Below are 71516 nucleotides of genomic sequence, written 5' to 3' on the forward strand. Positions count from 1 at the left end.
TGGTGCTCAGTCTACCCTCCATGTTTCTCAGCTCAGTCACCGTGGTGCTCAGTCTACCCTCCATGTTTCTCAGCTCAGTCACTGTGGTGCTCAGTCTACCCTCCATGTTTCTCAGCTCAGTCACCGTGGTGCTCAGTCTACCCTCCATGTTTCTCAACTCAGTCACAGTGGTGCTCAGTCTACCCTCCATGTTTCTCAGCTCAGTCACCGTGGTGCTCAGTCTACCCTCCATGTTTCTCAGCTCAGTCACCGTGGTGCTCAGTCTACCCTCCACGTTTCTCAGCTCAGACACTGTGGTGCTCAGTCTACCCTCCATGTTTCTCAGCTCAGTCACAGTGGTGCTCAGTCTACCCTCCACATTTCTCAGCTCAGTCACAGTGGTGCTCAGTCTACCCTCCACGTTTCTCAGCTCAGTCACCGTGGTGCTCAGTCTACCCTCCATGTTTCTCAGCTCAGTCACTGTGGTGCTCAGTCTAACCTCCACATTTCTCAGCTCAGTCACCGTGGTGCTCAGTCTACCCTCCATGTTTCTCAGCTCAGTCACTGTGGTGCTCAGTCTACACTCCACGTTTCTCAGCTCAGTTACCGTGGTGCTCAGTCTACCCTCCACATTTCTCAGCTCAGTCACTGTGGTGCTCAGTCTACCCTCCATGTTTCTCAGCTCAGTCACAGTGGTGCTCAGTCTACCCTCCACATTTCTCAGCTCAGTCACAGTGGTGCTCAGTCTACCCTCCACGTTTCTCAGCTCAGTCACAGTGGTGCTCAGTCTACCCTCCATGTTTCTCAGCTCAGTCACAGTGGTGCTCAGTCTACCCTCCACGTTTCTCAGGTCAGACACTGTGGTGCTCAGTCTACCCTCCACATTTCTCAGCTCAGTCACAGTGGTGCTCAGTCTACCTTCCATGTTTCTCAGCTCAGTCACTGTGGTGCTCAGTCTACCCTCCACATTTCTCAGCTCAGTCACTGTGGTGCTCAGTCTACCCTCCATGTTTCTCAGCTCAGTCACTGTGGTGCTCAGTCTACCCTCCATGTTTCTCAGCTCAGTCACCGTGGTGCTCAGTCTACCCTCCACATTTCTCAGCTCAGTCACAGTGGTGCTCAGTCTACCCTCCACGTTTCTCAGCTCAGTCACCGTGGTGCTCAGTCTACCCTCCACACCCTCCACGTTTCTCAGCTCAGTCACCGTGGTGCTCAGTCTACCCTCCACATTTCTCAGCTCAGTCACAGTGGTGCTCAGTCTACCCTCCACGTTTCTCAGCTCAGTCACAGTGGTGCTCAGTCTACCCTCCACGTTTCTCAGCTCAGTCACCGTGGTGCTCAGTCATACCCTCCACATTTCTCTAGCTCAGTCACAGTGGTGCTCAGTCTACCCTCCACGTTTCTCAGCTCAGTTGCCGTGGTGCTCAGTCTACCCTCCATGTTTCTCAGCTCAGTCACCGTGGTGCTCAGTCACCGTGGTGCTCAGTCTACCCTCCATGTTTCTCAGCTCAGTCACCGTGGTGCTCAGTCTACCCTCCATGTTTCTCAGCTCAGTCACCGTGGTGCTCAGTCTACCCTCCATGTTTCTCAGCTCAGTCACTGTGGTGCTCAGTCTACCCTCCATGTTTCTCAGCTCAGTCACCGTGGTGCTCAGTCTACCCTCCATGTTTCTCAACTCAGTCACAGTGGTGCTCAGTCTACCCTCCATGTTTCTCAGCTCAGTCACCGTGGTGCTCAGTCTACCCTCCATGTTTCTCAGCTCAGTCACCGTGGTGCTCAGTCTACCCTCCACGTTTCTCAGCTCAGACACTGTGGTGCTCAGTCTACCCTCCATGTTTCTCAGCTCAGTCACAGTGGTGCTCAGTCTACCCTCCATGTTTCTCAGCTCAGTCACAGTGGTGCTCAGTCTACCCTCCACGTTTCTCAGCTCAGTCACCGTGGTGCTCAGTCTACCCTCCATGTTTCTCAGCTCAGTCACTGTGGTGCTCAGTCTAACCTCCACATTTCGCAGCTCAGTCACCGTGGTGCTCAGTCTACCCTCCATGTTTCTCAGCTCAGTCACTGTGGTGCTCAGTCTACACTCCACGTTTCTCAGCTCAGTCACCGTGGTGCTCAGTCTACCCTCCACATTTCTCAGCTCAGTCACTGTGGTGCTCAGTCTACCCTCCATGTTTCTCAGCTCAGTCACCGTGGTGCTCAGTCTACCCTCCATGTTTCTCAACTCAGTCACCGTGGTGCTCAGTCTACCCTCCATGTTTCTCAGCTCAGTCACCGTGGTGCTCAGTCTACCCTCCATGTTTCTCAGCTCAGTCACCGTGGTGCTCAGTCTAACCTCCACGTTTCTCAGCTCAGACACTGTGGTGCTCAGTCTACCCTCCATGTTTCTCAGCTCAGTCACAGTGGTGCTCAGTCTACCCTCCACATTTCTCAGCTCAGTCACCGTGGTGCTCAGTCACCGTGGTGCTCAGTCTACCCTCCATGTTTCTCAGCTCAGTCACCGTGGTGCTCAGTCTACCCTCCATGTTTCTCAGCTCAGTCACCGTGGTGCTCAGTCTACCCTCCATGTTTCTCAGCTCAGTCACCGTGGTGCTCAGTCTACCCTCCATGTTTCTCAGCTCAGTCACTGTGGTGCTCAGTCTACCCTCCATGTTTCTCAGCTCAGTCACCGTGGTGCTCAGTCTACCCTCCATGTTTCTCAACTCAGTCACAGTGGTGCTCAGTCTACCCTCCATGTTTCTCAGCTCAGTCACCGTGGTGCTCAGTCTACCCTCCATGTTTCTCAGCTCAGTCACCGTGGTGCTCAGTCTACCCTCCACGTTTCTCAGCTCAGACACTGTGGTGCTCAGTCTACCCTCCATGTTTCTCAGCTCAGTCACAGTGGTGCTCAGTCTACCCTCCACATTTCTCAGCTCAGTCACAGTGGTGCTCAGTCTACCCTCCACGTTTCTCAGCTCAGTCACCGTGGTGCTCAGTCTACCCTCCATGTTTCTCAGCTCAGTCACTGTGGTGCTCAGTCTAACCTCCACATTTCTCAGCTCAGTCACCGTGGTGCTCAGTCTACCCTCCATGTTTCTCAGCTCAGTCACTGTGGTGCTCAGTCTACACTCCACGTTTCTCAGCTCAGTCACCGTGGTGCTCAGTCTACCCTCCACATTTCTCAGCTCAGTCACTGTGGTGCTCAGTCTACCCTCCATGTTTCTCAGCTCAGTCACCGTGGTGCTCAGTCTACCCTCCATGTTTCTCAACTCAGTCACCGTGGTGCTCAGTCTACCCTCCATTTTTCTCAGCTCAGTCACCGTGGTGCTCAGTCACCGTGGTGCTCAGTCTACCCTCCATGTTTCTCAGCTCAGTCACCGTGGTGCTCAGTCTACCCTCCATGTTTCTCAGCTCAGTCACCGTGGTGCTCAGTCTACCCTCCATGTTTCTCAGCTCAGTCACTGTGGTGCTCAGTCTACCCTCCATGTTTCTCAGCTCAGTCACCGTGGTGCTCAGTCTACCCTCCATGTTTCTCAACTCAGTCACAGTGGTGCTCAGTCTACCCTCCATGTTTCTCAGCTCAGTCACCGTGGTGCTCAGTCTACCCTCCATGTTTCTCAGCTCAGTCACCGTGGTGCTCAGTCTACCCTCCACGTTTCTCAGCTCAGACACTGTGGTGCTCAGTCTACCCTCCATGTTTCTCAGCTCAGTCACAGTGGTGCTCAGTCTACCCTCCACATTTCTCAGCTCAGTCACAGTGGTGCTCAGTCTACCCTCCACGTTTCTCAGCTCAGTCACCGTGGTGCTCAGTCTACCCTCCATGTTTCTCAGCTCAGTCACTGTGGTGCTCAGTCTAACCTCCACATTTCTCAGCTCAGTCACCGTGGTGCTCAGTCTACCCTCCATGTTTCTCAGCTCAGTCACTGTGGTGCTCAGTCTACACTCCACGTTTCTCAGCTCAGTCACCGTGGTGCTCAGTCTACCCTCCACATTTCTCAGCTCAGTCACTGTGGTGCTCAGTCTACCCTCCATGTTTCTCAGCTCAGTCACCGTGGTGCTCAGTCTACCCTCCATGTTTCTCAACTCAGTCACCGTGGTGCTCAGTCTACCCTCCATGTTTCTCAGCTCAGTCACCGTGGTGCTCAGTCTACCCTCCATGTTTCTCAGCTCAGTCACCGTGGTGCTCAGTCTAACCTCCACGTTTCTCAGCTCAGACACTGTGGTGCTCAGTCTACCCTCCATGTTTCTCAGCTCAGTCACAGTGGTGCTCAGTCTACCCTCCACATTTCTCAGCTCAGTCACCGTGGTGCTCAGTCACCGTGGTGCTCAGTCTACCCTCCATGTTTCTCAGCTCAGTCACCGTGGTGCTCAGTCTACCCTCCATGTTTCTCAGCTCAGTCACCGTGGTGCTCAGTCTACCCTCCATGTTTCTCAGCTCAGTCACCGTGGTGCTCAGTCTACCCTCCATGTTTCTCAGCTCAGTCACTGTGGTGCTCAGTCTACCCTCCATGTTTCTCAGCTCAGTCACCGTGGTGCTCAGTCTACCCTCCATGTTTCTCAACTCAGTCACAGTGGTGCTCAGTCTACCCTCCATGTTTCTCAGCTCAGTCACCGTGGTGCTCAGTCTACCCTCCATGTTTCTCAGCTCAGTCACCGTGGTGCTCAGTCTACCCTCCACGTTTCTCAGCTCAGACACTGTGGTGCTCAGTCTACCCTCCATGTTTCTCAGCTCAGTCACAGTGGTGCTCAGTCTACCCTCCACATTTCTCAGCTCAGTCACAGTGGTGCTCAGTCTACCCTCCACGTTTCTCAGCTCAGTCACCGTGGTGCTCAGTCTACCCTCCATGTTTCTCAGCTCAGTCACTGTGGTGCTCAGTCTAACCTCCACATTTCTCAGCTCAGTCACCGTGGTGCTCAGTCTACCCTCCATGTTTCTCAGCTCAGTCACTGTGGTGCTCAGTCTACACTCCACGTTTCTCAGCTCAGTCACCGTGGTGCTCAGTCTACCCTCCACATTTCTCAGCTCAGTCACTGTGGTGCCCAGTCTACCCTCCATGTTTCTCAGCTCAGTCACCGTGGTGCTCAGTCTACCCTCCATGTTTCTCAACTCAGTCACCGTGGTGCTCAGTCTACCCTCCATGTTTCTCAGCTCAGTCACCGTGGTGCTCAGTCTACCCTCCATGTTTCTCAGCTCAGTCACCGTGGTGCTCAGTCTAACCTCCACGTTTCTCAGCTCAGACACTGTGGTGCTCAGTCTACCCTCCATGTTTCTCAGCTCAGTCACAGTGGTGCTCAGTCTACCCTCCACATTTCTCAGCTCAGTCACAGTGGTGCTCAGTCTACCCTCCACGTTTCTCAGCTCAGTCACCGTGGTGCTCAGTCTACCCTCCATGTTTCTCAGCTCAGTCACTGTGGTGCTCAGTCTAACCTCCACATTTCTCAGCTCAGTCACTGTGGTGCTCAGTCTACCCTCCACATTTCTCAGCTCAGTCACTGTGGTGCTCAGTCTACACTCCACGTTTCTCAGCTCAGTCACCGTGGTGCTCAGTCTACCCTCCACATTTCTCAGCTCAGTCACAGTGGTGCTCAGTCTACCCTCCACGTTTCTCAGCTCAGTCACCGTGGTGCTCAGTCTACCCTCCATGTTTCTCAGCTCAGTCACTGTGGTGCTCAGTCTACCCTCCACGTTTCTCAGCTCAGTCACTGTGGTGCTCAGTCTACCCTCCACGTTTCTCAGCTCAGTCACCGTGGTGCTCAGTCTACCCTCCATGTTTCTCAGCTCAGTCACTGTGGTGCTCAGTCTACCCTCCATGTTTCTCAGCTCAGTCACAGTGGTGCTCAGTCTACCCTCCATGTTTCTCAGCTCAGTCACAGTGGTGCTCAGTCTACCCTCCACGTTTCTCAGCTCAGTCACTGTGGTGCTCAGTCTACCCTCCACGTTTCTCAGCTCAGTCACCGTGGTGCTCAGTCTACCCTCCATGTTTCTCAGCTCAGTCACCGTGGTGCTCAGTCTACCCTCCATGTTTCTCAGCTCAGTCACCGTGGTGCTCAGTCTACCCTCCATGTTTCTCAGCTCAGTCACCGTGGTGCTCAGTCTACCCTCCATGTTTCTCAGCTCAGTCACCGTGGTGCTCAGTCTACCCTCCATGTTTCTCAGCTCAGTCACCGTGGTGCTCAGTCTACCCTCCATGTTTCTCAGCTCAGTCACCGTGGTGCTCAGTCTACCCTCCGTGTTTCTCAGCTCAGTCACCGTGGTGCTCAGTCTACCCTCCGTGTTTCTCAGCTCAGTCACCGTGGCGCTCAGTCTACCCTCCACGTTTATCAGCTCAGTCACCGTGGTGCTCAGTCTACCCTCCATGTTTCTCAGCTCAGTCACTGTGGTGCTCAGTCTACCCTCCACGTTTCTCAGCTCAGTCACCGTGGTGCTCAGTCTACCCTCCACGTTTCTCAGCTCAGTCACCGTGGTGCTCAGTCTACCCTCCATGTTTCTCAGCTCAGTCACTGTGGTGCTCAGTCTACCCTCCACGTTTCTCAGCTCAGTCACCGTGGTGCTCAGCTGGGATCTTTGAACTGGAGAGATAGGAACAGCAAGATTTTAAATCTTTAGTTTTAGAACAAATGCAAACCACATTCTTTATGGGACAAATATACTGTAAGTCGGGTTGCAAAATCCTGGTAACATCCCCAAATTCACACGTTTTACAGAAATCCTGGTTTGAGGATTCCAGAATGTTCTGCTTATTTACTTAATATTCCAGGAATCTTCCAACCAGGATTTCCCCCCAAAAATAGGAATTTTGGGACAGTCAGCAGAATTTTTCAACACTAATTGTAAGTCTTCCAATTTCACATTACCTTCTTTCTCTCTCTGTAGGTTAGCCACTGTAGACTTTAGAGCTCCCATCTCCATCAGCAAGGAACACATGTCAGGCTGGCAGCTTCTCCCCGAGTCTCCTAGGTCCTCACTCTTAACCCTCTGTACCTCAACATGTTGTATCTCTGAACTGATCTCATTCTCTGTGACTATGTTCTGTGTCTCTGAACTGATTATATTCTCTGTGACTATGTTCTGTGTCTCTGAACTGATTATATTCTCTGTGACTATGTTCTGTATCTCTGAACTGATTATATTCTCTGTGACTACGTTCTGTGTCTCTGAACTGATTATATTCTCTGTGACTATGTTCTGTGTCTCTGAACTGATTATATTCTCTGTGACTACGTTCTGTATCTCTGAACTGATCTCATTCTCTGTGACTACGTTCTGTATCTCTGAACTGATCTCATTCTCTGTGACTACGTTCTGTATCTCTGAACTGATCTCATTCTCTGTGACTACGTTCTGTATCTCTGCCCCAGTCAGACCCAAGCAAAGCAACACCAGCAGACCTAGAATACCCCTCATTCTTTACCTGTCCTGGACTAGATCTGTGTGAAATAGCTCTGTTGTGTTTCTCTATGATGTGTCTGTTGTGTCTCTATGGAAACGGGCACCTGTTCAAAGGCACTTATGTACCTAGCAGGGAGTATAATTTGATCAGATTATATAGTAAAATATTCACCAGTGAACTGATTTCATCTACGTGTTTACGGAAAGTCATCACCATGTTATCTTATCTATGGATTTTGATGTCATTTGTTTCCTGGAAAAATGTTCACATACACACAAACAGAGAAACATTTATTCTATAGTTCAAAATGAAACCATAGCTAAATATATATATTTAAAATAAAATAGGGATTGATACAATTAAATTATTGAAATAGTGAACTTTCAACAGTCGTATGCATTGCATCATTACACCTTATAGCTTACGCTAATTTACAGTGCTTGTCCCTTATCCTGGTCCCTCTGTCAAATGTCAGTATATCTGGTTTAGGGACAAGGAGCCACCATAGCTGTTGGAATTAGGGATGCCGGGGGTGCTGCTGAGGGTGCTGCAGCACCCCCCTGTAAAATCAGAATTTGAAAATATAATTAACAAAAAATGATTATATGAAATAATTATAATAATTATTCTTCACAAAAGTAGTGCACTGGGCCTTTACGAGTTCTTTATTAGTAGACCTATATAGCTGTCTTTAATATGATCGGATTTGATCGGATTTGTCTTTTGCGAAAACGGGAGCTGTTCAAGGACACTACAGTGCCTACAGAAAGTATTCACACCCCCCTTGACTTCTCCCACATTTTGTTGTGTTACAGCCTGAATTTAAAATGAATAAAATGTAGCTTTTTGTCACTGGCCTACACACAATACCCCATAATGTCAAAGTGGAATTATGTTTTTAGAAATGTTTTCTAATTAATAAAAAATTAAAAGCTGAAATGTCTTGACCAATAAGTGTTCTACCCCTTTGTTATGGCAAGCCTATATACGTTTAGGAGTAAAAATGTGTTTAACAAGTCACGTAATAAGTTTAATGGACGCTGTGTGCAATAATAGTGTTTAAAATTATTTTTGAATGACTACATCATCTTTGATACAGAACGTAGTCACAGATATGAGGCCATAGTCTAGACTTGACAGTTCATGCAGCTTTAGTAATATGATCATAGAGTTCCGATCTGTGAATTATGAAAGCGCCATGTATCTACACCTACATGTAAATGTGTCTACTGTGTCCACAGTGTGTTCAAATTCCCTTTTCCCGCTCTCTATTCAAATGACTGTATGCATTCTACAGACGGTGGAATAGGCAAAATATGATAATAGCACAACAACAACTGATGGCAGCAGCTAACTATTGTAACTCACTAGCCAGCTAACCTCTGTAGCTAGTTAGCATGCAACGCCAAAGGGATTGCAAACGGGTTAGCTTAACTCTAGCCATACAAAATGTATTTTTTCTTCTAAATATTAGCTAGCTGGCTAGCATTTGAGGCCAGCAAAAACGTTTCTCACATGCTAGGCATGTATTTCCTCCAAAGTTATTATGAAAAGGTGCCTTTCGGTCCCAAAACATACATTTTCTGGAGACTTGTGGGAGGGGTGCTGATGACATCGCCCACTGTATTTCGGTAGCCTGATTACTTCCAGACTGAGGAGAAATCCACACACTATGCATCCCTGACCACCTCATGAAGTGGTCTGACAGATTTGAACACAATCAGACCACAAAGAGACTTTTGTGAGTCGAGAACCGTCTTCTCAATGCAGTCTTTGTATTCTGATAGCAGAAGTCACATGTAACTGTCAAATGTTGACACGACCAGATTATCTGTAAGGTCCCTCAGTCGAGCAGTGATTTTCAAACACAGATTCAACCACAAAGACCATGTAGGACTTCCAATGCCTCGCAAAGAAGGGCACCTATTGGTAGATTGGTAAAAATAAGAAAAGCAGAGATTGAATATCCCTTTGAGCATGGTGAAGTTATTAATTACACTTTGGATGGTGTAATAATATACCCAGTCACTACAACGATAAAGGTGTCCTTCCTAGCCGGAGAGGAAGAAAACCGCTCAGGGATTTACCATCAGGCAAATGGTGTCTTGAAAACAGTTACAGAGTGTTTGGCTGCCATAGGAGAAAACTGAGGATGGATCGTTGTAGTTACTCCACAACACTAACCTAATTGACAGAGTGAAAATAAGGAAGCCTGTACAGAATAAAAATATTCCAAAACAATCATCCTGTTCGCAATTAGGCACTAAAGTAATAGTGGAAAAAATGTGGCACAGCAATTTACTTTTTGTCCTGAATACAAAGTGTTTTGGCAAACCAAATACATCAGATTTCTGAGAGCCACTCTCCATATTTTCAAGCATAGTGGTGGCTGCATCATGTTATGGGTATGCTTGTAATCATTAAGGACTGGGGAGTTTTTTAGGATAAAAAATAAATGGAAAGAAGCTAAAAGGTAAAAGAAGCACAGGTAAAATCCTAGAGGAAAACCTGGTTCAGTCTTCTTTCCACCAGACACTGGGAGATTAATTCACCTTTCAGCAGGACAATAACCTAAAACACAAGGCCAAATGTACACTGGAGTTGTTTACCAAGAAGTCTGTCAATGTTCCTGAGTGCCCGAGTTACATTGTTGACTTAAATCTGCTTGAAAATCTATGGCAAGACCAGAAAATGGTTGTCTAGCAATGATCAACAATCAATTTGACTGAGCTTGAAGAATTTTGAAAAGAATATTGGACAAATATTGTACAATCCAGGTGTGGAAAGCTCTTAGAGACGTACACAGAAATAATCTAAACTGTAATCGCTGCCAAAGGTGATTCTAACAGGTACAGTATAGTGAAAACTTATGTAAATTAGATATTCCTGTATTTCATTTTCAATAAATGTGCAAAAAATGTGTGTAACAACTAAATCTGGAATAGGTCAATGGGTATGAATACTTTCTGATGGCACTTATATGCCTAGCACGGAGTATTATTTGATTAGATCATTTAGTAAAATATTCACCAATCAACTAATTTTATCTACAGTGTTTACGGAAGTCATCGCCACATCATCTTACATATGGGTTTTGATATAATTTGTTTCCTGGAACCATGTTCACAGCCACACAAACAGAGAAAAATTTATTAAATAGTTTCAAATGAACCCATAGCTAAATCTTTATTTTATTTTATTTATTTTAAATAGTTTTTTACTTAGGGATACATACAATAAAAACATTGAAATATTGAACGGTCAACAGTCATATTGTAAATATGTAGTTTAGGGACAGGCAGGAACACCATCAAATCCTATTGATTTTTGTCACGCCCTGACCATAGTTCATTTGTTATGTCTCTATTTTGGTTTGGTCAGGGCGTGAGTTGGGGTGGGCATTCTATGTTTTTGTTCTAAGTTTTCTATTTCTATGTGTTTGGCCGGGTGTGGTTCTCAATCAGAGGCAGCTGTCTATCGTTGTCTCTGATTGAGAACCATACATAAGTAGCCTTTTCCCACCTGTGTTTGTGGGTAGTTGTTTTCTGTTTTGTGTCTGCACCAGACAGGACTGCTTTGTTTCGTTCACTCTCTTTGTTGTTTTTTGTTGTTTCAGTGTTCAGTTTATTTTATTAAATTACAATGAATACTTACCACGCTGCGTTTTGGTCTCCTCCCTTAGACGATCGTAACAGATTTTGATCAACTATAACATTTTAATGTTAGTATATCTAGTTTACAGTGGCTTGCGAAAGCATTCACCCCCTTTGGCATTTCTCCTATTTGTTGCCTTACAACCTGGAATTAAAATAGATATTTGGGGGGTTTGTATCATTTGATTTACACAACATGCCTTAAGTCTCTTTGTTGCTTCTCTGATTAATGCCCTCCTTGCCTGGTCTGTGAGTTTTGGTGGGCGACCCTCTCTTGGCAGGTTTGTTGTGGTGCCATATTCTTTGCGTTTTTTAATAATGGATTTAATGGTGCTCCGTGGGATGGTCAAAGTTTCTGATATTCTTTTATAACCCAACCCTGATCTGTACTTCTCCACAACTGTGTCCCTGACCTATTTGGAGAGCTCCTTGGTCTTCATAGTACTGCTTGCTTGGTGGTGCCCCTTGCTTAGTGGTGTTGCAGACTCTGGGGCCTTTCAGAGCAGGTGTATAAATACTGAGATCATGTCACAGATCATGTGACACTTAGATTGCACACAGGTGGACTTTATTTAACTAATTATGTGACTAATTGGTTGCACCAGATCTTATTTAGGGGCTTCATAGCATGCATGCAGCACTTTTCAGTGTTTTATTTTTTTGAATGTTTTGAAACAAGTTCTTTTTTTGTTTCACTTCACTGAATTTTGAGTATTTTGTGTATGTCCATTGCATGAAATCCAAATATAAATCCATTTAAACTTACAAGATGTAATGTAGCAAAATAGGAAAAATGCCAATGGGGTGAATACTTTTGCAAGGCACTGTAGTTGACTTGCATCTGCACCGTTAGAATAAATCATACAGTATGCAGGGTATATAGAATAACATTATGTACAGTTAGTCCACTAATGACAGCACTTTTAATAACCCTCCTTATGTTCTCTTGCCCTTATTGAGTGAATAGCAGAACGCCATCGAAGTGCCAGAAATTGCTGAAATTGTCATAGAGCAATGAACCTGGCCACATATGGACATAGACCTCGTCTCCTCTCTCCAACTGTGATGCCATTAGATCCATTAGCTGACCAGCATCAAGACCACCAGCAGTAGTTACTAGGCTTTGCTCATTCTTAAACAGAGATGCATGAATTTAATAGTGATGATAGTAAGTAAAGGGGTCGACTCCACGCACTGGTGCTGTAAAGATACCTGCAGAAGATGAAGAACAGTGAGAGTACAGAGTTACAGACACACGAGTACAGACATACGAGTACAGAGTTACAGACATACGAGTACACAGAGTTACAGACACACGAGTACAGAGTTACAGAGTTACAGACATACGAGACACAGAGTTACAGACATACGAGACAGAGTTACAGACATACGAGTACAGAGTTACAGACACACGAGTACAGAGTTACAGACATACGAGTACAGAGTTACAGACATACGAGTACACAGAGTTACAGACACACGAGTACAGAGTTACAGACATACGAGTACAGAGTTACAGACATACGAGTATAGAGTTACAGACACACGAGTACAGAGTTACAGACATACGAGTACAGAGTTACAGACATACGAGTACACAGAGTTACAGACGCACGAGTACAGAGTTACAGACATACGAGTACAGAGTTACAGACATATGAGACACAGAGTTACAGACATACGAGTACAGAGTTACAAACATATGAGTACAGAGTTACAGACATACGACTACAGAGTTACAGACATACGACTACAGAGTTACAAACATATGAGTACAGAGTTACAGACATACGACTACAGAGTTACAGACATACGACTACAGAGTTACAGACATATAACTACACAGTTACAGACATACGACTACAGAGTTACAGACATACGACTACAGAGTTACAGACATACGACTACAGAGTTACAGACATACGACTACAGAGTTACAGACATACGAGTACCCAATGTGCAATAATAGATTATATGAGCACACAGAGGCTGGGTTTGCACAGGCAGCCAAACTCTGATCGTTTCCAATTTTAGGAATTGCAGGATTGTGTCGCCATGTTGGAAATAATTTTTCTGAACCTGATGAACATTCATTTGGAACGTCAACGTGCATGAGGTCAGATGTAGTCAAGGTGAAAGTTGAAAGAGCTCTAACTAATTTGTTCTTTCAATTACACTCAATCTGATTGAGTGCAATCTACAATAATTAATAACTGAAAGTGAGTAAATGTTACTTTTAGTAACCTTTGAGTAAGTTGTACTTAATTCGTTTAGCAAGATATACCGAGTAGGGGTTCTGTAGTTTCTATGCAAGCATTAGAATTTCAGCAAGCTTTTTGTATCGACAACAGAAGTGAGAATTCATGGGGGTTTTTCTGTCTCTTACTGAACCTTAATATAAAGAGACTGCAGTGAGAGCACTCCATCTCCTCAGACACACTCAATCCACTTCGAATTCCCCTATTGCCTCGAAATGACAGACATTCCTGTTGACTCCTTCCAGTGTTTGCCCCAAAATGGCAGTGCAGCACTTCAACCAGTTGCATCTCAACCCCATCTGTTTAGAGGACACTCCATCACACTGCGTGGGTTTAAGCTCAAGTAGACCTTATTTGTCACCATTTTGAGATTAGTGAGTCACATAATTGGGTTGATCTTAGTCAACAGCTCTAGGGATTTGAAACTCCTTGAATTGAAAAGTTTTGACTGTGTTTCTTACTACTAATGGTGGTAAGTTCTCTCATCTATTTACCTGTGTTTTACCTTAGAAAGTTGGTTAGGTATTAATACAACAAACGGATAATAGTTTTATATGAAACAGTAGCTATAATGAAGTCATGGTAAAGAGCTCAAGTTGATATGAAGCAGTTGATTTGAATAGTTTCCAGGGTGGTGAGTAAGATATGGTTTTCATTAGTTCAAATGAGATCTGAAAGCTAAGGGGAATTCCCTCTATGGGAAGGGGAAATCTCACACACGCACGCACGCACGCACACGCACACACACACACACACACACACACACACACACACACATATTTACTTTTATCATTTATGTCAATGTAATGTATATCATTGCATTAATTGCATTGCATTCATTTGAAAGTCTCACTTTCAGTCGTCGTGTTTCGATGGGATCCTTGAATATTACATATCTTGGTAAATCATATAAGGAAGGCTAGCAGAGGGGTGTTTGTGGTGGAGGGGTAACGGCAGTTTGTGGCACTGTTTCCTCTAAATCAGACCACCACTCTCAGTTTCTCACCATGGAAAAGCCCCCTGAACCACCCAGCCATTCCTTTTTTATTCAACATAACACTCCTAACACCAAATAGTTGCGTTATTGACTTTTGTCTCATTTGTTTGTATAAAAATCACAAATGGGACCATCCCTTCCTTTGTTTGGGGAAAAGCCCTAATGAAATGATCACCTCATTGTCGCATGTCAATACGATTTACTATCTGTCATATGTTCCACTTTGTGTGCAATAAATATTAGATTATCATTGATTACATTGAATTTATTGAGGTATTGTCTCTCTTTTAACCACAAATGGTTCAAAGTAAAAATGTTCCCTGACAGACAGCAAGTCATAAATCTTTGACTATTTTGGGCGGCTTTGCTTCTTTACTGGGCAACAACGACAAAGACATTTGTAAATGTGGCCATTCTGCACAACAGAAAAATACCAAAAGCCACCAAGACATGTTTAGTTTGTGTCGTAAAGTGTAGCCTTCCATATCCACCAACCTGCGTCTGGATGCCTTCGTAATCACCACAGTATGTTTTAATTGTAAACGCACTCCTAAACAATGCAGGTGTAGTCGAAATTCAACTAGCTAGTCGGAGCTAGCTTAGCATCGCACAGTGATGGCATCTTCCCTAAAAACTGTAGTACTGTTGCCTTGGCTTTCATAGGTTAATATTGGTGCTCCATTAAGGATTACTGTATATGCTGTTGTGAGTAGGGTGTCAAATCCCAAAGCAGAATGGTGTACGTTGCACATGGAAGCGGTTATAGTCAAATAAAACTCACCAATGCATGGAAAGTCTTGCTGCAGTTTGTCCACTCACATCTCCACCATGGGGCGTGAGGGTGAAACACTGTTCTGTTCATAAGGTGACTACTGGCCTACAGTGAAAACATGGCCAATGGGTGAGTAAGACTCGTCACCATTTACCGGTAAGAGTGCAGGACGGAAGAAGGGATGGGTTTTGGGGAAATGATGGTTTGCATAGTTATGGGGGCGAAAAGGGTGTATGGTGGGTTACCAACGTTCATGGGTGGTTTACCATGTGGAAGGAGGGGTGTTGTTAACGTTCATGGTTGGTCTTTGAGAAAATCCATCAGACCACTGTCTATGCAAGAAAGTCCCATAAATCTCATAAGTCATGTTCACTGACTGTTTTGCTACCAGTGGCTGTCAGTTTGGCTGTCAGAGGTAATATTATCCATTTAGTTTTGCTGTCAGACATAACATTATCCATTTAGTTTTGCTGTCAGAAGTAACATTATCCGTTTAGTTTGCTGTCAGAAGTAACATTATCCGTTTAGTTTTGCTGTCAGAAGTAACATTATCCGTTTAGTTTGCTGTCAGAAGTAACATTATCCATTTAGTTTGCTGTCAGAAGTAACATTATTCATTTAGTTTTGCTGTCAGAAGTAACACTATCCATTTAGTTTGCTGTCAGAAGTAACATTATTCGTTTGAGGGATACACAATGTAAGGTAAAGAGAGGGGGAGGAGAGAGAGAGCAGAGCGAGAGAAAATAGAGTCAGAATGCCAGCGAGAGAGAGGCTTCCATCATTTACAACCCACACATATTCTATCCTCTTCTGAATCCATTACCTCCATGTAAATGACAGCTCTCTGTGTCTCGCAGCACAGAGAGAAATGCACTGTTACCAGCACAATATAGCGGAGGCCAAAGCCTTATCACCCACACAATAAGTCCTCTATACCACCCTCCCACACAGACACTACACTCACAGCTGGGTGGGGGAGGCAGGGGGAGACAAGGAAAGCAGAGAGGAGAGTAAGCCCATTTAGCAACACTGTCAAACCCACATAAATGTCCTCCCTCGTCCCTTACTCCAGACACTGAATAGGTAAGAGAAGGGGGAGAGAAGTGGAGGCAAAGCGCAGTCATCCACAGCTCTGTCTGACACAATTTTGGAAATTACATCAGATCAATAAATCAGTGAAAAGGTGCTTTGATTCCCGTCTGTAATCTTCTTTTCCCCTCTTATATCAACTAAAAGTATGTTTCATAGCCTACAGTACAGCACCTTTCCAGATTCCAAGGACATACAGTGAGAGAAAAACTCTGACCTGCTGTAAATGGAATGATCCCAATATCTGTCCACACAGTTTCTTTTGTCTGTTTGTTTAACCTGCAATACTTTGTGTCAGAGATGTAACCTACAGAAAATAAAGGGAAAGCAGGGAGGAATGTTTCTTTCTGTTCCCTAGTGCAGGGAAATTGATTGCAATGACTTCAGGCTGACCATGACTTTTGTGACGTCATGATCAGGTTTCATGCTGGTCGTACAAAGACGTAAAGACGTCCGGAAAATTACTTTTTTACCTGGTTGTAATCTGACCAGATCTCTCCTCGGTGACTTGATGTTGTCATGAAAAATATGTCTTTACCTGGTTGTAATCTGACGTCTCTTTAACCAAAAAAACAGTTTACAACCAGAAAACCTGTTTACATTTAACATTTTAGTAATTTAGCAGACACTCTCATCCAGAGCATGCATATATTTTTGCACTTTTTTGTACTTTAAAAGCTGGGATATTATTTTCATTAATGTCGAAAGAGAATATGTACAGTGACTCTGTGACAACCATCGCCTCACATGCTGCAAAACCCAGAGCTTGAGCACACTTCCCTTCCATAATATTATGGAGCACTGTGGAAACATGGGATAATATTATGGAGCACTGTGGAAACATGGGATAATATTATGGAGCACTGTGGAAACATGGGATAATATTATGGAGCACTGTGGAAACATGGGATAATATTATGGAGCACTGTGGAAACATGGGATAATATTATGGAGCACTGTGGAAACATGGGATAATATTATGGAGCACTGTGGAAACATGGGATAATATTATGGAGCACTGTGGAAACATGGGATAATATTATGGAGCACTGTGGAAACATGGGATAATATTATGGAGCACTGTGGAAACATGGGATAATATTATGGAGCACTGTGGAAACATGGGATAATATTATGGAGCATTGTGGAAACATGGGATAATATTATGGAGCCCTGTGGAAACATGGGATAATATTATGGAGCACTGTGGAAACATGGGATAATATTATGGAGCATTGTGGAAACATGAGATAATATTATGGAGCATTGTGGAAACATGGGATAATATTATGGAGCACTGTGGAAACATGGGATAATATTATGGAGCACTGTGGAAACATGGGATAATATTATGGAGCACTGTGGAAACATGGGATAATATTATGGAGCACTGTGGAAACATGGGATAATATTATGGAGCACTGTGGAAACATGAGATAATATTATGGAGCACTGTGGAAACATGGGATAATATTATGGAGCACTGTGGAAACATGGGATAATATTATGGAGCACTGTGGAAACATGGGATAATATTATGGAGCACTGTGGAAACATGGGATAATATTTGGGGGCGGTAGAAAAGACAACGGGCAAGTTATGGACAACATTCATTCCCTCTATCTAGTTCAGGTTTGAGTTGCTGTTCCCCAGTGAAAGCAGTTTGGAATTTCTGATTCCAACGTCAACAGGCATATATGTTTTCTCTGTCTTTGCATCCTCCATAGGAAAGCTTATGGTTGCAACTTGACAACTGTGTGTCCCTCAGACAGCACACATTTCACAGTGCATGGCCACTGTACACCTTTCTCCATAGCTGAGGGACAAATTCACAGTTTTTTTTCTACATAAATGGCATGGATACATCACTGTCAACTCACTCAGCTCTCCCTTTCACTCAGCTCTCTCTCTCTCTCTCTCTCTCTCTCTCTCTCTCTCTCTCTCTCTCTCTCTCTCTCTCTCTCTCTCTCTCTCTCTCTCTCTCTCTCTCTCTCTCTCTCTCTCTCTCTCTCTCTCTCTCTCTCTCTCTGTCTGTCTCCCTTTCAATTCAATTCAATTCAATTCAAGGGGCTTTATTGGCATGGGAAACATGTGTTAACATTGCCAAAGCAAGTGAGGTAGGTAATATACAAAAGTCAAATAAACAATAAAAATGAACAGTAAACATTACACATACAGAAGTTTCAAAACAATAAAGACATTACAAATGTCATATTATATATATGCAGTGTTGTAACAATGTACAAATGGTTAAAGCACACAAGTTAAAATAAATAAACATAAATATGGGTTGTATTTACAGTGGTGTTTGTTCTTCACTGGTTGCCCTTTTCTTGTGGCAACAGGTCACAAATCTTGCTGCTGTGATGGCACACTGTGGAATTTCACCCAGTAGATATGGGAGTTTATCAAAATTGGATTTGTTTTCGAATTCTTTGTGGATCTGTGTAATCTGAGGGAAATATGTCTCTCTAATATGGTCATACATTGGGCAGGAGGTTAGGAAGTGCAGCTCAGTTTCCACCTCATTTTGTGGGCAGTGTGCACATAGCCTGTCTTCTCTTGAGAGCCATGTCTGCCTACGGCGGCCTTTCTCAATAGCAAGGCTATGCTCACTGAGTCTGTACATAGTCAAAGCTTTCCTTAAGTTTGGGTCAGTCACAGTGGTCAGGTATTCTGCCACTGTGTACTCTCTGTTTAGGGCCAAATAGCATTCTAGTTTGCTCTGTTTTTTTGTTAATTCTTTCCAATGTGTCAAGTAATTATCTTTTTGTTTTCTCATGATTTGGTTGGGTCTAATTGTGCTGTTGTCCTGGGGCTCTGTGGGGTGTGTTTGTGTTTGTGAACAGAGCCCTAGGACCAGCTTGCTTAGGGGACTCTTCTCCAGGTTCATCTCTCTGTAGGTGATGGCTTTGTTATGGAAGGTTTGGGAATCGCTTCCTTTTAGGTGGTTGTAGAATTTAACGGCTCTTTTCTGGATTTTGATAATTAGTGGGTATCGGCCTAATTCTGCTCTGCATGCATTATTTGGTGTTCTACGTTGTACACGGAGGATATTTTTGCAGAATTCTGCATGCAGAGTCTCAATTTGGTGTTTGTCCCATTTTGTGAAATCTTGGTTGGTGAGCGGACCCCAGACCTCACAACCATAAAGGGCAATGGGCTCTATGACTGATTCAAGTATTTTTAGCCAGATCCTAATTGGTATGTTGAAATTTATGTTCCTTTTGATGGCATAGAAGGCCCTTCTTGCCTTGTCTCTCAGATCGTTCACAGCTTTGTGGAAGTTACCTGTGGTGCTGATGTTTAGGCCGAGGTATGTATAGTTTTTTGTGTGCTCTAGGGCAACGGTGTCTAGATGGAATTTGTGGTCCTGGTGACTGGACCTTTTTTGGAACACCATTATTTTGGTCTTACTGAGATTTACTGTCAGGGACCAGGTCTGACAGAATCTGTGCAGAAGATCTAGGTGCTGCTGTAGGCCCTCCTTGGTTGGTGACAGAAGCACCAGATCATCAGCAAACAGTAGACATTTGACTTCGGATTCTAGTAGGGTGAGACCGGGTGCTGCAGACTGTTCTAGTGCCCGCGCCAATTCGTTGATATATATGTTGAAGAGGGTGGGGCTTAAGCTGCATCCCTGTCTCACCCCACGACCCTGTGTGAAGAAATGTGTGTGTTTTTTGCCAATTTTAACCGCACACTTGTTGTTTGTGTACATGGATTTTATAATGTCGTATGTTTTACCCCCAACACCACTTTCCATCAATTTGTATAGCAGACCCTCATGCCAAATTGAGTCGAAGGCTTTTTTGAAATCAACAAAGCATGAGAAGACTTTGCCTTTGTTTTGGTTTGTTTGGTTGTCAATTAGGGTGTGTAGGGTGAATACATGGTCTGTTGTACGGTAATTTGGTAAAAAGCCAATTTGACATTTGCTCAGTACATTGTTTTCATTGAGGAAATGTACGAGTCTGCTGTTAATGATAATGCAGAGTATTTTCCCAAGGTTACTGTTGACGCATATTCCACGGTAGTTATTGGGGTCAAATTTGTCTCCACTTTTGTGGATTGGGGTGATCAGTCCTTGGTTCCAAATATTGGGGAAGATGCCAGAGCTAAGGACGATGTTAAAGAGTTTTAGTATAGCCAATTGGAATTTGTTGTCTGTATATTTGATCATTTCATTAAGGATACCATCAACACCACAGGTCTTTTTGGGTTTGAGGGTTTTTATTTTGTCCTGTAACTCATTCAAGGTAATTGGAGAATCCAATGGGTTCTGGTAGTCTTTAATAGTTGATTCTAGGATTTGTATTTGATCATGTATATGTTTTTGTTCTTTATTCTTTGTTATAGAGCCAAAAAGATTGGAGAAGTGGTTTACCCATACATCTCCATTTTGGATAGATAATTCTTCGTGTTGTTGTTTGTTTAGTGTTTTCCAATTTTCCCAGAATTGGTTAGAGTCTATGGAGTCTTCAATTACATTGAGCTGATTTCTGACGTGCTGTTCCTTCTTTTTCCGTAGTGTATTTCTGTATTGTTTTAGTGATTCGCCATAGTGAAGGCGTAGACTCAGGTTTTCCGGGTCTCTATGTTTTTGGTTGGACAGGTTCCTCAATTTATTTCTTAGATTTTTGCATTCTTTATCAAACCATTTGTCATTGTTGTTCATTTTCTTCGGTTTTCTATTTGAGATTTTTAGATTTGATAGGGAAGCTGAGAGGTCAAATATACTGTTAAGATTTTCTACTGCCAAGTTTACACCTTCACTATTGCAGTGGAACATTTTACCCAGGAAGTTGTCTAAAAGGGATTGAATTTGCTGTTGCCTAATTGTTTTTTGGTAGGTTTCCAAACTGCATTCCTTCCATCTATAGCATTTCTTAATGTTACTCAGTTCCTTTGGCTTTGATGCCTCATGATTGAGTATTGCTCTGTTCAAGTAGACTGTGATTTTGCTGTGGTCTGATAGGGGTGTCAGTGGGCTGACTGTGAACGCTCTGAGAGACTCTGGGTTGAGGTCAGTGATAAAGTAGTCTACAGTGCTACTGCCAAGAGATGAGCTATAGGTGAACCTACCATAGGAGTCCCCTCGAAGCCTACCATTGACTATGTACATACCCAGCGTGCGACAGAGCTGCAGGAGTTGTGACCCGTTTTTGTTGGTTATGTTGTCATAGTTGTGCCTAGGGGGGCATATGGGGGAGGGAATGCTGTCACCTGCAGGCAGGTGTTTGTCCCCCTGTGTGCTGAGGGTGTCAGGTTCTTGTCCAGTTCTGGCATTTAGGTCGCCACAGACTAATACATGTCCCTGGGCCTGGAAATGATTGATTTCCCCCTCCAGGATGGAGAAGCTGTCTTTATTAAAGTATGGGGATTCTAGTGGGGGGATATAGGTAGCACACAGGAGGACATTTTTCTCTGTTAAGATAATTTCCTTTTGAATTTCTAGCCAAATGTAAAATGTTCCTGTTTTGATTAATTTAATGGAGTGAGTTAGGTCTGCTCTATACCAAATTAGCATTCCCCCTGAGTCCCTTCCCTGTTTCACACCTGGTAGTTTGGTGGATGGGACTACCAGCTCTCTGTAACCTAGAGGGCAACCAGTGGGTCCGTCTCCGCTATACCATGTTTCTTGCAGGATGACAATGTCTGCATTACCGATTTCTTTGGTGAAGTCCGTGTTCCTGCTCTTTAGGCCAAAGGCAGATGACCTCAGGCCTTGGATATTCCAGGATGATATAGTGAAGGCTTTTTGTTCCATAAAGTGTCCAATGTTGTTGGCCGTGTGGTTTGGCCTCAGGCCAGTAAGTGTGAGCAGAGCCTGCTGAGCATCTGGTACATGCCGTTGGCTTGGGCGAGTGTAAGAGTGGGGGTTGGGCCTGTTTGCCCGCTCACTACCTGGGCGTATGTGTGACTTCCATGTTGATGCTCTCTTTGCGGGGGTGGGGTGCATGGGGTGGGCAGGAGTGGCATAGGTCTGATCTGAGGGGGCCTAAATGGGGTGTGGGCATGGTTGATGTGGGGGGGTGTTGATTGGTTGGGGTGGGGGTGTGGATGTGTCTGGGGGTGCTGTGGTCTGGATGTAAGTCCTCTTGGCGTGGGTCCTCTATGTGTAGGTCCACGGGGGGGTCCTGCAGGTCTTGGAGGGTGTCTCGCTGGTCTGGGTGGGGTGTCTATTGATCTGTTGCTCCTGTGTGAAGTGTTGGGGCTGCGTTTGAGAGCGATGTCCTTTAGAGTCCGGACAAAGGTGGGCACTGCAGCCTTATAGAGGTGGACCTGGTCATAGAGGCTGTTCAAGTCCAGGGTGGAGTGGTGGGCCAGGAAAACATTTGGTTTTGAGGCACAGTCACGGGAAATGCTTGCGTTTACCCGCTGTATTGTAGCAGGGTGGAAGTCTTTTCGTGGTAGCAGGGTGGAGATAACCACTTGTGCATTGGGGAAAGTAGAAGAAGCTTTTTCAATCACTCCCTTCAGTGCTGTGGCCACCCTTTCCTGCTTTGCTCTCAGGTCGTTTGTGCCTGTGTGTATTATTATGTGGCTAGGTGAGCCTAGTTTGTCCTCAGACAGAAGGTCTAGGGCGCGCTGGGTGTTTGGACACCAGAGTTTAGACACACTGTGTTTGGGAAAAAGTTTTTTTTCTTCTATATATTTCCCATTTGAGTCCATAAGGAGAACAATCTGTGTCTTGTGTTTGTTCTCAGTGGGTGTGGGGGGGTTGTCAGGAGGGCTATCAGGGTGGCTGACAGGGGGGGTGCTCAGGGGGGGTGAGAGCTGCTGGGCTTGGGTTTTTTCTTTTGTCTGTTCTGCTGTGATGTTGACTCTATGGTCAGGGTCTGGTGTGGACTGTTCTGCTGTGGTGTCGAGACTTTTGTCCGGTGCTGAGGTGGGCTGTTCTGCTGGCGTCTCTGTGGGGATGGCCACCTCCCTAGTGGGTTGTTCTCTGTCACATGCCATCCCCCTCAACCTCTCCTCCAGCAGTCTGATCCTCTCCTCCATCCCCCTCTCCCTCTCCTCCAGCAGTCTGATCCTCTCCTCTAGTGCTTTGTTCTGCTCCTGCTTCTGCTCTTTCTCCTGTTGAAGTTGTCTCACCACTGTCCAGAGTGCAGATATGTCTCTCTCCACCTCCAGCTCTCCTGGTCTGGTTAAGGGGTTGTTGTGCTGGACTGTTGTCTGGGTCTGTGCTGACTGGAGTGTAATCACCTGCTGTTCCAGCTCCACCTGCCTTACCTCCAGCTGGGTGAATTTATCCTTCATTTCAATGAGGGAGAAGTGCTCTGTACTGGGAGGTTGACTGTCTGCTGAGGGTTGCTCGTCTGTGGGGTTATATGATGAAGAGGTCTGGTCTGACCCGCTTGGGGTGGGGGTATCTTTATCAAGGGAGAGCTTCTCCTGCTGGGCTAATTCTTTGATTAGGTGAAAGTCCAGCTGAAACTGTTTGGGGTTGCCCTGTACCAATACTGTTCCAGACTTATATAGATTTATGTTAGCTGACTCAGAGTCCTCGTTGTCAAGTATCCTGAGTTTCCACCCCTCGTTAACCCCCCCTCTCTTAACAGAGGGGTAGTGTGCTAATATAGCACTGTGCCATGCCAGGGGATGGTTTGTGTGGAAGATAAGGTTGCTGATGTTCCCATTTTTGTAATAGTCAGCAAAAAGTGTCTCTTGATTTTCCATAAGGAGCTTCATTTTGTGCTCTTTTCTTGCCTTATCATTCTTTACACTCACAGGGTACTGTATTTTAATTACCTCTGAACAGCAGGAGGGAGCTTCTAAGGCCTCTCCATTTGGTTGGGGTAGACTATTCGACTCTCCTGCCATTGTTGGGCTAATGGTCTTTGACACCTCTCACTTGACACGTCAGTGCTAGTTGAAGCTGTATCAAGTCAGTTACAGTTGAATACAGTTGAAGCTGTATCTCTCTCAGTTCCACAAAAAATCCAAGTTTAACTAACTCTAAATCTATCTTTTTTAAAGAAAATGCTGAAAAATGCAGGAGCTCATCTGATCATCTGATCATGACCTCTCTCTCTCTCTCTCTCTCTCTCCTTGTTAGCTAGCTAGCTTCTTTCAGGAGAGTCCCTAGCAACTGCCTAGCAACAGGTAAACAACTTAGCTAGCTAAGAAAATTGTATAATTTTACTTTTTTCGAAAGCCTTTCTTCTTTGTTTGCTGCTTGTTTGGTCTCCTAATCAGTCTTGCAGTTTTCTTTTGCTTTTTTTCGATATACTTTCCTCTAAAAACCATGTAAAATTCAATATTTTTAGGAGCTCATCTTTTCAGCTGTTGCTGCTTAATTTGGAACTCCGGAACTCTCCTTTCTCTTTCTCTCTCTCGCTCTTTCTCTCCCTCTCTCGCTCTCTCTCTCTTTCTCCCTTTCTCTCTCTCTCACTGTCTGTCTCTCTCCCTTTCTCTCTCTTTCCCTCTCTATCTCTCTTTCTCTCTCTCTCTCCCTCTCTCTCTCTCTCGCTTTCTATCTCAGGTATATGTGATCTTGCAGAGCTGAAGATGACCTGCAGCGTACAGCCCTAGAAGAGAGACGGCTGTCACAGTGAGATGGGGGAGAAGAGACTGAGAAAAGTTAAAGATAGGTGATGAAAAAAAGAAATTGAAATATTCAGAATTCAAAAGGAGAGTGAGTCAGACAGATGGAGAGAAAAAGACTGAGACAGGTGAGAGAGAAGAAGACTGAGACAGGTGAGAGAGAAGAAGACTGAGACAGATGAGAGAGAAGAAGACTGAGACAGATGTAGAGAAGAAGACTGAGACAGGTGAGAGAGAAGAAGACTGAGACAGATGTAGAGAAGAAGACTGAGACAGGTGAGAGAGAAGACTGAGACAGATGAGAGAGAAGAAGACTGAGAAGGATGGAGATGAGATAGAAGAAGACTGAGACAGGTGAGAGAGAAGAAGACTGAGACAGATAAAGAGAAGAAGACTGAGACAGATGTAGAGAAGAAGACTGAGACAGGTGAGAGAGAAGAAGACTGAGACAGATAAAGAGAAGAAGACTGAGACAGATGTAGAGAAGAAGACTGAGACAGATGAGAGAGAAGAAGACTGAGACAGATGAGAGAGAAGAAGACTGAGACAGATGAGCGAGAAGAAGACTGAGACAGATGGAGAGAAGAAGACTGAGACAGATATAGAGAAGAAGACTGAGACAGATGGAGAGAAGAATACTGAGACAGATGAGAGAAGAAGACTGAGACAGGTGAGAGAGAAGAAGACTGAGACAGATGAGAGAGAAGACTGAGACAGATGAGAGAGAAGAAGACTGAGACAGATGTAGAGAAGAAGACTGAGACAGATGAGAGGGAAGAAGACTGAGAGATGAGAGAGAAAAAGACTGAGACAGATGAGAGAGAAGAAGACTGAGAGATGAGAGAGAAGAAGACTGAGACAGATGAGAGAGAAGAAGACTGAGAGATGAGAGAGAAGACTGAGACCCGATGGAGAGAAGAAGACTGAGACAGATGAGAGGGAAGAAGACTGAGACAGATGAGAGAGAAGAAGACTGAGAGATGAGAGAGAAGAAGACTGAGACAGATGTAGAGAAGAAGACTGAGAGATGAGAGAGAAGAAGACTGAGACAGATGAGAGAGAAGAAGACTGAGAGATGAGAGAGAAGAGAGAAGACTGAGACAGATATAGAGAAGAAGACTGAGACAGGTGAGAGAGAAGAAGACTGAGACAGATGGAGAGAAGAATACTGAGACAGATGAGAGAGAAGACTGAGACAGGTGGGAGAGAAGAAGACTGAGACAGATGAGAGAGAAGAATACTGAGACAGATGGAGAGAAGAAGACTGAGACAGGTGAGAGAGAAGAAGACTGAGACAGATGTAGAGAAGAAGACTGAGACAGATGTAGAGACAAGAAGACTGAGACAGATGTAGAGAAGAAGACTGAGACAGATGAGAGAGAAGAAGACTGAGACAGGTGAGAGAGAAGAAGACTGAGACGGATAAAGAGAAGAAGACTGAGACAGGTGAGAGAGAAGAAGACTGAGACAGATAAAGAGAAGAAGACTGAGAGATGAGAGAGAAGAAGACTGAGACAGATGGAGAGAAGAAGACTGAGACAGATATAGAGAAGAAGACTGAGACAGGTGAGAAAGAAGAAGACTGAGACAGATGAGAGAAGAGAAGACTGAGACAGATGAGAGAGAAGAAGACTGAGACAGATGGAGAGAAGAAGACTGAGACAGGTGAGAGAGAAGAAGACTGAGACAGATGTAGAGAAGAAGACTGAGACAGATGTAGAGAGAAGAAGACTGAGACAGATGTAGAGAAGAAGACTGAGACAGATGAGAGAGAAGAAGACTGAGACAGGTGAGAGAGAAGAAGACTGAAACGGATGTAGAGAAGAAGACTGAGACAGATGTAGAGAGAAGAAGACTGAGACAGATGTAGAGAAGAAGACTGAGACAGATAAAGAGAAGAAGACTGAGACAGGTGAGAGAGAAGAAGACTGAGACAGATAAAGAGAAGAAGACTGAGAGATGAGAGAGAAGAAGACTGAGACAGATGTAGAGAAGAAGACTGAGACAGGTGAGAGAGAAGAAGACTGAGACAGATGTAGAGAAGAAGACTGAGACAGATGATAGAGAAGAAGACTGAGAGATGAGAGAGAAGAAGACTGAGACAAATGTAGAGAAGAAGACTGAGACAGGTGAGAGAGAAGAAGACTGAGACAGATGAGAGAGAAGAAGACTGAGACAGGTGAGAGAGAAGAAGACTGAAACGGATGTAGAGAAGAAGACTGAGACAGATGTAGAGAGAAGAAGACTGAGACAGATGTAGAGAAGAAGACTGAGACAGATGAGAGGGAAGAAGACTGAGACAGATGAGAGAGAAGAAGACTGAGAGATGAGAGAGAAGAAGACTGAGACAGATGTAGAGAAGAAGACTGAGAGATGAGAGAGAAGAAGACTGAGACAGATGAGAGAGAAGAAGACTGAGAGATGAGAGAGAAGAGAGAAGACTGAGACAGATATAGAGAAGAAGACTGAGACAGGTGAGAGAGAAGAAGACTGAGACAGATGGAGAGAAGAATACTGAGACAGATGAGAGAGAAGACTGAGACAGGTGGGAGAGAAGAAGACTGAGACAGATGAGAGAGAAGAATACTGAGACAGATGGAGAGAAGAAGACTGAGACAGGTGAGAGAGAAGAAGACTGAGACAGATGTAGAGAAGAAGACTGAGACAGATGTAGAGACAAGAAGACTGAGACAGATGTAGAGAAGAAGACTGAGACAGATGAGAGAGAAGAAGACTGAGACAGGTGAGAGAGAAGAAGACTGAGACGGATAAAGAGAAGAAGACTGAGACAGGTGAGAGAGAAGAAGACTGAGACAGATAAAGAGAAGAAGACTGAGAGATGAGAGAGAAGAAGACTGAGACAGATGGAGAGAAGAAGACTGAGACAGATATAGAGAAGAAGACTGAGACAGGTGAGAAAGAAGAAGACTGAGACAGATGAGAGAAGAGAAGACTGAGACAGATGAGAGAGAAGAAGACTGAGACAGATGGAGAGAAGAAGACTGAGACAGGTGAGAGAGAAGAAGACTGAGACAGATGTAGAGAAGAAGACTGAGACAGATGTAGAGAGAAGAAGACTGAGACAGATGTAGAGAAGAAGACTGAGACAGATGAGAGAGAAGAAGACTGAGACAGGTGAGAGAGAAGAAGACTGAAACGGATGTAGAGAAGAAGACTGAGACAGATGTAGAGAGAAGAAGACTGAGACAGATGTAGAGAAGAAGACTGAGACAGATAAAGAGAAGAAGACTGAGACAGGTGAGAGAGAAGAAGACTGAGACAGATAAAGAGAAGAAGACTGAGAGATGAGAGAGAAGAAGACTGAGACAGATGTAGAGAAGAAGACTGAGACAGGTGAGAGAGAAGAAGACTGAGACAGATGTAGAGAAGAAGACTGAGACAGATGATAGAGAAGAAGACTGAGAGATGAGAGAGAAGAAGACTGAGACAAATGTAGAGAAGAAGACTGAGACAGGTGAGAGAGAAGAAGACTGAGACAGATGTAGAGAAGAAGACTGAGACAGATGAGAGAGAAGAAGACTGAGACAGATGGAGAGAAGAAGACTGAGACAGATATAGAGAAGAAGACTGAGACAGGTGAGAGAGAAGAAGACTGACACACATGAGAGAGAAGAAGACTGAGACAGATGAGAGAGAAGAATACTGAGACAGATGTAGAGAAGAAGACTGAGACAGATGTAGAGAGAAGAAGACTGAGACAGATGTAGAGAAGAAGACTGAGACAGATGAGAGAGAAGAAGACTGAGACAGGTGAGAGAAAAGAAGACTGAGACAGATAAAGAGAAGAAGACTGAGACGGATGTAGAGAAGAAGACTGAGAAAGATGTAGAGAGAAGAAGACTGAGACAGATGTAGAGAAGAAGACTGAGACAGATGTAGAGAAAAAGACTGAGACAGGTGAGAGAGAAGAAGACTGAGACAGGTGAGAGAGAAGAAGACTGAGACAGATAAAGAGAAGAAGACTGAGACAGGTGAGAGAGAAGAAGACTGAGACAGATAAAGAGAAGAAGACTGAGAGATGAGAGAGAAGAAGACTGAGACAGATGTAGAGAAGAAGACTGAGACAGGTGAGAGAGAAGAGGACTGAGACAGATGTAGAGAAGAAGACTGAGACAGATGATAGAGAAGAAGACTGAGAGATGAGAGAGAAGAAGACTGAGACAAATGTAGAGAAGAAGACTGAGACAGGTGGGAGAGAAGAAGACTGAGACAGATGTAGAGAAAAAGACTGAGACAGATGATAGAGAAGAAGACTGAGAGATGAGAGAGAAGAAGACTGAGACAGATGTAGAGAAGAAAACTGAGACAGGTGAGAGAGAAGAAGACTGAGACAGATGTAGAGAAGAAGACTGAGACAGATGATAGAGAAGAAGACTGAGACAGATGATAGAGAAGAAGACTGAGAGATGAGAGAGAAGAAGACTGAGACAGATGTAGAGAAGAAGACAGAGACAGATGATAGAGAAGAAGACTGAGAGATGAGAGAGAAGAAGACTGAGACAAATGTAGAGAAGAAGACTGAGACAGGTGAGAGAGAAGAAGACTGAGACAGATGTAGAGAAGAAGACTGAGACAGATGAGAGAGAAGAAGACTGAGACAGATGGAGGGAAGAAGACTGAGACAAATGTAGAGAAGAAGACTGAGACAGATGAGAGAGAAGGGGACCGAGACAGATGGAGCGAAGAAGACTGAGACAGGTGAGAGAAAAAAATAAAGAATATAACAAGGAGTGAGACAGTGAAAGAGAGCGATTGATAATGACTGATGGACAGAAAAAGACTGTTATGTGTATGTTGGTGTGTGTGTTAGATTTTAGATTCTTCAAAGTAGCCACCATTTGCATTGATGACAGCTTTTGCATTCTCTCAACCAGCTTCACAATAAATCACTGATAGTGTCAGCAGGAAAGCACCCCCGAAACACACATGCGGAGATCATCCGTTCCCCTACTCTGAGTCTCACAAAGACACGGCGGTTGGAACCAAAAATCTCAAATTTGGACTAATCAGACTTTAGGACAGATTTCCACCGGTCTAATGTTCATTGCGCGTGTTTTTATGGCACAAGCAAGTCTCTTCTTCTTATTGGTGTCCTTTAGTAGGGGTTTCTTTGTAGCAATTCGAACATGGAGGCCTGATTCACACAGTCTCGTCTGAACAGTTGATGTTGAGATGTGTCTGTTACTTGAAATTTCTGAGGCTGGTAACTCTAATGAACATATCCTCTGTAGCAGAGGTAACTCTGGGTCTTCCATTCCTGTGGCGGTCCTCATGAAAGGCAGTTTCATCATAGCGCTGTTAGTTTTTGTGACTGGACTTGAAGAAACTTTTAAAGTTCTTGAAATTTTCCGTAATGACTGACCTTCATGTCTTAAAGTAAGGATGGACTGTCATTTCTCTTTGCTTTTTTGAGCTGTTCTTGCCATAATATGGACTTGGTCTTTTACCAAATAGGGCTATCTTCTGTATACCACCCCTACCTTGTCACAACACAACTGATTGGCTCAAATGCATTAAAAAGGAAAGACATTCCACAAATTAACTTTTAACAAGGCAAACTTGTTCATTGAAATGCATTCCAGGTAACTACCTCATGAAGCTGGTTGAGAGATTGCCAAGAGTGTGCAAAGCTGTCATCAAGGCAAAGGGTGGCTATTTGAAAAATCTCAAATATTATTAACAGTTTTTTGGTTACTATATGATTCCATATGTGTTATTTCATAGTTTTGATGTCTTCACTATTATTCTACAATGTCGAAAATAGTAAACATAAGGCAGTGTACATAGGACAGCAGTCTCTACGATGCAGGGTGGAGTACCGACTGGTAGCCTGCTAGAACAGTGACTAAGGTTAGTGCTAAATGACTGTTTAACAGTCTGATGGCCTGGAGATAGAAGCGGTTTCTCAGTTTCTCGGTCCCAGCTTTGATGCACCTGTACTGTCTCCGTCTTCTAGATGGTAGCAGGTTGAACAGATCCTTGAGGATCTTCTTGGTCTTCCTGTGACGTCGGTTCTGTAGATGGCCTAGAGGGCAGGCAGGCAGTGTGTCCCCGGTGAAGCATTGGGCTGACCGTACCCCCCTCTGGAGACCGCACCAACCTCGGTTGCGGACGGTGCAATTGCCATACCAGGCGGTGATACAGCCCGACAGGATGCTTTCAATGGTGTATCTGTAGAAGTTTGTGAGGGTCCTAGGGGCCAAGCTGAATTTCTTCAGCCTGCTGAGGTCGACAAGGCACTACTGCGCCTTCTTCACCATGCTGTCTGTGTGAAGGGAAGTTTGTTGACATTAAGGGAGAGGTTATTTTCCTGGCACCACTCCCCAAGGCCTCCCCAAGGCCTTTTCCTGGCACCTCCTCCCTGTAGGCTCTCATTGTTGTTGGTAATCAGGCCTACTGCTGTTGTGTCCTCCACAAACTTGATGATTTAATTGGATACATGCATGGCCCCGCATTCATGTGTGAACAGAGAGTACCCGTGTGTGGGGTGCCCATGTTGAGGATCACCGTGGCGGAGGTGTTGGTGCCTACCTTCACCAATTGGCATTCAGGAAATCCAGAAACCAGTTACACAGTGAGGGGTTCAGACCCAGGGCCCTGATCTTAGTGATGAGCTTGGAGGCTGAGCTGTAGTCGATGAACAGCATTCTTACATAGGTATTTCTCTTGTCGAAGTGGTATAGAGCAGTGTTCAGTTCAATGGTGATTGCATCGTCCATGGATCTGTTAGGGCTATATGCTAATTGTACTGGGTCTAGGTTGTCAGGTAAGGTGGAGGTGATATGGTCCTTTACTAGCATCTCAAAGCACTTCATGATGACAGAAGTGAGTGCTATGGGGGCGATAGTTGCGTCGGGCAGCTCAATGTTGTTTTCCTCGAAATGGGCAAAGAAGGTGTTTAGCTCGTCCGGGAGCGAGGCGATGGTGTCCGCGATGTGGCTGGCATTCCCTTAATAATAGGCGATTGTCTGTAGACCCTGCCACATACGTCTTGTGTCTGAGACGTTGAATTGCGACTCCACTTTGTCCATGTAATGTTGTTTTGCCTCTTTGATTGCCTTAGGATGTCATAGCTGGTCTGTTTGTATATGTCCATGTTCCCAGTTACCTTGCCACGGTTAAATGTGGTGGTTTGCGCTTTCAGTTTTGCACGAATGCTGCCATCTATCCAGGGTTTTAGGTTTGGATAAGTTCTAATCATCACTGTGGGAACATCATCCTCTGTGCGCTTCCCGATTAACCCAGTCACCATTTTCCAGTCCGTGTGATAAAAACAATCTTGAAGCATAGATTCCGATTGGCCAGAGGAACATTGAACAGTCCTTCGCCAGTGAGCTTCCTGTTAAAGGTTCTGCCTATAGGTGGGGAGGTGTGTGTGTGTGTGTGTGTGTGTGTGTGTGTGTGTGTGTGTGTGTGTGTGTGTGTGTGTGTGTGTGTGTGTGTGTGTGTGTGTGTGTGTGTGTGCGTGCGTGCGTGCGTGCGTGCGTGCGTGCGTGCGTGCGTGCGTGCGTGCGTGCGTGCGTGCGTGCGTGCGTGTGTGGTCTTTGACACTTTTCAGGTGACTATATGTGTAAGGTGGGCTGTGTGGGGGTTGACAAGAAACCACCACACACACACACACACACACATACACACATACACCATGCAGCTCGGGGGTGGAGAAAGAGGCGGTGTAGTTAAGACTGTCGGCAGCCACTTCATGGATCACTCTCACTCCAAGAGACAACCTCACTGGAGAGAGAGAGAGGGAGAGAGAGAGGGAGAGAGAGAGGGGGAGAGAGAGAGAGAGAGAGAGAGAGGAAGGGAAGAGAAAAGCCAGCGGAGGGAGCAGAGACAAAGCATGATGGAGGAAGGGAAGTGTGCTCGGCAGCATGTGGACCATGTGTTCAGGTAAGAACAACTCCAACTCCTAGAAATGTCTTTCTGTCTCTGTACATGTCTGTTTCTCCTTGCCACTCGCTCTGTCTCTCTCTTGTTCTCTCATTCTCTCTCTTTATCTGTTTCTCTGTACCGGTTTCCCGTCTCTCTCTATGTCTAATTCTCTTTCTCTCTTTCTGTCCCTCTCTCGTTCTGTCTGATTATCTCTATCTGTCGGCATCGGTCTCCCAGTCTGTGTCATTAGAAAGGTCAATAATCTGGTCTAACTTCAATATTTATCTGTTTGTTGTATTAGATGATCTATTTATTTGACTTTTGACTGGAAATGTACCTGGTTTGTACTGGGAATATATCTAGTTTGTACTGGGAGTATATCTGGTTTGTATTGGGAGTATATCTGGTTTGTACTGGGAGTATATCTGGTTTGTACTGGGAGTATATCTGGTTTGTACTGGGAGTATATCTGGTTTGTACTGGGAGTATAACTGGTTTGTAATGGGAGTATATCTGGTTTGTACTGGGAGTATAACTGGTTTGTAATGGGAGTATATCTGGTTTGTAATGGGAGTATATCTGGTTTGTAATGGGAGTATAACTGGTTTGTACTGGGAGTATATCTGGTTTGTACTGGGAGTATATCTGGTTTGTACTGGGAGTATATCTGGTTTGTACTGGGAGTATATCTGGTTTGTACTGGGAGTATATCTGGTTTGTACTGGGAGTATAACTGGTTTGTAATGGGAGTATATCTGGTTTGTACTGGGAGTATAACTGGTTTGTAATGGGAGTATATCTGGTTTGTAATGGGAGTATATCTGGTTTGTACTGGGAGTATAACTGGTTTGTACTGGGAGTATATCTGACCTGATGGTTTGTACTGGGAGTATATCTGGTTTGTACTGGGAGTATAACTGGTTTGTACTGGGAGTATAACTGGTTTGTACTGGGAGTATATCTGGTTTGTACTGGGAGTATAACTGGTTTGTAATGGGAGTATAACTGAGCTGATGGTTTGTACTGGTGTTACTGTTATGTAATGTGTGAGACCTATTTGTTCCATAACTCTTTCTGTCTCTGTGGGGCCTATAGAGAACAGAGGAATGACACGCACACGCACACACACACACACACACACACAAACACACACACACACACACACACACACACACACACACACACACACAGACGAGCACACGCACGAGCACGCGCGTACACACACACACACAGACACAGACGAGCACACGCACAAGCACATTCACACACACACATGCACACACATATGCACACACCCCTCCTCTTGTGGAGAACCAGCCGAAACTTCCCACCAGCTATGTGAAGAATGTGATTATCACATATTTGTGTTTATTTTATTGCTGCGGGTTGCTCACAAAGCAAGGAGGAAACTAGATCAGGCAAACGCCCGATGCTGAGTGTGAAATTGTGTGTGTGTGTGTGTGTGTGTGTGTGTGTGTGTGTGTGTGTGTGTGTGTGTGTGTGTGTGTGTGTGTGTGTGTGTGTGTGTGTGTGTGTGTGTGTGTGTGTGTGTGTGTGTGTGTGTGTGTGTGTGTGTGTGTGTGTGTGTGTGTGTGTGTGTGTATTAGTGGTAAGTATGAGAGATTGGGTCTGTGAATTTGTTTGATTTTTTTTTAAACATTTAAACACAAAGACTCAGATTATGAAATACAAATACCTATGTCTTATACACACACACGTTTCACCTTTTCTATACACACAGAGACTAACACACACACACTTATGTAGTCACATGTGCACTCAGCCACTGAGAACCATGCACCCACTCACCCCAACACCCACGCAACCACCCACACACTCACGTGCACAGACGAGCACCCACCCGCCCACACTCCCACACACATGTGCATGCATCCACACACACACACACCCAGCCCAGGCGCCTGTCAAGCCCAGTGCATTCCAGAGCTCTCTAACACACAGTGTCTGAATGGAGGGGGGAATTTGGGGAATTTCAGCTGAAACGTGAGTACAAAAGCCAGGGGGACATTTAAGAGGCTTTAACTCCACCAGATTCATGGGAATCAGGAGAAGAACACACACACTCACACTCACAGACGCAGGCACACACACACATACACACACACACACACACACACACACACACACACACACACACACACACACACACACACACACACACACACACACAAACAAGCATGAATACAAACACTCACACACAGAAGCTGGCACAGATGGACTCACACGCACACACACACGCACACACACACTCACACTCACACACACACACACACACAGACAGGGAGAGAGAGAGAGATAGAAGGGGGGCTACATTCCTGGTGAAAGAACAGGGATTAAAATAATAATACTTCCACCACACAACAGTAATGCAGGGTTTACCAACCGTCTCCTCGGGCCCCCCCTAAACCAGCACACCTGATTCCATTAGTCAAAGGCTTGATGATTAGTTGACTAATGGAATCAGGTGTGCCAGTTTAGGGTCAAAACAAAAATGTGAAACTTCTGGGAGAGCCCGAGGAGAGGGTTAGGAAAGCCTGGTCATCCATTGCACTAGACACTTTATCCTGAATAGTAAAACCCTTTCTAGGACAGATACAAACACGTGTGGACTACTTCAAAATATATATAATAATCTGTAGTTTACATGAGATTCAGCTGCAGAACTAGACAATACCCCCAAATCTCCACTTATCTCCAATGTCTGATTTATGGCATGTCTTGCCTTTATACTTACAATGTATTTTGCCGTTTCATAGCTGTCAGTTAAACTGTGCAAAAAGTGAAATGAAACGTAACTTTAGGCATTCATTCCGACTGGTTAAGGTTATGGTTTGGGATAGGGTTCATCTTAAATGTAGCCATTAATTCCAAGTGGTTAAAGGGAAATATCTAAAATGTTCAACTTCATATTCATCATCTCAAGCATCACTTCAACATCAACACATGTGAAAACGGTGCGTTTCTATGTTCTGTAGTAAAGAATATAGAGGAAGATAAGTGTTTCATCATCAGCGTGCATTGTGTGATTTTAACCAATTACTAGTTGTCTACTAATTGCCTAATTATTACCAATAAAGTGTCTACTAATTGCCTACTAATTGCCTAAGTATTACCTACTTATTGTCTACGTATTGCCTACTAATTGCCTAAGTATTACCTACTTATTGTCTACTTATTGTCTACTAATTGCCTACTAGTCCTCTACTAATTGCCTAAGTATTACCTACTAATTGCCTACTTATTGTCTACTTATTGTCTACTAATTGCCTACTAGTCCTCTACTAATTGCCTAAGTATAACCTACTAATTGCCTACTAATTGCCTACTTATTGCCAACGATTTGTATACTAATTGCCTAAGTATTACCTACTAATTGCCTACTAATTGTCTACTTATTGCCTAAGTTTTACCTACTAATTACCTACTAATTGTCTACTTATTGCCTAAGTTTTACCTACTAATTGTCTACTTGTTGTCTACGAATTGGTTGATGATGTCATTGGAAACAGTTGTCTTCCTCTATCTGTTTTACTACGTTCTCATGTGTTGATGTTGTGGTGGTGCTGAAGATGATGAATATGAAGTTGAACATTTTAGAAATTTCCCTTTAAGGTTAGGGTTAGTGATGGGACTAAATGTTAGGGTTAGGGTTAGGGTTAAAGGTTAGGGTTAGAGTTAGGATTAAGGTTAGGGTTAGGGTTAGGGTTAGGGTTAAAGGTTAGGGTTAGGGTTAAAGGTTAGAGTTAGGGTTAGGGTTAAAGGTTAGGGTTAGGGTTAAAGGTTAGGGTTAGGGTTAAAGGTTAGGGTTAGTGATAGGATTAAAGGTTAGGGTTAGGGTTTGGGTTAAAGGTTAGGGATAGGGTTAGGTTTAGGGTTAAAGGTTAGGGTTAGGGTTAAGGGTTAAAGGTTAGAGTTAGGGTTAGGGTTAAGGTTAGTGATAGGGTTAAGGTTAGGGTTAGGGTTAAAGGCTAGGGTTAGGGTTAAAGGTTAGAGTTAGGGTTAGGGTTAGGGTTAGGGTTATGGTTAGGGTTAAAGTTTAGGGTTAGGGTTAGGGTTAAAGGTTAGGGTTAGGGTTAAAGGTTAGGGTTAGGGTTAAGGGTTAGGGTTAAAGGTTAGGGTTAGGGTTAGGGTTAAGGTTAAAGGTTAGGGTTAGGGTTAGGGTTAAAATAGAAGAAAAACCTCCGATGCCCAGAGCCATAGGTCACAGTTCAAACCCATCCCCAATACCCTAGCTCGTTGTCACAGTTCAAGCCAACCATAAAACCCATCCCCAACACCCTAGCTCGTTGTGACAGTTCAAGCCCATCCTCAAACCCATCCCCAACACCCTAGCTCATTGTCACAGTTGAAGCCCATCCTCAAACCCATCCCCAACGCCCTAGCTCGTTGTCACAGTTCAAGCCCATCCTCAAACCCATCCCCAACACCCTAGCTCGTTGTCACAGTTCAACCCCATCCTCAAACCCATCCCCAACACCCTAGCTCGTTGTCACAGTTCAACCCCATCCTCAAACCCATCCCCAACACCCTAGCTCGTTGTCACAGTTCAAGCCCATCCTCAAACCCATCCCCAACACCCTAGCTCGTTGTCACAGTTCAACCCCATCCTCAAACCCATCCCCAACACCCTAGCTCGATGTGAGCCTAGTAGATGGTAACAGACACCTTAGTCAACGGTTTGAAATAAAATGCCACGCCGTGCCATAATGTCAACATTCTAAATATGGCTGGACAGCACATCATCCGCTGAAGCTGGGATTTACTCCAAACTGTTGGTGATGCATGTTTGCCAGACCATTCTATGACACAGCAAAAAAATATCTAAACAACAGAGTTAATTTCATCAGTAGCACTTTAACCAGACAAACGCAACTATGCCTCTAAAAGACTGGTCAACAGACCTGACCCTGATGTCACAGTCCATTGAAGTCCCCCCACATCTTGCCCAGTAATACTGGCAAATGGCCTGATGTTCGCACCCATTGATTTCTGAAGGGAATGCCTGAGAGAGATAGACTACAGCTATTAGACTACAGCCTATATCAAACTATAAATGTTGTCATAGGACTTCTGCAGTGGTTTCAAATGTCATAGAATGAAAAGAAAAAGAAATTCATACCAAAGAAGTTCAGATGAGTAAACAAGTGTTAATTTATTCAGGGGATTTCACAATATGAACGCAATGTCTCTGATTACACCTCAAATCTGAACTACTGATATAAGTAACACCATTTCCCATATTCACCATTACATGATCACTCTCACCGGGGAAATTGAGAGGGTGACAAAAGAGAAAGGGACAGTGGGGGAAAAAACTAGTTCAAAGGCATTTTGAGGAAATGCAAATAGCTATACACCCCATTACAAGATCAATCCCCCTCCATCATCCTATCAGAGAGAGAGAGAGCAGGAGAGAGAAAGAGAAAGAGCGAGAGAGAGCGAGAGAGAGAGAGAGAGAGAGAGAGAGAGAGAGAGAGAGAGAGAGAGAGAGAGAGAGAGAGAGAGAGAGAGAGAGAGAGAGAGAGAGAGAGAGACCAATATAGGTGAAATCCCATTACAGTTGTTTCTTAATGTCTAATGTGATGGTAAAGCCCCTTGCTATCCTCCGCTGTAAAGACATTACTGCCCAATGGAGAATGAAGAGATTGGGGGAGATGTAGAGCGATCGAGGAGAGATGAGGAGGGATGGAGTAGAGATGTAGAGCGATGGAGGAGAGATGTAGAGCGATGGAGGAGAGATGAGGAGGGATGGAGTAGAGATGTAGAGCGATGGAGGAGAGATGAGGAGGGATGGAGTAGAGATGTAGAGCGATGGAGGAGAGATGTAGAGCGATGGAGGAGAGATGAGGAGGGATGGAGTAGAGATGAGGAGGGATGGAGGAGAGATGAGGAGGGATGGAGGAGAGATGAGGAGGGATGGAGGAGAGATGAGGAGGGATAGAGGAGAGATGTAGAGCGATGGAGGAGAGATGAGGAGGGATGGAGGAGAGATGAGGAGGGATGGAGGAGAGATGAGGAGGGATAGAGGAGAGATGTAGAGCGATGGAGGAGAAATGAGGAGGGATGGAGGAGGCGTGAAGGAGAGAGTAGAGATGTAGAGCGATGGAGGAGAGATGAGGAGGGATGGAGGAGAGATGTAGAGGGATGGAGGAGAGATGAGGAGGGATGGAGGAGAGATGACGAGGGATGGAGACTGGAGAGAGACTTGTGGTAATGTATATTTTTTCAAATCAAAACTCTCTCCTTATTGACATTAGAATTACATATGTGATAGTATTATACATCTACACAGCCCAGTAGATCAATCTAATTCAAGTCTAATTCAAGTCATCAAATGTGGTTACTCGGCTGAGTGCAGAAAAAAAATGTAGGCTTGTCATATTCTGGAAAACATGTAACCTTATAATTTCTGTCTGTAAAATCGTGTTATTCAGAAAAGTGGACTTTCCTGAAATCGTACATGTGTCTGTGGACACGCGCACGCCCTACACGCACACGGGTCGCAGCAGGGACGGCCCCTGGTAAAAGGGGGATTTATTGCTGGCTTGGGTTCGTCGTCAGGGCGAGCGAGGGACGCGCCTATGTACAGGCTGAGGTGAATTGGAAGCTATGCTGAAGCAGGAAACTCAGTGGCATTTCCGACTGATTCGGTATGCACACGGTGAAAAGCCCCGCGGCCAGTCAGCGATAAGGGGAGAGGGGAAATGACTTGCAGGAGTCGCAGATGACTGAGTGATGAGATCATTAAGTGCATTCGCGATGAGAAAGTCAGATGAGAAAGTCAGTTGCTAGAGAAAGTGTTTTTCAGCCTTTGGTGATGTTTTTGTTGTTCTCGCGTTCTGTTTTTGTAGCATGTAACTGCGGAGTGTCGCGCCACGGAAAGGTGTCTGCAACCCCGGGCTCCCTCCTGCACGACTCTTGGCGTTTGCAACAGCAATGGGCGGAGGAAGAAAACTCGAGTCCGGAGACAGACAACCACAAGGTAAGCCACAGCTGTCGACTGTTTATATCATCTTAATACTACGGATATACAGTATTAAACCTATTGTTTTATTTGCTACGTTTTTTCACATTCATAAGATTGGTGTTTAGATAAGTGCCATTATTTTTGTTAGGTCTACAGTTAGGCTATCATATTCTAGAGTTTGCATTGTGTGAAAGACCAGAAGAAGCATTGACACGTCTGTTGAGCATGGCATTGCAACAGTGTGTGGTCTGCCTTGGTTCTATCATTGTAGACTGTGTGTGTATGTGTGTGTGTGTGCGCGCGTGTGATCTCTGTGCATGTTTTCCCTTCTTTAAGTTGCTGGAGGAGGGGTGGTATGCAAGTCGAGCTAGACGTGTGTGTGTGTGTGTGTGTGTGTGTGTGTGTGCTATTCCTCTGTCTTCAGAGTAGAAATTTAAGGGGCAGTGCAGTTAAAATCGTGATTTCTTGCTATTTTTATGATATTTCCACACTTTTAGATCGAAACAACACTGAAACTGTGAAAATTATGAATGTGCATTTTAGTATAAGAGCTGTTTAAAAACACGTTTTTGGCCCAGATCATGACATCACAATCTGATATGATTATAATAGACCAATGACAGTTCATCTTTGATTTGCATATATCCTCCTACACTGTTGTTGGCCCTGCCCTGTCATATTGACATTCCATTCCTCATTGTTGGCAGCGTGCACTTATGACCAAAATATTTCTGTATTTAGGCCTACTTCCACTTTAACCTTTCACTGCAGTGGGCTAAATCATGGTCACAGTTTCTTGGTAGTCTTAAAAACATCTACTTTTAAACAAAAGTATACACCTCACACACATTGTTATGGGCTTAATTTATTTTTAATGAAATTATGAAATTATGAAAAATATTAGAAACATTCCAACCATGATGCCACTAGAGGGCGATTTGATCGTTTGACTCCATTAAAAGACTACAGCAATGAACAAAAGCAAAAGAGATGTGCAGTAGCTGGCTGCTAAGCAGCAATAGTTTCTTAGGCAGTGGATTTGCTAACAGCATCCTTCTTCAAAGTTCTTTCCCAACAAGCAGCAGCAATCAACAGCAACGTTTCAAAAAGTACATCTCTAAATAGTTATTCTTCTAGCTAACTATTACTATTAAAAGCAAAGGACAAGATATTGTTGTGCTGCTGCTAGCTAGCTAGCTAGCTAACGTTAGCTTAGCTAGTTAGCTAGCTACTAGTCTCGACCGCAATTAGGATAGCTAGCTAGCTACTGACCTGACATTTATATTTACATAGGATACCTGTAGCTAGCCTAACTACAAAAACAGTTATATCAGAATCGTAAAAGGGAAACGCTGCCCTAGTGCCTAGGCAGAAGGTGCCTCTCACAATGTAAACAATGTTCCCGCATAGCCAGCTACACTTTTCCTCTATGTTTGTTTATTTATTTGTTTGTTTATTTGGATCCCCATTAGCAAATGGTGGAAGAGTGCTTTCTGTTTTTTTCTTGCAAATGTGTCTCTACCTCTTGAACGGTTGGAGCTATAATTAAAAAATATATATATTTTATTTAACCTTTATTTAACCAGGCAAGTCAGTTAAAGAACACATTCTTATTTACAATGACGGCTCGTCGAGCAGCCAAACCCGGACGACGCTGGGCCAAATGTTTGCCGCCCAATCACGGCCGGTTGTGATACAGCCTGGAATCGATCCAGGGTGTCTGTAGTGACATCTGAAGCACTGAGATGCAGTGTCTTAGACCGCTGTGCCACTCGGGAGCCCCGAAGCATTTATTATTAGCTGTGTGCTAATATTGCCCCATTCCTGTGCTAAGATTCTCAGGAACACTAATCTGTTTTCCTTTACAATGCTCTCAAGCTGTGCAGGACTCATTAGAGCAGAGAGTGGACATGACCGGGCATAATCAGACTGGGGAGGACAGCACCACAAAATTGAAAGCAATTATGTTATTTTCTACACAAAATTATTGCCTGGTGATCTTCTGATCACTTCCCAATACCTTTCTGAATATTTCAGTCACTTCAAATCATACGTCCTTCAGACTGAAATGCTGTCAAAGTACTGTCAGAATGTCAGACAAAGTACTGTCAGACTGTCTGTAACGATGTTCGTCTGAGGAAGAAGGAGTAGACCAAAGCGCAGCGTGGTACGTGTTCATGATGTTTATTATCACCTGAACACTGAAACAAAAACAAAAGTGGAACAAAACGCAACAGTTCTGTCAGGTACTCACACAAAACAGAAAACAACTACCCACAAAACACAGGTGGGAAAAGGCTACCTAAGTATGGTTCTCAAGTATGCCCACCCCAACTCACGCCCTGACCAAACCAAAATAGAGACATAAAAAGGATCTCTAAGGTCAAGGCGTGACACTGTCAGACAAAGTACTGTCAGACAAAGTACTGTCAGACTGTCAGACAAAGTACTGTCAGACAAAGTACTGTCAGACTGTCAGACAAAGTACTGTCAGACTGTCAGACAAAGTACTGTCAGACTGTCAGACAAAGTACTGTCAGACTGTCAGACAAAGTACTGTCAGACAAAGGTTCTATATGCTGTATTACTTTTTTCAGAGAGTGTAATGGTTGGACCATGTCCTATAACCGATTAGTAGGAATTGTCAATGGGTAGGGGCTATGGGTCTATCTGTGATTGACTGTATGACTATTTTAACACACATTTGTAGTGTGTGTAGCGGCAGTGGTCACCAACCATCTTCCTGGAGATCTATTCTCTGGTAGATTTTCACCCCAACCATCACAAATAACACAAATGATTCTGCCAAAGAAGTTGTTGTTGAGAAGCTAGGTGTCGTGGAGAAGCTAGGTGTCGTTGTGAAGCTAGGTGTCGTTGAGAAGCTAGGTGTCGTTGAGAAGCTAGGTGTCGTTGAGAAGCTAGGTGTCTTTGAGAAGCTAGGTGTCGTTGAGAAGCTAGGTGTCGTTGAGAAGCTGGGTGTAGTTGAGAAGTTAGGTGTCGTTGAGAAGCTAGGTGTCGTTGTGAAGCTAGGTGTCATTGAGAAGCTAGGTGTCGTTGAGAAGCTAGGTGTCGTTTGAGTAGCTAGGTGTCGTTGAAAAGCTAGGTGTCGTTGTGAAGCTAGGTGTCGTTGAGAAGCTAGGTGTCGTTGAGAAGCTAGGTGACGTTGAGAAGCTAGGTGTTGTTGTGTGTGCGTGTGTAGTAAGTTTGAAATACTACCTCTTCCACCTTTCACAGATTGTAGTTGTGTATAGTAATGTCACTATTGGAGAAAGCTGGTGATGACAATGTAGATAAAAGCACTAGTTATTTAACTTTCTACCATCGATCACTACTCTGGTACCGCTCTGGACCTCCTACCTGATTATGTTTAGCTAACACCCTCTAACTTTCACCATCATCTGTTTTCATCCCACAGGAACACCTTACAGAGCTTTAGCACATGCAAAACAATAACTTGAGAAGATACTTCCATGCCGTGATTTAGACTTTCATTATAACCTTGTTTTACGATATGTTTATTATGTTATGTAAATAACTGACAATATAATGTATTCCTGCAGGGGGTGGGTGGATGGGGTCTTCCTGGTGCTTACATCTACGTTATTTATTTGTGAATATTATTTTTATGCATTATGTATGCCTATTGTTTTGATGGCAAAACAAAGTAGCCTACACACGTATGGAAGTTTGTCGCTTTTAGGGTCCAACTTCAACTCCAACTGAAAGGTTTAATACCATGTGCCTTTTGTTGTCGTTTTTTTTGAAGGGGTAAGGGGATGGGCTTTAGGTTATTCTATCAGCCAATCAGGGCTGCATATATAACTATATTCAAATTTGTATCCCTATGCCCACACAATCGGACTGAGCCTTTCAGTGACCCAAGGAGGCTCAGGGAAATAAATGATAAAAAATGTATTTTGAGGTATTATATTACAAAAATAAACACATACAGTGATTTATTTGACATAAAGTGATGATTTCGAAAAACATTTAAAAAAGATCGCATGGGGGCTTTAATATTGAAGTCATGCAACAGCCAGGGGATATCTGTGAGACACCTACAACAGTCTCATGTCCCAGACACCAGGTGATTATACTACAGCCAGAGGACCTTAAATTGTAAGATTTTAACATTTACCAAAGACACATTATGAAATACACAATATGAAAAAATAGCCTCCATCTATTTAGAATAGAACAAAATCAAGATGTTTTACACCTAAATGTTTCTTAAAACATATTATTGATGAGTTTCTACATCTAGTCATAGTGAATGGGCCATTTTAAAAGATGTGAAACAGTGTTTTCCTCATATAAGTGGACAGATGATGAGGTAAGGGTTGTGGTTGGGTTGTTCCCTGGAGGAGCTAACTAATTGTTGGAACTAGATGGGGAACTGGAAGGACAGAGACTGCCCACAGTCGCCCACACACAAATGTTACATATTCCAATGAGCAATCTGGTCCGTCTGTATACCAAGAAACTTCACACGATGGTAATTTATTATGCAAGTGATTGTGACCATAAACAAGCCTGTTTTTTGTTAAATAATTCCAGAACATCTCATTATGATATTATGTATTATATAATGTTCTCTATTGCCTGTTTCTTTCAGAAGCTGAAATTGCCAAGGTGGAGTTGATTGACAGGTGGAGATGATTGACAGGTGGAGATGATTGACAAGGTGGAGATGATTGACAAGGTGGAGATGATTGACAAGGTGGAGATGATTGACAAGGTGGAGATGATTGACATTGGTCATCCATTCTTCTACCGGTAAGATATTGGTCTTTCTATCTGTTATACTGAGCTTCTAGATGAAAGACGTTTCCTGTGTGTCCAGGCCCTCCGATGTAGACCCAAACATCTTGATTGCTAAAAACTATACCTGTTATAGATTTTACTACTGTCTTCAAAGAGGGAAGATTCCTGTGGAAGTACTGTACCAGTCTAGCTCTCTCCCTATACATTCTGACTATAGTCAGACACTTTCACTTGGTGACTTTCTGTATATATTTAGTGAATTAGTTGACAATTTCTGCAGTTTTGGGTCGAGGATGTTCAATGTCTAATTCAGTCCAAGGGCTACACTTACATTCAGATGATCCCCTACTCATTCTCTCATTATCTCAATTCTCTGTGTTCTCATTCTCTCATTCTCTCATTCTCTCATTCTCTCATTCTCTCATTATTTCATTCTCTCATTCTGTCATTCTCTGTGTTCTCATTCTCTCATTATTTCATTCTCTCATTCTCTCATTCTGTCATTCTCTGTGTTCTCATTCTCTCATTCTCTCATTATTTCATTCTGTCATTCTCTGTGTTCTCATTCTGTCATTCTCTCAGTTCTCTCATTCTCTCATTCTGTCATTCTCTCAGTTCTCTCATTCTATCATTCTTTCATTCTCTCAGTTCTCTCATTCTCTCATTCTATCATTCTCTCATTCTGTCATTCTCTCATTCTATCATTCTATCATTCTATCATTCTATCATTCTCTCAATCTTTCAATCTGTTCTTCATCTGTTTTAACATAATACATCCTACAGTGTGTCTAATCATCAGATCATAAGTCATGAATATTGAATTATTTTGAGAGGGACTGGATGCTATTTAGCTCTGGCAATAAAAGCTATCTGAGTGATTTAGCTCCTGTGAGTACATGTCTACCAAGAAGGACACCAGAGGACTAATGGTTTGTCTGAATGTGAACTGAATTCAAAAGGCATAGTGATTTGCACAGTTTACACACACACACACACACACACACACACACACACACACACACACACACACACACACACACACACACACACACACACACACACACACACACACACACACACACACACACACACACACACACACTCAGCCCACACACTCCCCCGTGTTTCCCCTGCCTCTGCTCTCCTCAGATGTAAGACACATGACATTAAAGGGGAGCTCTCAGTGTGGGTTCCTCATATGGGTAGAGTGTATGTGTGTGTGTGTCTGTGTGGGAGAGAGAATGAAAGCCAAAGCTCCAGAACCGTAGGCCCATGCTCGCTGTATGTGTGCCCCACCGGAGGCTCTCGTACTGGGATATGCTTACTCCCACGCCGGGGTAGAGGCTGGGGCTGAGTGGGAGAGGGAGTGGGAGGAGATGACAGAGAGAGAAAGGGAGTGGGAGGAGAGGACAGAGAGAGAAAGAGAGGAGAAAGGGAGTGGGTGGGAAGAGTGGGTAGAGGTCGGTGAGTCAGTTGGAACTGCTGCCTCGAACAAGGGAGCTCTCTGCCCTACAACATATAGAAGGGGTTTTAGCTAGCGTACACACACATTATTACACGTTACTACATTATTCCATATGTGTTATTTCAAAGTTTTGATGTTTTCACTATTATTCTATAATTTAGAAAATACTATATAATAAAGAAAAACCCTTGAATGAGTAGGTATTTTAAAACGTTTGACCGGCAGTGTACAATACATGTAAAGTTCATTAGAGGGTTTGTCATCCTGTCTGTCTGCATTCTACATCTCTTCTCAGGCAGATGTTGCAGCTCAGACACTGTTGGCAGAATACTGCTCTGAGTCGTCTGTGTTCTCACACTTTACCATGTCTTCTATGTGACCTCTATGTTCTCACAGGGCTGTGACGTAATTAAGCAATAAGGCACGAAGGGGTGTGGTATACGGCCAATATACCACGTCTAAGGGCTGTTCTAAAGGACGACGCAAAGCGGAGTGCCTGGATACAGCCCTTAGCCGTGGTATATTGGCCGTATACCATAAACCCCCGAGGTGCCATATTGCTATTACTAACTGGTTACCAACGTAATTAGAGCAGTAAAAATACATGTTTTGTCAAACCCGTGGTTTACGGTCTGATATACCACGGCTGTCAGCCAATCAGCATTCAGGGCTCGACCACCCAGTTTAAAATAAATTATATATATATTTACATTTGAAGTCGAAAGTTTACATACGCTTAGGTTGGAGTCATTAAAACTCGTTTTTCAACCACTCCACAAATTTCTTGTTAACAAACTATAGTTTTGGCAAGTCGGTGAGGACATCTACTTTTTACATTAAGTAATTTTTCCAGTGGGTCAAAAGTTTACATACACTAAGTTGACTGTGCCTTTAAACAGCTTGGAAAATTCCAGAAAATGATGTCATGTCTTTAGAAGCTTCTTATAGGTAAATTGATATCATTTGAGTCAATTGGAGGTGTACCTGTGGATGTATTTCAAGGCCTACCTTCAAACTCAGTGCATCTTTGCTTGACATCATGGGAAAATCTAAAGAAATCAGCCAAGACCTCAGAAAAAGAATTGTAGACCTCCACAAGTCTGGTTCATCCTTGGGAGCAATTTCCAAATCCCTGAAGGTACCACGTTCATCTGTACAAACAATAGCACACAAGTATAAACACCATGCGACCACGCAGCCGTCATACCGCTCAGGAAGGAGACGCGTTCTGTCTCCTAGAGATGAACGTACTTTGGTGCGAAAAGTGCAAATCAATCCTAGAACAACAGCAAAGGACCTTGTGAAGATGCTGGAGGAAATAGGTACAAAATTATCTATATCCACAGTAAAACGAGTCCTATAGCGATATTACCTGATAGGCCGCTCAGCAAGGAAGAAGCCACTGCTCCAAAACTACCATTAAAAAAGCCAGAATACGGTTTGCACCTGACAATGGGGACAAAGATCGTACTTTTTGGAGAAATGTCCTCTGGTCTGATGAAACAGAAATAGAACTGTTTGGCCATAATAACCATCGTTATGTTTGGAGGAAGAAGGGGGAGGCTTGCAAGCCGAAGAACACCATCCCAACCGTGAAGCACGGGGGTGGCAGCATCATGTTGTGGGGGTGCTTTGCTGCAGGAGGGACTGGTGCACTTCACAAAATAGATGGCATCATGAGGTAGGACAATTATGTGGATATATTGAAGCAACATCTCAAGACATCAGTCGGGAAGATAAAGCTTGGTCCCAAATGGGTCTTCCAAATGGACAATGACCCCAAGCATACTTCCAAAGTTGTGGCAAAATGGCTAAGGACAACAAAGTCAAGGTATTGGAGTGGCCATCACAAAGCCTTGACCTCAATCCTATAGAAAATTTGTGGGTAGAACTGAAAAAGCGTGTGGAAGCAAGGAGGCCTACAAACCTGAATCAGTTACACCAGCTCTGTCAGGAGGAATGGGCCAAAATTCATCCAACGTATTGTGTGAAGCTTGTGGAAGGCTACCCAAAACGTTTGACCCAAGTCAAAAAATTTAAAGGCAATGCTACCAAATACTAATTAAGTGTATGTAAACTTCTGACCCACTGGGAATGTGATGAAAGAAATAAAAGCTGAAATAAATCATTATCTCTGCTATTATTCTGACATTTCGCATTCTTAAAATAAAGTGGTGATCCTAACTGACCTAAGACAGGGAATTTTTACTAGAATTAAATATCAGGAATTGTGAAAAACTGAGTTTAAATGTATTTGGCTAAGGTGTATGTAAACTTCTGACTTCAACTGTATATACTGTACACACACACCATGGCTTCCATTAGCCGGGAATAGCAGGTGTTTGGCCGATAAAACATTTGGAAAGCTCATAAATAAAATTGCCGCTGCTCAATTGTCCCTGAGAATAACAAAAAATCTCATTGCGAAGTAATGCTTTTTAGTCTATTCGTTTATTTAAATACCAGTTGATGTCTATACATTTGACTGGTCATGCTTATCAATCTATAGGTTACTTTGCATCATTTTGTGGAATTAAATTGGTGCGTGTACAGTATATTCGTTCTGTATTTTATTAATCTCACGTGTACGACATGCAGATACAGAGCCTTTGAGCAGTAAATCTGTCAGAAAGCGTGAGAGCTGCTGCAGAAGCATCTCAAACAGCAAACATAGGCATCTGATGGCAGGTTTCATCAGCACTTTTCAATGAGCTGGAAGTAGTATGCATTTTGAAAACATACAGTATACGAAACCTGAACTTTTTACCACATATTATGAGGCATGTCTTAGCTTGCTTCAAAGTAGCCAAAATCAGTCATATTAGCAACCCATGCTAATTGTTTCATATTAGACCCTATTTCTACATTTCTACTGGATTTTTTTAATTCATGTCACATGAAACCACTCGCACGTATTTTCTCACTAATTGCGTTTTGGAACAAACATTCCCCAGTCTACTCTGCCTTGTGTGCATTGCTGCGCTTATAATGTGAAGAAATAGTAGTTGATCAACATTTTAAGATAAACCTTCTGATCTGTTGCATCAGACTCATTGCTTTGTAAGGTTTTATTTTTTAATGTAGCCTAGGCCTACTGATTTTGGGATCTATCATCTGTCCCGGAGTCTGTTTGGAATAGGATATTTCTTTCTCGAAAAGCTGACCAATAAAATAGGTTAACTTTTCTACTATGGGGGATAGTAGATTGACGTAGACTAGTGATTTTTCTGTTCGTTACTCGTCTTGTTGTCTGAGGAAAAGTAAATGTGGACAGTTATTCTAACATCTTCAAAGTGTGAATCAGAATTTGGTAAGAAGGACGGCAAATCGTTGCATCCTCACCTTGCATGTTCTGTTAATATGAATTACCATAATGTAAATGTGGTTTTAAGTCATTCTGAGCACCGTGGGTGGACGTCCTAATCAGGTTACGCACCCAATGCCTTTGGGTCCGGTGAATTTAAATGCTGCTGGTCAAATGTCCGGTGCCACATTTTCCTAATGGAAACCTAGACAAACACACACACACACACACACACACACACACACACACACACACACACACACACACACACACACACACACACACACACACACACACACACACACACACACACACACACACAGCCATTAGTCATAAAGTTGGAGGCACAGAACAGAGGAACAACAGACAGATGCATTGTCCTGATCTTTCTCCGACGCAGCTTTAGTCATACTGGACATGACTGTGTGAATTGCAATGTTTGTGGCAAATAACAAAACGCATACAGTATAACACAGTGGCAGGTAGCCTAGTGGTTAAGAGCATTGGGACAGTAACAGAAAGGTTGCTGGTTTGAATCCCCGAGCCGACTAGGTAAAAAATGTGTCAATGTTCCCTTGAGCAAGACACTTAACCCTAATTAATCCTGTAAGTCACTCTAGATAAGAATGACTCAAATGTATGCTAATCTGGACTGTGTTCATTAGGGTCTATAATGGAAAAGCAAAATGAGCTTTACCATTATGGTCCCTCCTTGTTTCAGTCCCTTTTCTTCTGTTTGGTGCCTAATGAACACAACCCTACACATGAGACTGTGTAACGTGGCTCTGTTTCCAGAATCATATCGTAATCATTTTGTAGAGGAAAACATTGTGTAATCAGAGACCGAACATGAAGGGTGCCGGGTCCAGAAGTCTGGTCCTCACATCCCTCTATCACATGCAATGGCACGAGCCAGAGGACAATACAAGAAAACCAGGAAGTCAAACCAGGGAGGGAGAGACCACTCTGACACTGTGTGGGGGCGGGGGGGGGTCCTGAATTAGGGACACACACATACATATTCACGGACATACATATTCATGCACACACTTACATACACACATACTCACATAATCAGTTCCTGGATTCCCCTGAGGGAAACAGGAAGTGAGACGTACAGAGACAGCCGTGCACTGCAGGAAGTAGACCCTGTGACATTCCATCCCTGAACAGCTGTGAAAAGAATCCTTTTTTCTCTCTCTCTTTGTCTTTTTCACTATGTATCTATTCAATTTCAATTCAATTTAAGGGCTTTATTGGCTATGGCAACATATGTTTACATTACCAAGGCAAGTGAAATAGATAATAAACAAAAGTGAAACAAAGAATAAAAAATGTATAGTAAACATTACACTTACAAAGTCTCAAAAGAATAAAGACATTTCAAATGTCATATTATGTATACAGTACCAGTCAAAAGTTTGGTCACATCTACTCATTAAAACCTCTTAAGGATCGGGAACTTTTTCTTCAATTTTCGCCTAAAATGACATACCCAAATCTAACTGCCTGTAGGACCAGAACCTGAAGCAAGGATATGCATATTCTTGATACCATTTGAAAGGAAACACTTTGAAGTTTGTGGAAATGTGAAATTAATGTAGGTGAATATGACACATTAAATCTGGTAAAAGATAATACAAACCAAAAAACATTCGTTTTCTACTTATAATGTTTTTATCATCTTTGAAATGCAAGAGAAAGGCCATAATATAATATTGCAGTTTAGGCGCAATTTATATTTTGGTCACTAGATGGCAGCAGTGTGTATGCACTGTTTCAGATTGATCCAGTGAAGCATTGCAATATTGCACAGTATTTTGTATCAAGTCTGCCCAAATGTGCCGAATTGGTCAATTGATACATTTTCAAGTACATAACTATAGAGAACATACAAAAATTATATGGTAATATAACATTTTAGTTTGCACACTCGCAGGAATGTCATATATGATGGATCATTAGCTTATACACTAACTTTCACACATCTAGACAGCTGGACATGGTGGGTGTGGGGTCAAACTGTAGACCCCAATTCCTACATTTGAATATAAAAATTGATTTTATCAAACTAAACTATGCTACATTTTATCTCTGGGACCCTCAGGATGACAAATCAGAGCCAGATTAATGTAAGTACATTATTTACCTTCAGAGGTGAATGTATCAAACCAGTTGCCGCGATTAAAGGTGGTTTGTTGTTTTTGCACTCTCCTCAAACAATAGCATTGTATTTTGTCAATGTAATAGCTACTGTAAATTGGACAGTGCAGTTATTAGATTAACAATAATTTAAGCCTTCTGCCCTTATAAGACATGTCTATGTCCTGGAAAGTTTGCTGTTACTTACAACGTCATTCTAGTCACAATTCTAGTCTAAACCATCCTGGTATAGGGACACCGATCCCGAGGGTTTTCTTTATTTTTACTATTTTCTACGTTGTAGAATAATAGTGAAGACATCAAAACTATGAAATAACACACATGGAATCAATATATTTTAGATTTTAGATTCTTCAAAGTAGTCACCCTTTGCCTTGATGACAACTTGCACACTATTGGCATTCTCTCAACCAGTTTCATGAGGTACCTGGAATGCATTTAAATTAACAGGTGTGGGAGAGGTTGGAGGGAGGGGTGTGTGTGGGGGTTTTTGTGAGAGAGAGAGAGAGAGCGAGACAGAGCAGGAAACCCTGCTCGGTGTGGCAGAGGAGAATGGAATGTTTAAAAAGAACACGCTTCGCCTGCAAACGTCCAGTATGAGGGCGTCTGCTCGTCCCACTGTGTCTGTGTGTGTGGGGGGTGGAGAGGGAGGCTGTGACTCTCATGTTGGCTTGTCCACTCACAGATACATGAGGGGAAGCCTGACCAAAGAAACAAGGAAATGAACTGTGTGTATGTAGAGGTAGACTAGAGACAGAGAGGACACCCATGGTGAGAGAGAGAGAGAGAGAGAGAGAGAGAGAGAAAGAGAGAGAGAGAGAGATGCCATCAGCTGCATTTCCTCTGACACCTTGTTTCTTGGAAGGGGAAAAGGAAGAGAGGAGTTAAGGAGACGGAATGGGACACAGAGGCCGACTAGTAGGCTCCTTTAAAGAGTCTCACACACACCTTCAGGGCACCACTCGACACACACATACTCTGCCACCTTCAATCCACCTCCCACACAGTGTGTACCACCCACACACACTTCCACCCATCTACAGAGCGCCACTGTCTTTAAACCCACCCTCACTACATCATACCCCACCCAGACCAACACAACGGATCAATTCCTCTTGCTTTGTATACAGGAGTACTACTATTAATATAGTGGTACTACTTAATCTATTACTACCACTATGACTACTACCCCAGTAGTCAAAACTGATTGATATAATGACTATATAGTATTACTACGACTTAATCTATTACTACCACTATGACTACTACCCCAGTAGTCAAAACTGATTGATATAATGACTATATAGTATTACTACGACTTAATCTATTACTACCACTATGACTACTACCCCAGTAGTCAAAACTGATTGATATAATGACTATATAGTATTACTACGACTTCATCTGTTACTACCACTATGACTACTACCCTGTCCGATTCAAATAAGGGTTTTGATTTTGGTCTTAAACTGGTTGTTATGATGTCACTTCAACCAACTTGTGCCTGCTGGGACTACTACTACTATTAGTACTACTACACACTACTTGTAGAATGATTCTACTACATAACGTTAGTCATGTGCTGGCCGTCCCTGGTATACTTTGTGTGTCGTGCCTGGCTCAAGGCAAGGTCTCTGTGCTCACTGCAGTGTGTTAATCAGCCCAGGGCTTCCATGGAACTGTCTGTCTGTTTCTCACTGTGCTTTTAAAAGAGCAGGACAGAAAGACCAGACATACTGACACCCTCACTCACTCACACATCCACACACCCGGGAGGCCAGTGGGGTAGAAGGTTAAACAAGCGGTGCTATCTGGAGAGAGAGAGAGAAGGCAGTGTGACTATGACATCATGGCTGCATCTCTCACGCTCCCTCTGTCCGCCTATTCCTCTATCACTCTGCTCCCTCTGTCCCTCTGTCCCCCTATTCCTCTGTCACTCTGCTCCCTCTGTCCCTCTGTCCCCCTATTCCTCTGTCACTCTGCTCCCTCTAATCCCCCTGTCCCCCTATTCCTCTGTCACTCTGCTCCCTCTAATCCCTCTGTCCCCCTATTCCTCTGTCACTCTGCTCCCTCTAATCCCTCTGTCCCCCTATTCCTCTGTCACTCTGCTCCCTCTAATCCCTCTGTCCCCCTATTCCTCTGTCACTCTGCTCCCTCTAATCCCTCTGTCCCCCTATTCCTCTGTCACTCTGCTCCCTCTAATCCCTCTGTCCCCCTATTCCTCTGTCACTCTGCTCCCTCTGTTCCTCTGTCCCTCTGTCACTCTGTCCCCCTATTCCTCTGTCACTCTGCTCCCTCCATCTCTCCATCCCTTTTTCTCTCTGCTCCCTCTGTCCTTCTGCTCCCTCTGTCCTTCTGCTCCCTCTGTCCCTCTGTTCCCTCTGTTCCCTCTGTCCTTCTGTTCCCTCTGCCCTTCCGCTCCCTCTGTACCTCTGTCTTTCTGCTCCCTCTGTCCCCCTATTCCTCTGTCACTCTGCTCCCTCTGTCCCCCTGTCCCCCTATTCCTCTGTCACTCTGCTCCCTCTAATCCCCCTGTCCCCCTATTCCTCTGTCACTCTGCTCCCTCTGTCCCTCTGTCCCCCTATTCCTCTGTCACTCTGCTCCCTCTAATCCCTCTGTCCCCCTATTCCTCTGTCACTCTGCTCCCTCTAATCCCTCTGTCCCCCTATTCCTCTGTCACTCTGCTCCCTCTGATCCCTCTGTCCCCCTATTCCTCTGTCACTCTGCTCCCTCTAATCCCTCTGTCCCCCTATTCCTCTGTCACTCTGCTCCCTCCATCTCTCCATCCCTTTTTCTCTCTGCTCCCTCTGTCCCTCTGTCACTCTGCTCCCTCTAATCCCTCTGTCCCCCTATTCCTCTGTCACTCTGCTCCCTCTGTCCCTCTGTCCCCCTATTCCTCTGTCACTCTGCTCCCTCTGTCCCTCTGTCCCCCTATTCCTCTGTCACTCTGCTCCCTCTAATCCCTCTGTCCCCCTATTCCTCTGTCACTCTGCTCCCTCTGTCCCTCTGTCCCCCTATTCCTCTGTCACTCTGCTCCCTCTAATCCCTCTGTCCCCCTATTCCTCTGTCACTCTGCTCCCTCTAATCCCTCTGTCCCCCTATTCCTCTGTCACTCTGCTCCCTCTAATCCCTCTGTCCCCCTATTCCTCTGTCACTCTGCTCCCTCTGTTCCTCTGTCCCTCTGTCCCTCTGTCACTCTGTCCCCCTATTCCTCTGTCACTCTGCTCCCTCCATCTCTCCATCCCTTTTTCTCTCTGCTCCCTCTGTCCTTCTGCTCCCTCTGTCCTTCTGCTCCCTCTGTCCCTCTGTTCCCTCTGTCCTTCTGTTCCCTCTGTCCTTCTGCTCCCTCTGTACCTCTGTCTTTCTGCTCCCTCTGTCCCCCTATTCCTCTGTCACTCTGCTCCCTCTGTCCCCCTGTCCCCCTATTCCTCTGTCACTCTGCTCCCTCTGTCCCTCTGTCCCCCTATTCCTCTGTCACTCTGCTCCCTCTAATCCCTCTGTCCCCCTATTCCTCTGTCACTCTGCTCCCTCTAATCCCTCTGTCCCCCTATTCCTCTGTCACTCTGCTCCCTCTAATCCCTCTGTCCCCCTATTCCTCTGCTCCCTCTGCTCCCTCTAATCCCTCTGTCCCCCTATTCCTCTGTCACTCTGCTCCCTCTAATCCCTCTGTCCCCCTATTCCTCTGTCACTCTGCTCCCTCTAATCCCTCTGTCCCCCTATTCCTCTGTCACTCTGCTCCCTCTAATCCCTCTGTCCCCCTATTCCTCTGTCACTCTGCTCCCTCTAATCCCTCTGTCCCCCTATTCCTCTGTCCCTCTGTCCCCCTATTCCTCTGTCACTCTGCTCCCTCTAATCCCCCTGTCCCCCTATTCCTCTGTCACTCTGCTCCCTCTAATCCCTCCGCCCCCCTATTCCTCTGTCACTCTGCTCCCTCTAATCCCCCTGTCCCCCTATTCCTCTGTCACTCTGCTCCCTCTGTCCCCCTATTCCTCTGTCACTCTGCTCCCTCTAATCCCTCTGTCCCCCTATTCCTCTGTCACTCTGCTCCCTCTAATCCCTCTGTCCCCCTATTCCTCTGTCACTCTGCTCCCTCTAATCCCTCTGTCCCCCTATTCCTCTGTCACTCTGCTCCCTCTAATCCCTCTGTCCCCCTATTCCTCTGTCACTCTGCTCCCTCCATCTCTCCATCCCTTTTTCTCTCTGCTCCCTCTGTCCCTCTGTCACTCTGCTCCCTCTAATCCCTCTGTCCCCCTATTCCTCTGTCACACTGCTCCCTCCATCTATCCATCTCTCTGCTCCCTCTGTCTTTCTGTCACTGTTCCCTCGGTCACTCTGCTCCCCTATTCCTCTGTACCTCTGCTCCCTCCATCTCTCAATCTCTCTTCTCCCTCTGTCCTTCTGCTCCCTCTGTCCTTCTGCTCCCTCTGTCCCTCTGTTCCCTCTGTCCTTCTGTTCCCTCTGTCCTTCTGTTCCCTCTGTCCTTCTGCTCCCTCTGTACCTCTGTCCCCCTGTCCCCCTATTCCTCTGTCACTCTGCTCCCTCTGTCCCCCTGTCCCCCTGTCCCCCTATTCCTCTGTCACTCTGCTCCCTCTGTCCCTCTGTCCCCCTATTCCTCTGTCACTCTGCTCCCTCTGTCCCTCTGTCCCCCTATTCCTCTGTTACTCTGCTCCCTCTAATCCCTCTGTCCCCCTATTCCTCTGTCACTCTGCTCCCTCTAATCCCTCTGTCCCCCTATTCCTCTGTCACTCTGCTCCCTCTAATCCCTCTGTCCCCCTGTCACTCTGCTCCCTCTGTTCCTCTGTCCCTCTGTCCCTCTGTCACTCTGTCCCCCTATTCCTCTGTCACTCTGCTCCCTCCATCTCTCCATCCCTTTTTCTCTCTGCTCCCTCTGTCCTTCTGCTCCCTCTGTCCTTCTGCTCCCTCTGTCCCTCTGTTCCCTCTGTTCCCTCTGTCCTTCTGTTCCCTCTGTCCTTCTGCTCCCTCTGTACCTCTGTCTTTCTGCTCCCTCTGTCCCCCTGTCCCCCTATTCCTCTGTCACTCTGCTCCCTCTGTCCCCCTGTCCCCCTATTCCTCTGTCACTCTGCTCCCTCTGTCCCTCTGTCCCCCTATTCCTCTGTCACTCTGCTCCCTCTAATCCCTCTGTCCCCCTATTCCTCTGTCACTCTGCTCCCTCTAATCCCTCTGTCCCCCTATTCCTCTGTCACTCTGCTCCCTCTAATCCCTCTGTCCCCCTATTCCTCTGTCACTCTGCTCCCTCTAATCCCTCTGTCCCCCTATTCCTCTGTCCCTCTGTCCCCCTATTCCTCTGTCACTCTGCTCCCTCTAATCCCCCTGTCCCCCTATTCCTATGTCACTCTGCTCCCTCTAATCCCTCTGTCCCCCTATTCCTCTGTCACTCTGCTCCCTCTAATCCCCCTGTCCCCCTATTCCTCTGTCACTCTGCTCCCTCTGTCCCCCTATTCCTTTGTCACTCTGCTCCCTCTAATCCCTCTGTCCCCCTATTCCTCTGTCACTCTGCTCCCTCTAATCCCTCTGTCCCCCTATTCCTCTGTCACTCTGCTCCCTCTAATCCCTCTGTCCCCCTATTCCTCTGTCACTCTGCTCCCTCTAATCCCTCTGTCCCCCTATTCCTCTGTCACACTGTTCCCTCCATCTATCCATCTCTCTGCTCCCTCTGTCTTTCTGTCACTGTTCCCTCGGTCACTCTGCTCCCCTATTCCTCTGTACCTCTGCTCCCTCCATCTCTCAATCTCTCTTCTCCCTCTGTCCTTCTGCTCCCTCTGTCCTTCTGCTCCGTCTGTCCTTCTGCTCCCTCTGTCCCTCTGTTCCCTCTGTTCCCTCTGTCCTTCTGTTCCCTCTGTCCTTCTGCTCCCTCTGTACCTCTGTCCTTCTGCTCCCTCTGTCCTTCTGCTCCCTCTGTCCTTCTGTTCCCTCTGTCCTTCTGCTCCATCTGTCCTTCTACTCCCTCTGTCCTTCTGATCCATCTGTCCTTCTGCTCCCTCTGTCATTCTGCTCCCTCTGTCATTCTGCTCCCTCTGTCCTTCTGTTCCCTCTGTACTTCTGTTCCCGCTGTCCTTCTGTTCCCTCTGTCCTTCTGCTCCCTCTGTCCCTCTGCTCCCTCTGTCCTTCTGCTCCCTCTGTCCTATTCTCTCTGTCCTTCTGCTCCCTCTGTCCTTCTGTTCCCTCTGTCCTTCTGCTCTCTCTGTCCTTCTGCTCCCTCTGTCCTTCTGTTCCATATGTCCTTCTGCTCCCTCTGTCCTTCTGCTCCCTCTGTCCTTCTGTTACCTCTGTCCTTCTGTTACCTCTGTCCTTCTGTTCCCCCTGTCCTTCTGTTCCCTCTGTACTTCTGTTCCCTCTGTCCTTCTTCTCCCTCTGTTCTTCTGCTCCCTCTGTTCTTCTGTTCCCTATGTACTTCTGCTCCCTCTGTCCCTCTGTTCCCTCTGTCCTTCTGTTCCCTCTATCCTTCTGCTCCCTCTGTCCTTCTGCTCCCTCTGTCCTTCTACTCCCTCTGTCCTTCTACTCCCTCTGTCCTTCTGTTCCCTCTGTCCTTCTGTTCCCTCTGTCCTTCTGTTTCCTCTGTCCTTCTGTTCCCTCTGTTCTTCTGCTCCCTCTGTCCTTCTGCTCCCTCTCTTCCCTCTGTGCCCTTTTTCCTTCTGTTCCCCCTGTCCGTCTGCTCCCTCTGTACCTCTGTCCCTCTGTCCTTCTGCTCCCTCTGTCCTTCTGTTCCCTCTGCCCTTCTGTTCCCTCTGTCCTTCTGCTCCCTCTGTCCTTCTGCTCCCTCTGTCCTTCTGCTCCCTCTGTTCTTCTGTTCCCTATGTCCTTCTGCTCCCTCTGTCCTTCTGCTCCCTCTGTCCTTCTGCTCCCGCTTTCCTGTTCCCTCTGTCCTTCTGTTACCTCTGTCCTTCTGCTCCCTCTGTCCTTCTGCTCCCTCTGTCCTTCTGCTCCCTCTGTCCTTCTGTTCCCTATGTCCTTCGGCTCCCTCTGTCCTTCTGCTCCCTCTGTTCTTCTGTTCCCTCTGTCCTTCTGTTCCCTCTGTCCTTCTGTTCCCTCTGTCCTTCTGTTCCCTCTGTCCTTCTGCTCCCTCTGTCCTTCTGCTCCCTCTGTTCTTCTGCTCCCTCTGTCTTTCTGCTCCCGCTGTCCCTCTGTTCCCTCTGTTCCCGCTGTCCTTCTGCTCCCTCTGTCCTTCTGCTCCCTCTGTCCTTCTGCTCCCTCTGTTCTTCTGCTCCCTTTGTTCATCTGCTCCCTCTGTTCTTCTTCTCCCTCTGTCCTTCTGCTCCCTCTGTTCTTCTGCTCCCTCTGTCCTTCTGTTCCCTCTGTCCTTTTGTTCCCTATGTACTTCTGCTCCCTCTGTGCTTCTGCTCCCTCTGTCCTTCTGCTCCCTCTGTCCTGTTCTCTCTGTCCTTCTGCTCCCTCTGTCCTTCTGCTCCCTCTGTCCTTCTGTTCCCTCTGTCCTTCTGTTCCCTCTGTCCTTCTGTTCCCTCTGTCCTTCTGCTCCATCTGTTCTTCTGATCCCTCTTTCCTTCTGTTCCCTCTGTCCTTTTGCTCCCTCTGTCCTTCTGTTCCCTCTGTCCTTCTGTTCCCTATGTCCTTCTGTTCCCTATGTCCTTCTGCTCCCTCTGTCTTTCTTCTCCCTCTGTCCTTCTGCTCCCTCTGTCCTTCTGCTCCCTCTGTCCTGTTCTCTCTGTCCTTCTGCTCCCTCTGTCCTTCTGCTACCTCTGTCCTTCTGCTCCCTCTGTCCTTCTGCTCCCTCTGTCCTTCTGTTACCTCTGTCCTTCTGCTCCCCCTGTCCGTGTGCTCCCTCTGTCCTTCTGTTCCCTATGTCCTTCTGTTCCCTATGTCCTTCTGTTCCCTCTGTCCTTCTGCTCCCTCTGTCCTTCTGTTCCCTCTGTCTTTCTTCTCCCTCTGTTCTTTTGCACCCTCTGTTCTTCTGCTCCCTCTGTCCTTCTGCTCCCTCTATCCCTCTGTTCCTTCTGTTCCCGCTGTCCTTCTGCTCCCTCTGTTCTTCTGCTCCCTCTGTTCTTCTGCTCCCTCTGTCCTTCTACTCCCTCAGTTCTTCTGCTCCCTCTGTCCTTCTGTTCCCTATGTCCCTCTGTTCCCTCTGTTCCCGCTGTCCTTCTGCTCCCTCGTTCCTTCTGCTCCCTCTGTCCCTATGTTCCCTCTGTTCCTGCTGTCCTTCTGCTCCCTCTGTTCTCCTGCTCCCTCTGTTCTTCTGCTCCCTTTGTTCTTCTGTTCCCTCTGTTCTTCTTCTCCCTCTGTCCTTCTGCTCCCTTTGTTCTTCTGCTCCCTCTGTTCTTCTGCTCCCTCTGTCCTTCTGCTCCCTCTGTCCTGTTCTCTCTGTCCTTCTGCTCCCTCTGTCCTTATGTTACCTCTGTCCTTCTGCTCCGTCTGTCCTTCTGTTCCCCCTGTCCTTCTGTTCCCTCTGTCCTTCTGCTCCTTCTGTCCTTCTGTTCCCTCTGATCTTCTGTTCCCTCTGTCCTTCTGCTCCCTCTGTCCTTCTGCTCCCTCTGTTCTTCTGTTCCCTCTGTCCTTCTGTTCCATATGTCCTTCTGCTCCCTCTGTCTATCTGCCCCCTCTGTCCTTCTGCTCCCTCTGTCCTGTTCTCTCTGTCCTTCTGCTCCCTCTGTCCTTCTGTTCCCTCTGTCCTTCTGCTCCCTCTGTTCTTCTGCTCCCTCTGTAATTCTGTTACCTCTGTCCTTCTGTTCCCTCTGTCTTTCTGTTCCCTCTGTCCTTCTGCTCCCTCTGTCCTTCTGCTCCCTCTGTCCTTCTGCTCCCTCTGTCCTGTTCTCTCTGTCCTTCTGCTCCCTCTGTCCTTCTGTTACCTCTGTCCTTCTGCTCCCTCTGTCCCTCTGTTCCCTCTGTTCCCGCTGTCCTTCTGCTCCCTCTGTTCTTCTGCTCCCTCTCTTCTTCTGCTCCATTTGTTCTTCTGCTCCCTCTTGTCTTCTGCTCCCACTGTCCTTCTGCTCCCTCTGTTCTTCTGCTCCCTCTGTCCTTCTGTTCCCTCTGTCCTTCTGCTCCATCTGTCCTTCTGCTCCCTCTGTCCTTCTGTTCCCTCTGTCCTTCTGTTCCCTCTGTCCTTCTGCTCCCTCTGTCCATCTGCTCCCTCTGTCCTTCTGTTCCCTCTGTCCTTCTGCTCCCTCTAACTTCTGCTCCCTCTGTCCATCTGCTCCCTCTGTCCTTCTGTTCCCTCTGTCCTTCTGTTCCCGCTGTCCTTCTGCTCCCTCTGTCCTTCTGCTCCCTCTGTCCCTCTGTTCCCTCTGTTCCCGCTGTCCTACTGCTCCCTCTGTTCTTCTGCTCCCTTTGTTCTTCTGCTCCCTCTGTTCTTCTGCTTCCTTTGTTCTTCTGCTCCCTCTGTTCTTCTGCTCCCTCTGTCCTTCTGCTCCCTCTGTTCTTCTGTTCCCTCTGTCCTTCTGCTCCCTCTGTCCTTCTGCTCCCTCTGTCCTTCCGCTCCCGCTGTCCTTCTGCTCCCTCTGTCCTTCTGTTACCTCTGTCCTTCTGCTCCCCCTGTCCTTGTGCTCCCTCTGTCCTTCTGTTCCCTATGTCCTTCTGTTCCCTATGTCCTTCTGTTCCCTCTGTCCTTCTGCTCCCTCTGTCCTTCTGTTCCCTCTGTCTTTCTTCTCCCTCTGTTCTTTTGCACCCTCTGTTCTTCTGCTCCCTCTGTCCTTCTGCTCCCTCTGTCCCTCTGTTCCTTCTGTTCCCGCTGTCCTTCTGCTCCCTCTGTTCTTCTGCTCCCTCTGTTCTTCTGCTCCCTCTGTCCTTCTGCTCCCTCTGTCCTTCTGTTCCCTATGTCCCTCTGTTCCCTCTGTTCCCGCTGTCCTTCTGCTCCCTCGTTCCTTCTGCTCCCTCTGTCCCTATGTTCCCTCTGTTCCTGCTGTCCTTCTGCTCCCTCTGTTCTCCTGCTCCCTCTGTTCTTCTGCTCCCTTTGTTCTTCTGTTCCCTCTGTTCTTCTTCTCCCTCTGTCCTTCTGCTCCCTTTGTTCTTCTGCTCCCTCTGTTCTTCTGCTCCCTCTGTCCTTCTGCTCCCTCTGTCCTGTTCTCTCTGTCCTTCTGCTCCCTCTGTCCTTATGTTACCTCTGTCCTTCTGCTCCGTCTGTCCTTCTGTTCCCCATGTCCTTCTGTTCCCTCTGTCCTTCTGCTCCTTCTGTCCTTCTGTTCCCTCTGATCTTCTGTTCCCTCTGTCCTTCTGCTCCCTCTGTCCTTCTGCTCCCTCTGTTCTTCTGTTCCCTCTGTCCTTCTGTTCCATATGTCCTTCTGCTCCCTCTGTCTATCTGCCCCCTCTGTCCTTCTGCTCCCTCTGTCCTGTTCTCTCTGTCCTTCTGCTCCCTCTGTCCTTCTGTTCCCTCTGTCCTTCTGCTCCCTCTGTTCTTCTGCTCCCTCTGTAATTCTGTTACCTCTGTCCTTCTGTTCCCTCTGTCTTTCTGTTCCCTCTGTCCTTCTGCTCCCTCTGTCCTTCTGCTCCCTCTGTCCTTCTGCTCCCTCTGTCCTGTTCTCTCTGTCCTTCTGCTCCCTCTGTCCTTCTGTTACCTCTGTCCTTCTGCTCCCTCTGTCCCTCTGTTCCCTCTGTTCCCGCTGTCCTTCTGCTCCCTCTGTTCTTCTGCTCCCTCTCTTCTTCTGCTCCATTTGTTCTTCTGCTCCCTCTTGTCTTCTGCTCCCACTGTCCTTCTGCTCCCTCTGTTCTTCTGCTCCCTCTGTCCTTCTGTTCCCTCTGTCCTTCTGCTCCATCTGTCCTTCTGCTCCCTCTGTCCTTCTGTTCCCTCTGTCCTTCTGTTCCCTCTGTCCTTCTGCTCCCTCTGTCCATCTGCTCCCTCTGTCCTTCTGTTCCCTCTGTCCTTCTGCTCCCTCTAACTTCTGCTCCCTCTGTCCATCTGCTCCCTCTGTCCTTCTGTTCCCTCTGTCCTTCTGTTCCCGCTGTCCTTCTGCTCCCTCTGTCCTTCTGCTCCCTCTGTCCCTCTGTTCCCTCTGTTCCCGCTGTCCTACTGCTCCCTCTGTTCTTCTGCTCCCTTTGTTCTTCTGCTCCCTCTGTTCTTCTGCTTCCTTTGTTCTTCTGCTCCCTCTGTTCTTCTGCTCCCTCTGTCCTTCTGCTCCCTCTGTTCTTCTGTTCCCTCTGTCCTTCTGCTCCCTCTGTCCTTCTGCTCCCTCTGTCCTTCCGCTCCCGCTGTCCTTCTGCTCCTTCTGTCCTGTTCTCTCTGTCCTTCTGCTCCCTCTGTCCTTCTGTTACCTCTGTCCTTCTGCTCCCTCTGTCCTTCTGCTCCCTCTGTCTTGTTCTCTCTGTCCTTCTGCTCCCTCTGTCCTTTTGTTACCTCTGTCCTTCTGCTCCCTCTGTCCTTCTGTTCCCTCTGTCCTTCTGCTCCCTCTGTCCTTCTGCTCCCTCTGTCCTTCTGCTCCCTCTGTTCTTCTGTTCCCTCTGTCCTTCTGTTCCCCATGTCCTTCTGCTCCCTCTGTCCTTCTGCTCCATCTGTCCTTCTGCTCCCTCTGTCCTTCTGTTCCCTATGTCCTTCTGCTCCCTCTGTCCTTCTGCTCCCTCTGTCCTTCTTTTACCTCTGTCCTTCTGTTCCCTCTGTCCTTCTGTTCCCTCTGTCCTTCTGCTCCCCCTGTCCTTCTGCTCCCTCTGTTCTTCTGCTCCCTCTGTCTTTCTGCTCCCGCTGTCCCTCTGTTCCCTCTGTTCCCGCTGTCCTTCTGCTCCCTCTGTCCTTCTGCTCCCTCTATCCTTCTGCTCCCTCTGTTTTTCTGCTCCCTTTGTTCATCTGCTCCCTCTGTTCTTCTGCTCCCTCTGTCCTTCTGCTCCCTCTGTTCTTCTGCTCCCTCTGTCCTTCTGTTCCCTCTGTCCTTTTGTTCCCTATGTACTTCTGCTCCCTCTGTGCTTCTGCTCCCTCTGTCCTTCTGCTCCCTCTGTCCTGTTCTCTCTGTCCTTCTGCTCCCTCTGTCCTTCTGCTCCCTCTGTCCTTCTGCTCCCTCTGTCCTTCTGTTCCCTCTGTCCTTCTGTTCCCTCTGTCCTTCTGTTCCCTCTGTCCTTCTGCTCCATCTGTTCTTCTGCTCCCTCTTTCCTTCTGCTCCCTCTGTCCTTCTGTTCCCTCTGTCCTTCTGTTCCCTCTGTCCTTCTGTTCCCTATGTCCTTCTGCTCCCTCTGTCTTTCTTCTCCCTCTGTCCTTCTGCTCCCTCTGTCCTTCTGCTCCCTCTGTCCTGTTCTCTCTGTCCTTCTGCTCCCTCTGTCCTTCTGCTACCTCTGTCCTTCTGCTCCCTCTGTCCTTCTGCTCCCTCTGTCCTTCTGTTACCTCTGTCCTTCTGCTCCCTCTGTCCTTCTGCTCCCTCTGTCCTTCTGTTCCCTCTGTCCTTCTGTTCCCTCTGTCCTTCTGTTCCCTCTGTCCTTCTGCTCCCTCTGTCCTTCTGTTCCCTCTGTCTTTCTTCTCCCTCTGTTCTTTTGCACCCTCTGTTCTTCTGCTCCCTCTGTCCTTCTGCTCCCTCTATCCCTCTGTTCCCTCTGTTCCCGCTGTCCTTCTGCTCCCTCTGTTCTTCTGCTCCCTCTGTTCTTCTGCTCCCTCTGTCCTTCTACTCCCTCAGTTCTTCTGCTCCCTCTGTCCTTCTGTTCCCTATGTCCTTCTGCTCCCTCTGTCTTTCTTCTCCCTCTGTCCTTCTGCTCCCTCTGTCCTTCTGCTCCCTCTGTCCTGTTCTCTCTGTCCTTCTGCTCCATCTGTCCTTCTGCTACCTCTGTCCTTCTGCTCCCTCTGTCCTTCTGCTCCCTCTGTCCTTCTGTTACCTCTGTCCTTCTGCTCCCTCTGTCCTTGTGCTCCCTCTGTCCTTCTGTTCCCTATGTCCTTCTGTTCCCTATGTCCTTCTGTTCCCTCTGTCCTTCTGCTCCCTCTGTCCTTCTGTTCCCTCTGTCTTTCTTCTCCCTCTGTTCTTTTGCACCCTCTGTTCTTCTGCTCCCTCTGTCCTTCTGCTCCCTCTATCCCTCTGTTCCCTCTGTTCCCGCTGTCCTTCTGCTCCCTCTGTCCTTCTGCTCCCTCTGTCCCTATGTTCCCTCTGTTCCTGCTGTCCTTCTGCTCCCTCTGTTCTCCTGCTCCCTCTGTTCTTCTGCTCCCTTTGTTCTTCTGTTCCCTCTGTTCTTCTTCTCCCTCTGTCCTTCTGCTCCCTTTGTTCTTCTGCTCCCTCTGTTCTTCTGCTCCCTCTGTCCTTCTGCTCCCTCTGTCCTGTTCTCTCTGTCCTTCTGCTCCCTCTGTCCTTATGTTACCTCTGTCCTTCTGCTCCGTCTGTCCTTCTGTTCCCCCTGTCCTTCTGTTCCCTCTGTCCTTCTGCTCCCTCTGTCCTTCTGTTCCCTCTGATCTTCTGTTCCCTCTGTCCTTCTGCTCCCTCTGTCCTTCTGCTCCCTCTGTCCTTCTGCTCCCTCTGTCCTTCTGTTCCATATGTCCTTCTGCTCCCTCTGTCCTTCTGCCCCCTCTGTCCTTCTGCTCCCTCTGTCCTGTTCTCTCTGTCCTTCTGCTCCCTCTGTCCTTCTGTTCCCTCTGTCCTTCTGCTCCCTCTGTCCTTCTGCTCCCTCTGTAATTCTGTTACCTCTGTCCTTCTTTTCCCTCTGTCTTTCTGTTCCCTCTGTCCTTCTGCTCCCTCTGTCCTTCTGTTACCTCTGTCCTTCTGCTCCCTCTGTCCCTCTGTTCCCTCTGTTCCCGCTGTCCTTCTGCTCCCTCTGTTCTTCTGCTCCCTCTCTTCTTCTGCTCCATTTGTTCTTCTGCTCCCTCTTGTCTTCTGCTCCCTCTGTCCTTCTGCTCCCTCTGTTCTTCTGCTCCCTCTGTCCTTCTGTTCACTCTGTCCTTCTGCTCCCTCTGTCCTTCTGCTCCCTCTGTCCTTCTGTTCCCTATGTCCTTCTGTTCCCTCTGTCCTTCTGCTCCCTCTGTCCTTCTGCTCCCTATGTCCTTCTGCTCCCTCTGTCCTTCTGTTCCCTCTGTCCTTCTGCTCCCTCTGTCCTTCTGTTCCCTCTGTCCTTCTGCTCCCTCTGTAATTCTGTTACCTCTGTCCTTCTGTTCCCTCTGTCTTTCTGTTCCCTCTGTCCTTCTGCTCCCTCTGTCCTTCTGCTCCCTCTGTCCTGTTCTCTCTGTCCTTCTGCTCCCTCTGTCCTTCTGTTACCTCTGTCCTTCTGCTCCCTCTGTCCCTCTGTTCCCGCTGTCCTTCTGCTCCCTCTGTTCTTCTGCTCCCTCTGTTCTTCTGCTCCCTCTGTTCTTCTGCTCCCTCTGTTCTTCTGCTCCCTCTGTCCTTCTGCTCCCTCTGTTCTTCTGCTCCCTCTGTCCTTCTGTTCCCTCTGTCCTTCTGCTCCCTCTGTCCTTCTGCTCCCTCTGTCCTTCTGTTCCCTCTGTCCTTCTCCTCCCTCTGTCCTTCTGCTCCATATGTCCTTCTGCTCCCTCTGTCCTTCTGCTCCCTCTGTCCTTCTGTTCCCTCTGTCCTTCTGCTCCCTCTGTCCTTCTGTTCCCTCTGTCCTTCTGTTCCCTCTGTCCTTCTGCTCCCTCTGTCCTTCTGCTCTCTCTGTCCTTCTGTTCCTTCTGCTCCCTCTGTCCTTCTGCTCCCTCTGTCCTTCTTCTCCCGCTGTCCTTCTGCTCCAGCTGTCCTTCTGTTCCCTCTGTCCTTCTGTTCCCTCTGTCCTTCTGCTCCCTCTGTCCTTCTGCTCCCGCTGTCCTTCTACTCCCTCTGTCCTTCTACTCCCTCTGTCCTTCTGCTCCCTATGTCTCTAGGCTAGATGACACCGCCAGCCTAATATAATAATCAGCAAGTCTGCCATACAGACAGACACACATACAGAAACATACAGACAGACACACAACCAGGGACAGGGGTCTGGTCTGGCACGCTCTCTCTCGGCTGAGGCTCTGTTACATCAGCCTGTCCTCAGCTGACTGAGACATTCCAACATGGCTGTGAAAGAGTCTTATTTAGAGAGGAAGTGTGTGTGTGCGTATGTGTGTGTGTGTGTGTGTGTGTGTGTGTGTGTGTGTGTGTGTGCGTGTGCGTGTGCGTGTGCGTGTGCGAGGGCGAGTGCGTGGCACATTTCCATGGGATCATTGTCATCACAGGCTAAAGGTATCCTCTGTGCTCTGCAGTGTGACGCCACTAGGTTATTGATTGTGTGTTTTGGCATCATGTTGCTATGACTGTCAATGACCTGATGCAATATATTGACACCGTAGATCACAAACAATTTAAGTTAACATATTACAGTTGCATTGATTATTTTTACCATTATTGAGTCGTTCCACCAATTCGGTGCCTTTTGAGATGTGTAACTTGGTGAGGAAAAAAACATTTGATTTCACCTAATTTTACCATTCTGTCATAAAGAGTACACGTTCAACTTCATAAAAAAACATGTTTTCCGATTGCAAGAGGTTAAATAAATAAATTACTATATTAAGTGCTTATTAAGTGCCAAATAAAGCTATAAATCCTCATATGACAGCAGTTAAATGCAAACTTTGTTTGAAAAAAATCTAGCCTGTCTGTCCATGGTTAACAGGGTTGACCGTAACAGGGCTGACCGTAACAGGGCTGACCGTAACAGGGCTGACCGTAACAGGGTTGACCGTAACAGGGCTGACCGTAACAGGGCTGACCGTAACAGGGTGGACCGTAACAGGGCTGACCCCAACAGGGCTGACCGTAACAGGGCTGACCGTAACAGGGTTAACCGTAACATGGCTGACCGTAACAGGGCTGACCGTAACAGGGCTGACCGTAACAGGGCTGACCGTAACAGGGCTGACCGTAACATGGCTGACCGTAACAGGGTTGACCGTAACAGGGTTGACCGTAACATGGCTGATCGTAACAGGGTTGACCGTAACATGGTTGACCGTACCAGGGTTGACCGTAACAGGGCTGACCGTAACAGGGCTGACCGTAACATGGCTGACCGTAACAGGGCTGACCGTAACAGGGTTGACCGTAACAGGGCTGACCGTAACAGGGCTGACCGTAACATGGCTGACCGTATCAGGGCTGACCGTAACATGGCTGACCGTAACAGGGTTGACCGTAACAGGGTTGACCGTAACAGGGTTAACCGTAACAGGGCTGACCCCAACAGGGCTGACCGTAACATGGTTGACCGTAACATGGCTGACCGTAACAGGGCTGACCGTAACAGGGCTGACCGTAACAGGGTTGACCGTAACAGGGCTGACCGTAACAGGGCTGACCGTAACAGGGCTGACCGTAACATGGTTGACCGTAACATGGTTGACCGTAACAGGGTTGACCGTAACAGGGCTGACCGTAACAGGGCTGACCGTAACAGGGTTGACCGTAACAGGGCTGACCGTAACAGGGCTGACCCCAACAGGGCTGACCGTAACAGGGCTGACCGTAACAGGGCTGACCGTAACAGGGCTGACCGTAACAGGGCTGACCGTAACATGGCTGACCGTAACAGGGCTGACCGTAACAGGGCTGACCGTAACAGGGCTGACCGTAACAGGGTTGACCGTAACAGGGCTGACCGTAACAGGGCTGACCGTAACAGGGTTGACCGTAACAGGGCTGACCGTAACAGGGCTGACCGTAACAGGGTTGACGTGTTCTGCTCTAATGGATCACAAAACACCACAATGGGAAAAACTTTGAGAAATGTCGGGGTGTAGTTGGTTAAAGTCTTCCTGGAAGTCAAAGGGTGCACAGAATACTGAATTATGACACTTTAACACGTCTTTATTTTTATTTATTTTTAATCTGATTTATTGAATTCTGACATCCAGCCAACTTGAAGCAACTGTGGGAAGCACTGGAGTCAACATGGGCCAGCATTGTGGGCGGGGGGTAGCCTGGTGGGTAGGAATGTTTTGGCCAGGTTGAAGGCCGCTTCATCAACAAAAATATACTTGTGATGTTCACAGCAGCATCAAACACCAACACACGTTAAAAATGTATTGTGGTTAGTTATTTTTACACTATAGTTCCAGTATGATATTGTGAAGTATCATGTGCATTAATAGTAACAGTAATACAGTATATAGTGCTGTACCGGAACATACTCGACCAGCAGTTGTTTCACCTGGTCGTTGTTTCTCTCCAAAAGGCACCAGATAAATGTGCTTCGTCTGTCATTCCTGTCTCTCACCATTTCCACCACGGCCCACTCCTGCTGATCGGTCAGCACCCGGGCCACGGACAACACCATGCGCTGTCCATTCTGACGGTAGAACAGAGTTTACTGTCAATAGATCATACTGGAACAATACTGGAACATGTTTAGTGAATTTACATGCATTACAACGTCAATTACTGTAAATGTAACGGTGAAGCATAGTTCACATCCTGCAGACTAACCAGTCTCTGACAGGATCCATGCCCATCTCTGACAGGGCCCATGCCCATCTCTCTGACAGGATCCATGCCCATCTCTCTGACAGGATCCATGCCCACCTCTCTGACAGGATCCATGCCCACCTCTCTGACAGGATCCATGCCCACCTCTTTGACAGGGCCCATGCCCACCTCTTTGACAGGATCCATGCCCACCTCTTTGACAGGGCCCATGCCCACCTCTTTGACAGATACATGCCCACCTCTTTGACAGGATACATGCCCACCTCTTTGACAGGATCCATGCCCACCTCTTTGACAGGATCCATGCCCACCTCTTTGACAGGACCCATGCCCACCTCTTTGACAGGATCCATGCCCACCTCTTTGACAGGATCCATGCCCACCTCTTTGACAGGGCCCATGCCCACCTCTTTGACAGGGCCCATGCCCACCTCTTTGACAGGATCCATGCCCACCTCTTTGACAGGATCCATGCCCACCTCTTTGACAGGATCCATGCCCACCTCTCTGACAGGATCCATGCCCACCTCTTTGACAGGATCCATGCCCACCTCTGACAGGATCCATGCACACCTCTTTGACAGGATCCATGCACACCTCTTTGACAGGATCCATGCCCACCTCTTTGACAGGATCCATGCCCACCTCTCTGACAGGATCCATGCCCACCTCTGACAGGGCCCATGCCCACCTCTTTGACAGGATCCATGCCCACCTCTTTGACAGGATCCATGCCCACCTCTTTGACAGGATCCATGCCCACCTCTTTGACAGATACATGCCCACCTCTTTGACAGGATCCATGCCCACCTCTTTGACCTCTTTGATCATTATGTATGGTTATCATGTATCATACATATCATTTAGATATTTATACTTTACACAACACACACTTTTTTTCTGTAGTTCAAAATCCATATGTCTATCCAAATGTGTCCCTCACTTCTACGGTCTTTTAGCCAGTCATGGCTCTGAGTCATGCTAGCTAAACCACACTAACGCTAGCTAGCTAACATACTGTAGCTGAGAGTCACCCACTGAACACAATGAGTCTTTATAAACCAAGGTTGAAGCAAAGCAGATTTGTATGTAACATCACGGAGAAGAAAAAATACTTTCTAAATAATGGGCCATTTAGTTATTATAAAAATGAGCAAACGCTGTGTGCATTAAGGAAATAGAAGCCTGGCTCAAATAGAAGCCTGGCTCAAATAGAAGCCTCTCTAAAAAGCGCCTGTTGTGTTCAGCGAAATAAGCATATAAACGCCCAGGCTATTAATAACATTTTTACAGTATACTGTAAATGAATATCAGATATTTGTAATTCCAGAACAAGGAATTACATAATTATAACATACTAATTTACTCAAATATAAATGTAAAATCATTGTTTTTAAATTCACCAATGGGGAAACAAAAGTCAGCTGGTATGAGGTTTACTGAGGTTTCTGTTAACCTTTAACTTTATTTGTATAATTCATTATACAAATAAACTATATACATTTTATACAGATTTTGTTGAAATAATTTAAAACATGTATTTAGCTGTTCAGAATGAGTACAGTTTAAGAAAACACATTAAGTCTAACATCAAGACTATAAAATAATTAAACACAGCCTCTTCAAACCCCTCTTCTACATAAATATCACTCATCCTAATCAATACCAGAGGAATAGAGGAAACTCTGACATTTCAGTTCTTGCTCCACTATTACACCATTCTAGCTAAATAAAGGTAATTCCAGCTGTTTGTCCCTCACTTCTACGGTCTTTTAGCCAGTCATGGCTCTGAGTCATGCTAGCTAAACCACACTAACGCTAGCTAGCTAACATACTGTAGCTGAGAGTCACCCACTGAACACAATGAGAGACAGACAGAGAGCGTATAGTTTCACTCTGCTGCTGACACATGGCAAGCTGTGATTCACACACACACCCTCACCCACCCTCCGTACATTCTGTAGTAATGTGTTTCCTACAGCCCCACCCAACCGCTATGCATTGTGTAGTAACTGGATTTTCTTGAGCCCTACCCAGTTACCATTCTCTCTCAATAACAATAACTGTATAGAAAATTCCAGAACTTTAAATGTATATTATACTCATATATATTTGACCTGATTTTAAATGAGCTAATTCATTGGCTACTTCAGTAATTGAGATGTCCTACTTCAGTCCATGTCTTTTGAAAGAGTAGATTTGTATTACTAGTGTGTATACATCTGTAGTAACCTGAAGAGCCCCTACAACCTGACCACAGCCTTACACACACAGCTCTTCTGGCTTTTCAAATCAAGACCACTTTACTTTTTGCACAGTTCTGCCACTGAACACGGTCTGGTGTCTCTGTACTTGTGCTGATTGGCTGAGTTAGCCAAAAACGCCAGTGCTTAGTATCATGAGCAGGCATTTCTATTGGAGTGGCAGTTTCCGAGCTCCTTCCTATATCTCTACTCTTGGTAACAGAGTGAGGAAAGGTATGGTTGTGAGAAGGTTATATGGAGGTGAGGACTGGCAGATGAAGATGTTCTGTCTTTCGTTTTCATGTTCTCTCTCTACTGGACATCCAAGCTTCTGTCTTGTACGTGTCATTTGTGCTTTAGTGTCTGACATCTCAGCTTATTTTCCCATTTCTCAGGTGTCTCAGAGGTGATTGACTGCAAGTCCAGGTACTTTCTCTGTGGTGTAGACTAGAGACAGTGAAGGGGGAGCCGTCACTGTAGATAGGAGAGAAGTGCAGGGGTCTTGTCTGTGATCTACGGGACTCTCTCACTGTTCATTTCAATTAATTGTCAGAACCATGTGGACGTCTCTTAGCTGATAACGAGACCTCTCCTCTCCCTCTCTTTTTTTCTGAATGGGTGTCCTCTCTCTAACCTCTCAATTGAGAGGAGTGTAACAGAACACTGCCCTCCACTGCGATAGGCTCAGCCCCTTTCACCAAGGGACTATAAGAGCTCAGTCTCAGCTCAGAGTG

General features: G+C 45.8%; 1 protein-coding gene and 1 long non-coding RNA gene across 2 annotated transcripts; one reads left to right on the top strand and one right to left on the bottom strand.

The window, feature by feature from the left end:
• The first annotated feature begins 32412 nt into the window (after positions 1-32412).
• Positions 32413-53316, top strand: LOC139546316 (uncharacterized). The gene is made up of 3 exons (XR_011669198.1): positions 32413-32576; positions 39431-39561; positions 44162-53316. It is a non-coding gene; the product is annotated as an uncharacterized lncRNA (long non-coding RNA).
• A 13389-nt stretch (positions 53317-66705) lies between these two features.
• Positions 66706-68701, bottom strand: LOC139547289 (uncharacterized PPE family protein PPE24-like). Its single transcript, XM_071356343.1, has 3 exons — positions 68540-68701; positions 68245-68402; positions 66706-67798 (listed from the first exon to the last, which is right to left on the bottom strand). The coding sequence occupies exons 1-3, from the start codon at positions 68699-68701 to the stop codon at positions 66706-66708; spliced, it is 1413 nt and encodes a 470-aa protein (XP_071212444.1).
• Between the last annotated feature and the right edge of the window lie 2815 nt (positions 68702-71516).

Source organism: Salvelinus alpinus, chromosome 20, assembly GCF_045679555.1.
Source record: "Salvelinus alpinus chromosome 20, SLU_Salpinus.1, whole genome shotgun sequence".
Lineage (NCBI taxonomy): Eukaryota > Metazoa > Chordata > Actinopteri > Salmoniformes > Salmonidae > Salvelinus > Salvelinus alpinus.

What these genes read in the sequence shown, in the direction of transcription:
- LOC139547289 (XM_071356343.1), bottom strand. Translation starts at nt 68,701, where the DNA reads ATGGGCCCTGTCAAAGAGGTGGGCATGGATCCTGTCAGAGAGGTGGGC. An exon ending in ATGGATCCTGTCAGAGACTG is followed by an intron (nt 68,403 to 68,539) that starts GTTAGTCTGCAG and finishes TTCTACCGTCAG; the next exon opens with AATGGACAGCGCATGGTGTT. An exon ending in GTGAAACAACTGCTGGTCGA is followed by an intron (nt 67,799 to 68,244) that starts GTATGTTCCGGT and finishes GTGATCCATTAG; the next exon opens with AGCAGAACACGTCAACCCTG.